Raw genomic sequence first — 56,149 nt, 5'->3', positions numbered from 1 at the left:
CATGGAGCAGTGTGTAAGCATGTAGACAGAGGTGGATGGGCCGTTTCGAAATTGGAAAAGGAAGCCTGTATTTATGAGGTGGTTTGAGGTGCTGTGTTAAGACAGGCTTAGCCTGCCACTCTCTCTCTGACAGCCCTGTTTCCCCCTGAGCAGGGGCGACCAGAGACGGAGAGAGGTGAAGGAGTGAAGGCAGGAAACCTGTCAAAGCCGGTCCAGACCAGACCTGGACCCATGGTGAACAGACTCAGACAGTTGACGGAGCAAGCCACACTGACGGAAGATGTAAAGCGTAATGTTTACGTGATTCATATTTTCATAACAAGAAAAAAACAGGAAACATCGGAAAAGTGTTTCCTAATGTGAGCCCAGTGCATGCTGGGACAAGCTGAACCTTCCATGACCTTAAACAGGAAAAGCTTTGTAAGAAAAAATATTATTTTAAGAAGCAGACACAAGTTATAGCAAGTTGAAACACTCTCTCTGCCATTTACCAGTTAACTCCAAAAGTCCTGTCTCTTCATTCCTCGTTGATGTCATCGCATGCTGGAGTGCCCCGTTGAGATTTAAAGCGTGAGGTTGGACGTGTGGTCTTCTCCATACCTGCCGCCTTAACAAGCCCTCTGGCTGCACTCCGAGGGGAGGCTCACATCAAATCTGTCTTTCTGTACCTCAGCGAGAGGTAAGATGAGTGATCTCCCAGTGCAGGGATCCCCTCTCCCCCACTCGGCGGCCCTCCTCCCCTCCCGCTCTGCCACAGCGGCCAGCCCATGTGAGTCAAATTATTGTAATTGAGCAAGGATGGAGTCGGGTGTGAGGTGATCTCTCTCTTCATCCCCTCCCTCCCGCTCTCCCTCGCTCCCTCTTTCTCTCTCGGTTATTTCTCCACATGTTGTGAAAATGACCAGCAAGCATCTCTTTTTTTCATCGGTCTAAGACTGCCCGTAACACAGAAATCAATTAACTCCTTTCAAGTCAGATCAAAGGCCCAATACACCGTCCAGGTCCCTCCACAACCTGGGGGACAATTAACTCTCCCTTTGGACAGAGACCAGGCTGGACAGATGAAGGGGCGCTGCTGCCACTGTTCACATACGTGTGAAGCAGTTGTAAACAAATGGGAAGTGATCAGCATCATTTCAACAAGCACACCCCTGATGTACCAGTTAGTTGTGCATCAACACAACAGGGTAATATGTTTTAATTAATGTGCTTTGGACATCGAGCCAAAACGAAAAAGGACTTTGACTTCCGTATTTATTTTAACGGATATAAGAGGACATGTGGCTGGCATGGCCATGGCTGGATTATGAGACAAATGGGCCCCTGGGAACAGACGTGTAAAAGCCCCCCGGCCTGCCTATAGGAGCAAGACTGATGACACAAAACAACTAACAATGCTTTATGCTGTTTGTTCTTTGTATTTCTGTAGTTGTGTTTTGTCTCTTGTGGCCTTTTTTGTCTCTTTGCGGTCATTTTGTGTGTCTTTCATGTAGTTTGGTCTGTGTTTGTGGACATGTTGCATCCCTCTGTGGTCTTTGTATGTCCATTTGTCGTCAGATGGTGTTTCTTTGGTTCTTTAAGGTTGTTTTGCATTACTTTGTGGTCTTATTGTGTCTCTTTGATGTGTGTGTATATATATATATATATATATATATATATATATATATATATATATATATATATATATATATATATATACATCTTTGGTTGTTTGCGCCTCTTGGGAGGCGCTTTGCATTCATTTCGATGTGGTTGTTTTGGCTACAGCCCAGTCGGCCCTTGACCCCTTGGGCCTCTGTACCGTTCTGTTGTGCCTGTTCAGTAAGACCTCTATGGGTATAGTTGTGGCACAACATAGTGTAAAGTTTAACATCAAACCTTTTGGACAAGGGGAGCAAAGGGAGCTTTCGTCCACAGACAGGTGCACTGACCCTGTCCACCCCTGAAGGTGCCACTTGCATTTTATTGGACATTTAGGGCCGGCCAGCATTTTTTTAACAGCCACCTGGATGCAATAAAGGACCAGCTCCTGAGCTCTGGCTGCCCAGAGGATTTCCCAGCAGCTCCCGTGGGACCTCTGGCTAGTTAAGATGTTTATTAAGCTGAAAGTGGTCCAGTGGGAAAACACAGCACTTCTGAGAGATTCGGGCCAGCAGTTTTCTTGTTAGTCGGAGCGCTCCCCGGAGAATTGGCTTTCTTTTTCTTTCAAACCTCAGAGGGAGGACAGGGTCAGTTCACAGGGCACAAGGTTGACCAACTGGTAACTAGGCACATGAACCCAGGAAGGGACTATCTAGAGACCATCAAGGTCAGCTTGGAGAGATTCCCACAGTTCCCAAACTGAGTGCTGTAGCTAAACACATGCTAGGTAGCTATAGAAATATGATTGTCTAAATTTTTATTAATATCTTGTGGAAGCAGGCTATATGGCTATAGCTAATTAGAGAATGTCTCTCAAGGTTTGCATTTATATGTGAGCTTGGTTTTAGTGTATTTTCTCCGAAAACATCTTCTGAACCTATTTTACTTTCTTTAAATGATTGACAGAAGCTATAATCTAAATGGGAGTGGATATCAAAACTTCTTCTATACATCGGTGTTAGTTTTGTTTTAATGCTGAACTGAAGTTCTTTGAAGAAAATGTCCATCCAGGGTGTTGTGGCGTTAGTTCAGCTCGCTGTGTGACAGACGTTGACCTCACTAAGCTCAGCTGGATCGCTAGTTCAAAGCGCTTTAGCCTCGGGCACTCTGCCCTCATAACTTTAGTTAGCCTGTTAGCCTTGTTTTGATTTCTCAAAGTTTACCGGCTCTGCTTAAAGGAGAGGAGTTTAGAGAAAATGTAGAGGGATATTTACAATTGCCTCTCTACTGCTCATGATTATTATGATTATTACATTTTTGGGTGTTTAATTTTGAACTTTCTCGGGGCCAAACTGAAGAGCCGATGGTTAGCACATTGTGAACTGAGCAGCACATGCGGCCAGTGATGGGTTTTTAGTGCTCTCTGCCTAATGTTCAGGACAGATTAAAAAAGGTTTGCCTGTGACAGATGCTGTCTAGATCTTCACTACCAGATCCACCCAGCTGCAAAACATCTGGCTGGATTTCTACCTTTTTCTCTGAAGTGCAGCCCATTAATGACACACCCACAATCATACATGTGTCCATGCACTCGCATTCACGACACAGAAAACACGTCCAGCGTGTTTATTGAGACAAAGACAAAAGAATCACACATATGCAGATGTTTGATTATAAGTTTTCTTTTATTGCTGCGTATTTTAATTTATTTTGTTTTTCTTCTTGCGTATAACTCATAGATTGATCTTGCTTCCAGTTTCATTCTCCACACATTTGTTTGCCGTGAAAACAAAGCAATTCCAGCTCTGTATCACAGCCGGTATATATGTGTAGATGTGTTTAGAATATCTTTCACTACTTCAGCCGCGAAGTCTGCCAGCACATGCAATTTATTCAGCAGACAGAATTTATGCATTCCACATGAGGAGCGGGTAGCGAAGGCCTACGCTTGTTGTTAATGGCACACATCCTAAAATCATGCTCCTGGCCTCCTGCAGCCTCCACTTTTTTTGCGTCAGAGGACATTTTTGCGGAGACAAATCCACTGAATAGCATGCTCATCTGATGAAAGCTGCTGCAAAGCTTGCCTGAGCTGAAGCACTTTTTGCTAATGATGAAAACAGTCATGTGATAACAAATGCCACGTATCCCGCTGTGGCAAGACAATAAAATATCAGTTGCTTATATCAACAAAAGCCAGCGTTTTCCACGTTTTTAAAAGCCTTTTCTCAAAGGGCAAACCATTGTTTTCTTTCCGTGCCGCTTTTCCACTCAGCACCTCTGTGAGGAATATTGAATGGTCCTTGTTAGGGAAAGATTTCAAATTGTTTCGGCTCTCATCTAGAGTTAAAGAAAGTCCCTAAAACATGTGGGTGTGTGACATTTGGAGACCATGGTTTAATTTTGTTTAAAATTCCCATGCAGTAAGTTGTTCCTCATGTGTCTGAACAGCTTAAGCTCACATGCAGATTGTTTGGCCACCGCCTGTCCGTGAAGTGAAACAGAAGGGAACGGGAGATCCCCACATCAGAGAATAAACATATTTTGTTATTGCTAAGTTTCAGAATGTATTATTTGTTACCATCTGTGATCCATCTTTGAGAAACGTTTCGTAAATGTTTTGAAGATAATCCTTTGGAAAAAGAAAATATTCATTTAGTTTTAACCAACCATTCATTTTTTGATTTGTATTATTATTGCATGGCACAATTCACAAAGAATTTACATTTTAGTTCTCATGACTTAACCACACAAAAACTATGGGGGGAGAATAACAACTTAAATCCACTTAATTTACTGTAAATCATTATGGAAGATGTAAAATATGTGATTTTGTATTTTGAGAATGAAAATGTTTTTTTGTTTTTTTTTAAACATGGGCAGCAATACTTTTTAAATTTAATTTGTGGAGTATTTGGCAAATTCATGAAATGAAAAATTCAAAACATATTTTGTTAATTTATGTTTATCCTGTGATAAGCTGTATTTGCATTGAAGTACACGACAAACAATAATCACATAAACAGTATAAAGAAGAGAAAAACTAAACTGACACTACTATGATGAGAACATGCATTTAAAACATTTTAACATGCATATATATATATATATATATATATATATATATATATATATATATATATATATATATATATATATATATATATATATATATGGGGTAAAGTTGTGTTTTCACATTTTAGATTCAGAAAATTGCAATTGATAGGTTTGAAAATAAATATATAGAAATATATGATTAAAGATGAAATGTTGTAAAACAATGTTGTATGACCTTTATCTAAACATTTACAAGTCGGTGTCTACACATGGTGTTTCTATTGTTCTTATCAAAAGCTTTACAGATTAAATAAATAGGGAAATGAAACTATGAAAACACACATGCCCTAAAAGCCTGCCTAAAGTATTTTTTAAATAAGGTTTTACTTTTACTTTACTTAAGTAAAGTAAATTCAATTCCAGCACTTTGTACTTTAATGACATTTTAACAAAGAATGATAGCATGCCCTTTTTGTGACTTGAAAGAATAGAGTAATGTTATTTTCTTTAATTATTTTATTTACATCATGTCGTGCTTCATTCTCTAGTCGTTTCCAATTATTTCATATAAGTATTTCTTCAGTTGTGGTATTTTTAAGTTATAATATAAGTTTTGCTGTGGAGCAGTAGGGTAGGTTGTACTGTCTGATTTTGTCCAGCAGGGGGCGATATTGTAATTTAGATTGCAGGTTTAGGTGTTTCTGGTAATATCGCATGCAACTGAGAAGTAATATGTGTTGGGCTGAGTCAGGGGACCAGATGCATAAATCTGACTGCATCCTGGATCACTGTCATCAGGTGACACACAGTCTGGTCTATAGCTCAGGATGGTGATTTGTAGTGTAGTGATCTTTACCAAAACGGCAAGACATTTAAATACATTGAACAAAAAACGCCTTTCAGTCAGTTGTCTTTTCTCTAGATTTTAATTAAATGGTTATGCGTATTATTCTATTTTCTTTTTTATTGTTTTAAAAGTGCAAAATCCCTTGGGGGCATTTTTGAATGCCCAGAACATTACTCTGAAATATATGTAAATAGATTTAACACAGGGTCTGGACTTCAAACAGTAATATTTACATCTAATACTATGATATTATTTAGGGTATTTCCCTGTATTTAATGGTTCATATGCACTCATAATTCAATTACATCAAGATCGTTAACTCAAAACATTACAACATAATTATTTTAATGATTACCAATACACGTGTATTATCTTTATAAAACTTGCATAGTGATGGAATCATATGCATTACGGGTCTACGCATTTATTGTATGTGCTATATTGTGTGCGCAATATTATGAGATCTTATGTTAATTACATTACAGCTAGTTTTGCTCCGTGCCGGAACAAATGCAGGTAAACAGTTCTCAGTCTCACATTTCAAACTTGTAGGTCAGCTTGCTGTCTCGCAGCTCTGTCAGGCCATCTGTCAAAAACTCAATAAATTTGTCAGTAGGAAGAAAAAAAAAACTGAATCCAATAAATCATAACATAAACAAATATAGCCATTGGTTGACAGTGCTGTATTATACTTTGGCTAAATCCTGGGGGAGTTGGGATTATCCTGCAGTATCTTTCTTTCTTTCTTTTTTTGCCATGTGCTTCAGGAGAATACAATCAGGAATATGTGTCTGATGGGGAAAAGATGGATATGATGGAGAGAAAAAGGCTACACTGTTTTTCTTCTGAATTCAAGCAAACTCAAATGAATAAATAATGCTGATAGGAAATATTAAGACACATCTACAAAATCAGATGGATTCCAGTTGTGACTTGAATTAAAAATCCCAGCCAGTTGTTTCATGCTACTTTAGTATTCAGGGGCCCTGAGGCCCGAGGCCCTGCATCTCATCCCCTATTTGTTATTTCAGCAGTGCGCCGCCGCCTGTTCGCCTCCTGTGTGAAATCACTGTGCAACAACATTCACTTTTTAGGGCCAGGAAGGCCACGAACAAAAAAAAAAAATGCGGAAACCGTTCAAATTTAGCAAGACGAAAAAGAAAGTGATCAAATACCAGTTGAATCTTTGCAAACCTCCAGTGAGCGTTGCTGCTGATCCACGACCGGCTGCGTGGACGCGACGCGCTTCGCCCTCGAAAACCTCTCCACAGCCCATAATGAGTTCACTCAAACGTCCTGATATGCGGGCTAAACGAAAAATGACACACACAACATTTCCTAAAGCGTATTGTGCACGAGCAATACTGCTGCTGCTGCGTTTAAGATGCTCAAGTGTAACACGACAAACAAATTATAAAGAAGCCGGTTTTACTTCGTTTCTTTCATTCTAGCTTAAAAAAAGCAAACAAGCATCATGGAGAGCTTAGAAACACTCATTAAAGGATCAAAGTGAGTTAACTATCAAAGTCTTCTACCCATGCAATTTAGGGAGCCATTATGTCTTTGGTTTGCTGAGTTTCTCCTTTGAGGATTTCAACTGTTCTTCACATTTCCACTCAGGTATTTTATTTTTTAAATGCTTATCTTTGCGAGTTGTTTGGGGCATAATTAATCTGATATCTTTTCATTTTAAGAAAAATCACAATAATGACATAAATGTAACTTTTATTACAGTCCACATATTCATATTTTAGCTTGTCGTTGAGGATTATTGCCTCGCTTGTAGCCTGCGGGCGGGCTGCAGGCCTGACTGAGATATGTGAGTTATTCTCTGGGTTGGAAAATGAATGGATCCTACGTGGCGTATAAACAGCGTGATGTTAATGTAATTAAAGTAGACAATGGTCGATATGTTTATACATATATTTAGATTTGATTGATGCGTTTGTTTGGATTAGATTGAAATGTAACAAAGTCATGAAATAATGTCTTGTGTTTAACGTATTAAGTGTCAGTTTTGTATCATTCTGGTAATTCTTTATCTTTTCAGAACAGGCCTAAATGCATTTATAAAGACACAGTATTGTAAACATTGTTTAGGTTTTGTGAGCGCACTTTTACTCAAACTTTCTGTCTCTTCTATTGTAAGAAATCCGACAATTTTTCGAGGCAAAACTGTTCGTTTTTTTTTTTCGCAATTCTTAATTTTGCTTTCGCTAATCCGTTTAAGTACAATATCATATTTTCCAGAAATAATTTTCTTTTCTACTGCCTTCAAAGCTAATTTCTTTCCATATTCAGAGTCATTACACTCACCGTGAAAACTAATCGAAATCACAGCAGCCTGCAGGAATGTGCGCTGCTCTAATGGCGCATTATAATGGTCTCTTACCTTTCCGATGGATGCAACAGTTCTGGTTACTTAAAAGTAAATTGCTTAACTTAAGGAGGCCATTGCTTTCTGCGCTGCACACCTGCTGCAACGGCTTTTTTTCCTTCTTCTTCTTCCTGCCTTATAGGCAGAAGAGGGAGGGCTGGTCATGAGGCTCATTAAAACACCGCCGGCTAAAAGTTGGCGGATTGATTTATTGAATGAATGTTTGATGTCCTCATACACACAAGTGACCTGGCCGATAGGCTAACTGCTGAATGGACGCAGGGGGAGGGCGAGGAGCGCGGGACACGAGATGTATTAGCCTATATGTTTTTAAAAATGTATTGATTATATTGTATCGCGCTCAGCTCGTAATGCTTCTTAGTGCTACGATAATCCAATATAGTGTGCAGCGCCGGTAATTGACCCCATGCTGACAGAAGGGCTGCAAAGAGAAGAAAACACAAACAGCTAAGCCAGCCAGGGATGGATGACTTCATGACTGGCAGGTACGGACTGATCCTGGTTTTAACACAGTGCGTGTACGAGTGTTCTTTTAATGAAAAATATATAATCCGTATTCATATCATATTTATTTGAGCTTTAAATATTTCTTTGTTAGAATAAAACAACTATTACAAAAGGTGAACGTACTGATTTATTTTCTCTGACTTGTCGGTACCGCAGCTGTTCTCCCGGTGACCAGCAGAGGGCCTCGCCAACAGGCTGCTCTCTGTCTCCAAACTGGGCTACAGGTCAGCGTCACAAAGAGCATCAGAAACATCCGCGAGGCCTTCACGCAGAGAGATGTGCACACACATGTCACGTGGACGTGTGTCCTTATGCTTTTCAATCTAATGCAATTGGAAATATATGACAGATGTATTTTATGACGGTTATAATAATGTGTTATAATAAATAGCATTACCACCGTTGCTGTTGTGTCTGTCATACTCTCATAATTTCTTCATTGTGTACGATTCAGCAGCAGGTCTTTATTTGTTTTATTAAGATTACAATAAAAGCTAGCGTGAGTGTATCTGATCATATGCTCTACAAATACGTGTCCTAAAACGTGTGTCCCATGTGTCCGGTCCTCAGTGCGCCGGTGTCTGCGGCTATATCTTATTTAAAGAGCGTGATAACAATGAGCCTCTCATGCAGCGTGACATAAGGAGCAGCGCGCAATCCCTTTAGCAGCCCTGTAATTTCAGACAGGCCTCAATGCACCATCCTCCAGGACATTCGCAAACGTCTTGATAACACCTTAACTATGTGTGTACTGATCTCTCAATAATAATAAATATTGTATATCATTTTTAAAATAACGCTCATTTCGTTGTTTTGGGGATTTTCAAGAATTCAGATTGGGTTCGCCACGAGGGATCATTCCCATAAGATATAATTATAGCTGCTGCGTTCCTGTAAAATAATTACAGGACATACGCTTATTTTTTATTATTGATAATAATACAGGTTATTATTATTATTATTATTATTATTATTATTATTATTATGAGCAATAATATAGGAAATAATGATAGTATCGGTGCTTCTCCCTGGCCCATGATTGATAGCCATGCTGGACACGCCGCTGTTATCACCCCTGATCGCCAGGTGCATCAGCTGAAAGGGAACAGCAGTTTCAAATGAAACAATAAACAAAGGAGCAAGCAAGGCATGTGATGCTGATCCGTACGTCTCACATCCTGACGAACATAGAAATGTATCAATTCATGACGAATATAGCATGTTTATTCTCTCACGTCAATTTTTTGTTTGTTTGTAAAATCATAGCATCACATTACAGAATGCATTGTTTTCTCAGTAATCCCGTGACATAATACAATTAATGATTCACGTATATTGCATTACAATCTGTTATTATTTGTATTATTAGTAGTAGTAATAGTAGTTGTCTATACTTAGGGTTATGGGTTATTATTACTATTGGTGTAATTATGAGATTGCATTGTTGCTTCCGTGTGAAGCAGGTCTTTGTAAAATGCCAGTTTCCTCTGCTCCTCTTCCATGTGTGTGTTGTTATTGGACTGTGTGCAGCGCACTGGACTCTTCTTCTCCAATCGCATCCCAATGGCAGCGAATGAAGCATGAAAAAAGTGTAGCCATGCATGCAGGAGTGGGAGGATCCACTCGCTTCAATCTCGATCTCAGACTTTTGCAGCGAGAGGGGCACAACCAACCAACCGTCTCTACTACTTCCAAAGAGTTACTGCCGGGACATCTACATACATACACCCTCCTATTTTTGGATTTGTTGTCAAGTTGTGTTGCTTCCTCTTTTCAACCTTTAACAAAACTTCCGTGAAGAGCATTCCCACCTTTCTCCCGTCGGCTCGAGGACGAGAAGATAACGCTTCCTCAGTCCTCTGATCATAACAGGTGACTGTTGAGAGACTTTCCCCGCGTTTGTTGTGTCCTTTCTGTCTCTCCGCGCGCGTCTCCTGGCACGTCGGGGATACGTGTAGCCGGTGCACACTTTGCCTCTACCTTTTTGAACTCTTGCGAGCATCAGAGTCGAGCTGTTTTTGCGGTTGCATTTCACCTCAGCTCATTCTGTTGACTTGTCCTCTTCCGAGCTGCAGGCTGTGCGTCCAGTGGCACTCAAGCAGCTCCAACAGGTTTCCGCCTCGTCGTCCTCGCGCTGCCTCCAGGCGGCTGTGTGCGCCCGGGACTCTCTTGTCAAGTTTCACCGTGTTCGTATGGATATTGCAACAGGTCTGGTGTCGCTGGAGCGCCTCTCCGTGGGACTACAGTCCGAGACGTGCATCATGCTGGACGGCATTAAAATTGAAGACCATCCCCTGCGATCGGGACAAGCCACGCTGGGAGTCATGCTCGGTGAGTCTTCCTCCTCTTTTGCCCCAAACCTCCGCAACGTGAGCACAGGTCACACACACTGGTGTCCCGGTGTGGATGCCATTAGCCTGCTATGCATTGCACACTGCTGTTTTGCTTAGGATCATCACATGTTCATACATGCATAAAAAGGGATAAATAAATTTTTAAAAAAATCACATAATAATGAGAAATGGAGTTTTATTTTCATGTAATTGCGAAGGAAACCAATCACGTGCGATTTGGTCATGTTTAAACTGTGAGAGTGATGTAATCTGCGGGCCTTATTGGAGGGAAAAAAAAATACAATTTCATCTTTTTGAACATGCTTCTTTTTGTGTATTCATTCAAAACAGAACACTTTCACACACGCTAATTGATTGAGTCTGTGTCGCTTTAGAGGTGCAGCTCTTGATTCAGGCCTTCTCTCTTTTCTCACGGGCCCCGACTCCTCTGCCGTTTCTTTTCTTCCAGGGAGCGACTGTCAGCATCCATCCGTGTGTGAAGGATGCCAGCGTCCCATCTCCGACCGCTTCTTGATGAGAGTCAACGACTCCTCGTGGCACGAGGAGTGTTTGCAATGCACCGTGTGTCAACAGCCCCTCACCACCAGCTGCTACTTCAGAGAAAGGAAACTTTACTGCAAACACGACTACCAACAGTAAGCACACTTCTCTGAGAAAAGCTCCGCTCTCCCTGTCTGCCTTTCTTCACGCTGCTTCAGCGGGTTTTTTTTTAAAAGAAGAGAAGATAAATAAAATGGCACCGTAGAAGCTTCGGTTGGCCAAGAGCGGAGGCCTCGTGCGAGGTTTTATTATAATTCTAAAAGAATTAAGAAATATATCCGTCAACATGAATATGTATTCAACTGTTGTCGTTGCTTGCTCTGCCGCAGTTAAAACGACTTGCTTGCGGCCGCATTATAAAATCAAACAAGAACAAGTGGATTTAAATCTGAGCTTTTTTTTTTTTTTTTTTTTTTTTTTTTACCTCGCCCAAACATTTTGACTAATGAGTGAGATATGGAAACGTCTGCAGCAGAGTGCTCACACTGGCTGGTGGACGCTCGGCATTAGCGGTCCTATATCGTTTTTCATATGCTTCTTTGTCATTGTCACACACTGCACGGCATTTCCACATGTGTGTCAGCGAAACGAGCGCGTTTCTAACAAGAAGATGTGATCCCACACAGGCCCGAGAATGTGCAGGCGAGCAAGCAGTCTCGGTTGTTTTTTTTTATTCACTCGGGTATTTCCTGGTTGCATCATCTGGCATTTCCACATCCACATCAGCCGCTTCAGATTCTTTCAAAAATAATTTAAGACATCATTTCTGTCGCGTCGAGTCCACCACGCACTTTACTTTTATTTTCCGATCGGCCCAAATTCCCCTTTCTGTCAGTCTGATGCCTCGATTTGCCTTAAATATAATATTTTCACATTTTGTTTTATATTTTTTAAATGTTACGAATCTTTTTTTTTTTAAATGTAATTGTTTATTTGAATTTTATATCAGGCCATTTAATGTGTATTGAATAGGACGTGTTTTTGCATGTGGCAAATATTTAACGGTGTAATAAAAAACAACCTGCGCTTTCTACGTACCTGCACGCTACACGTCCTAATGTGGGTTTCGTACGTAGTAAGTACATAATTAGAAGTTTCACAATTTGCGCACGTGTGACTCGAGTATACACAAACACACGCACACGATTTTTAAAACCATTAATATTTTAGTGTTGAATTGCAAGTTTCACCGTTTGAAAAAAAAAAAAAAATCAAACTTATTTTGGGATTTAAATACCGGAGTTTGATTAAAACAGCAGACTTTATGATTAAATGCATCTTGTTAATTTGATCATTTATTCTGTCAAATTCGCAGCAACACAATAAATAGCAAACATAATTATAAATGTTACATCCACTAAAATAATAATTCCAATAATCATAGATATATTTAAATATATATTTGATTTATTGATTACAATACATTTTTACATTTTATATTGGGCCTTTGACAGGAAGTAGCTTGAGAGTCATTAGCCACCGAGTAGGATAAATTAGTAAATTGAATTAGAAACTGATCACATAAAGTCAGCAGCAATGGCAGATGTAGGGACACAAATATTGGGGCTAAGTAACAGAAGTATACATTGCTGAGGGTGGCTGGTTGGCTTGTGAGGACCCCGGGGTGCCCTGTGTTTCTCATCGCATGAGCGCTTTTCATGCTTGTCACTACATTTTCAGCTTTTTGTGTCCGGCCTTTTTAACAATTCTACTTCGATTACCGGGACATTATGGCTCTCTGCTAGATACCTTGCAAGCAACAAAGAGTTACATCTATTGCCGTGCGTGCCATTCATCCCGCTTTGTGACAGCAGTGTAGTCGCCTGATAACAATGGAAAATTCATAGCAGTAACTATGGGATACCAGAGCCCCGGCGTCACGGCTCAGAGGTGGCTGCAAGCTGAGACTGTCCGGCAGGGAGAAGGATCTCTTTCTCATGCCTGTTATGCGGCGCTCTCCACTTTGTGTTTTGTTTGGTGTGTGTAAAGAGAAGAAGACAGACATAAACAGAGACAGATCTCGTTTGCTTCCAGATAATACTCTTTCCTGACATTTAGTTTGTGCTGGGCCTTTGAAGCACCATACTTGGTGTACAGCTGACCATTTCCCCCTTTTACTCTGAATGCTGTAAGCTTGTGTGGCAAGTCTGCTCAGCCAGCCAAACACAGCAACCTGCTGGGCAACGTCCTGCTTTCACACTGTTATTCATCACATCTTTTAATTCTTTACCCTGCTTCCCCCACTTATTATATATTTTTTATTTGTACCCCTCCCAGGTTAAATGCTGGCTGGAGGGTCTCTCATCATATAGACACAAGTATCCCTTTTTTGTTTATTCTATTTGCATTGATGGGATACTTAAAGATGTAATTGGCACCTTTTTGACTTTTATGACATCCATTTAAGATGCATTTGTCAGCCCACAAACTGCTTTGGGCTTGGTAGAGAGCTCCTTGCCTTACAGAGGTCTTCGTGCCTAATTACATTCCTATAGCAACTGATTCATGCCCCGTAATCAGCTCTCACTAGCTATAATAAATCAAGGAATTGGCAAGCAGTCTTTTTTCGCACCTTTGGAACAGATTTAAGTGCAGACGGGGGAAAACAATTGTGTACTGTGTTATTAAAACTCCCACCAACACAGTTCAACACATCTTACTCCATATAGTGCAATTATATAGTAACAAGATTGGATTATATTGGCCTCTTTTCATGCCAAGCAGCTGCCCTGTATTTATCGTCCCTGTCTTGATCCATAATTTGTGAATAAGGAATATTTTGGGCTTTAAGATTCAGGGTCCAAAACAATCTCACATGTACAGATTGTCGGGCATATTTTCCAGAGGGTAAAATATAATTCAATATATTATCATAGGAGGAGAAATACAGCAATATAGCGCTGCCTTTTGCAAGAATTATTTATAAGAAGTTTGTTAGAACTGAGGGAAAATAGGGAGAGCTGTCAGTTGGACGGGAGCCATAGCCGCAGAGGAGGAACAAGCTTGAACGAGACGGGCGGTATGTAAAAGGTAGAGTGGAATTACACCACCCCGAGAGAGTTTGTTGTGCCCTGGTGTTTGGAGGTCAATTATACATCATTAGGAAGAGGGAGATCTTTTCCCCAGGGAGACCTTTTCTTTTAACCAAGCAGATGCTTTGAAAGGAGCCATGTAATAAGGCCTATCACTTGACCAAAGTGTTGGACAACACCCTTGTAATGGACTGCCTTGTTAGAAACGGCCATGGGCTGCATCTACAAAACACAGCATTAACTAAATTCTATTTTACACCATGCTGTCGACTTTTCAGTCCTGCTGATGCTTAAACTTTCACCGTGGATTTTTTATTTCCTTCTCCTTGCTCCATAAAAAAACTTTCTTTGCAAAATTTTAGAGCCGGCAGATTTTTCCAAATTTTCAAATTCACGTGCTGTAAGCAGAATTGAATTCAGGTCACGGTAGTATGAGTAGTAGAAAAACACAGCGGTGGTGAAGCCATAAAAGCAGAGCTCCCCGAACCTGTCTCACTTCCCATGTATGCTGGACGATCCCCCGGTGTGCTGAGAGGTGCTTTTTAGAAATGTTTGGAGTGCCCTCCTGTGAAATTGTTGTTTTTTAATTAGCTGTGCTTGGGACTCTGCAGCAGTGTGTGCCGGATAGATGCTGACGGCCGGGTTTCTGTGTTAGCTCACCGAGTGTGTGTTTTACTCACTCTAGGGCACTCCCGCGTGGCCTGGCACTTTGTGAACGCTCATACGCACACCACAAAAAAAAATAAAAAAATAAACTAGGATGTACTTTGTGTTGTCAACCCAGCTGGGTAGTTTTGCAGTTAATTAAAGACTATCCTCACTTCTTCTACAGTATTTCAGAAGCAGCGCTGATCTGTGGGTGTACATTTCTTTGTGCAAAACATTCTAACTTTCAGCTATACATTCTTGTAGTATTTTATTCTCCCTAAAAACAAAATAAAAGTGTCTTTAGCCACTGCTCTTGGGTAAATAAAAGAAGGACCTCTACAGAGAGACAAATCTAATGTTAGAAACACTAAGCCAGATAATATTGCTTCAGCTTGCTGGGTTTTTAGGACTGGGCGAGGAGCTAGCTGATGCTGGCCCCGTTCCTCTGTAAGGAAGTATTGGGTTTTATGTCAACATGGCTCGGCCTGTCCCAGCAGCATACTAGGATGCATCATCTGTCATCTCATGGTTTGCTAACTGTCCCCCCTCCTCAGCATATTCAGACCCATTAAAGGACCTGTTGGAGTGGTATTTATTTGCATCACAAGCTGCAACTTGGATTCTCTGTTTTTTATCCTTTCCGGTTCCCACAAATAGCTCTTTGGTGATAAATATTTGAGTTAAGCGTATCGTTTTACATGAACACTTGTATATATGGATAATACTGTTATACATTCACACGAGTTACATAAATTAAAGCTTCAATAGCCTTTTTGTTTATATTTACTAGGTGTTTTCTGTGAGGCTGTCAGTAAATCTGAAGTACAAGTCTTATGTTATGAAATTAGATGATTTCATGAAGGTTTATATTATAAAAGCATTTCTGTGTTTTAATCCAAATGAGTGGGAGCAGTATGAGCATGTGTGTGTGTGTGTGTGTGTTGGGGAGTATTAAGTACACTAGTGTGTATGACTGTGTATGTAGCAGCAGCTGGAACACAAAGCACTTTGCAGGATGCTCTGGGAAGCCACAGAGGCTCAGCCACGGTAATGCCCATCACCACTTTAGAGGCCAGACTGGTGGCGAGGGATGTGGAAAGAGGTCTCTGTGGCTTTGTGTGGGGGAGTTGTAGTGCAGGGGAGGAGAAGGATCTGCAGAGGGATCTGCCTGGTGTGCTCACATTACACTGGATGATAGCAGAGGGGTGCAGAGGAACTCAAGCATGCAATTTGTTGGTAGCCACAATTTAACCTCATCTCCTAAAGCCGGCTGTTAGGCAGCCAGTGGGACATGTCAGTCAATCGGGAATGCTAATCAGTGACGGTGGAGAGAAAGCCCTCGGCTGGGCAATGCAGTGATTTTCATTACTGGCTCCAAGTCCACGGGCCTTCAGGTTTATTTTCACAGCATGACAACTCTTCATAACAAAAAGGAAAGCAACCACAAACCATTAAATGCAATTTACAAATTAGATTTTGGCTTAAATCTGTGAAATACTGTAATAGCCTTCTTAAAGTAGCCAGCAGAGAAATACACACACTCAGCAAATGTGTTCAATTTCAATTTGCCAGATTACATGTTTAAATCACAAGAATGAGCTTTTTTTTTTACTGACTGGATTTTTGCAGCGCTGAAATTATTCATTTCAAATATAATTTACGGTGTGTGAAAGTTTGCATTTGCAGAATTATTCCCGCTCATTTCTTGTATTTTGAATGACATTTCATATTGGTTTCTTTCATTCTGCTTCTATAGTTCGGAAATAGCCCACAGGTTTTTCTTCCAGGCAGCTCGGTCGAACGTGTATGAGAAATTGAGACATGGCCTCTGCTGCTGGCTCGCAGTATCGCTGCTGGCCTCAACTATGTATATGTGATCCCACTCTGGAATGTTTTCCAACACGTAGGCTTTTCACAGATACACTAGAGAGGACTGGCATCATAGTGGCAAGTGCTGCATTCAGACTGTTGTGTGCCCAGGGCTCACTCTCACACTCACATCACACATTCTAGCTCTACATGGGAATGGGCAGAGCAGTGTGTTTGTCTACATACACCCCAGGTTTTTGAGGGTGTGGGCGCGCGCGCGCGTGTGTGTGTCTTTGTGTGTGTGCACACTTGCTTCCTCTCTCTGCTCCTTTCTTTCTTTGTCTCTAATCTAAGCTCTCTCCTCTGCCTCACATTTACTGTCTGTATTTTAAAGATTGAGTTCAGCACCTCATCCTAGTTGCTACATGTAATGTCTACATTTCCGCGCTATAGATTTTTGTACAGATACACATTTCCTTGTCTTTTAAAAAAAAAAATGTTTTACCTCTTTTAATCTTCATCAAATGAGATTAGCTCCCAAATACCGGTATTCCTGCCCAAAGTGACTGACAGAGATTTGCACTTTTATCATTAAGTGTGACACTAAGCTGGTCGGAGCTTTGTCTTGAATGGAGGGTCTGACGGAAACGGGGGCTCCTAATCCTTTTATTTGTGTCAGACCCAGAAATAGGGAAGAATGGGGCCGGGGTAGGATGGGGCTGCAGAATGCCACGGCCCTTCAGACCCGACCTCCACAGCCAAGTGAGCATGAGACTCATCCTATGTGGTCCATGCACTCGAGCGGACGCATACACACTCATGCGCACACAGACACACATTTGTGCATCTACAGTATGTCGACATGTGTGCTCAAGCAAATGCACACAATCATCAATACACCGTCTTGTGTACAAAAACATATGTTCACCCACTTATGCGTCCAATCACAGATGCACACACACATGCACAGTCATTTTGTGAGTGTGTACCTGCTCACGGCAGAGCATGTGGCTCTCTGTGAGCGCATGGATTGCAATAGCAGGAGGTTCAATCTAGGATGAGATTAATAAAGTTTGCCGGTTCCCTGGTCGAGGTCCAACGCCAGGCTTTTGTCTGCGGCTCACATCGGGTTGTGGGGCTTCAGCTTCTTTTGTGTGTGCACTCTTGTGGTAATCCATCTCCAGCGGGAGTCCCCTGGGGCACTTTATTTACTCATTCAACTGTTTGGAAGTCTGTTAGACTGCAGATCAGATGCAGTGAAACCAATGTGATTACTTTAACCAGCACTTGCAGATTCCTGCCCAGCATCTCCTCTCACCCTGAGCCTGTGCCCTGCAGGTGGGAGGGAAGGTCCACACCGGCTCATCCCGCTCTGTCTGTCCTGTTTACCAGCCTGGTTCGAGGGCTTATGAAAATTCTGCATTAGTTATTGAACCTCCTGTGCCTACACACTGTAGAGCTGACTTGAGTCCTTTATTATCCTTGTGTATTTGAGTTTATTATTTTTCTGCCTTGCATCTGAAAAAATGTAAGCTCCAAAACTGTTGGCTGACTAAAATTTGTCTCTTTTGCAGCAGATCATAATTCAGCACCATAGCAAGTGTGGTGTCACAGTGTAAAAACTAACATCTATGTTTTATTACAAACAATGAGATGGATTTGGTTATCCATCCATCAACATAAATCCAGAGCTATGTATTTGGGACTAACCCCCGTGTTAAACCATTGCAGGCTGTCAGGCTTTCTGAATTTACTCTCCGCCTCTTCCCCCTGGCGTGGCTGGGGAATATGGTTGAAATCAGCTGCCAGGACCGGCATCTACAGTGAGAGCTCCCTAAACTCGCTGTTTAGAACCAACCGCTGATTGGTAATGGCTGTCTTGGCAAGAAAAATAACCCCGTATGAAAACAGTGCAGATTGGGTTTCTATGCATCTGACTCACTCTCCTCCTCTCTGACCGCCTCCCCACGGCAAACCAGCGTGATTTGTGCACGAGGTCGCTTGACCCATGGAAGCTTCAAAAAGCAGCGAGAGGAAATATTTGGATGATCCTGATGGGGGAGTTGAGACGCGGGAGGGAGGCAGTGATGATGGGGGCTTGGTAAGAGCAGGGCGAAGCGCTGTAAGGCAAGGCAGATGTGGAGTCTCTGCAGTGCAGCCGTGATGACAGCGAAGTGTGTGCGCAGAGAAGATGACTGTCCATCTTGAACTCTGTTCCAGACACCCAGCACTAGTGTCCCTACGGACAGCTGTAACACAGACGCCATGTTCTGCATAAAACGGTGGCTTTAAGGAAACTGTGCACAAGAGAGTTGGAAGGAGTTGCAATTGAAGATGTTAGATAGATGTTATCATCCATGTACCATGCCCTGATACTGATCGTCTGCACCTCACCCCCTTGCTGCACCCCCCGATCCCTTCTCTTCTCTCTTTACCTTTCCTCTGCCGGTTGGATATTAATGTTTCCCAGAAAGCTGCTATAATATGTCTTCTCTGGAAATTCCACGAATCATGAACGCTGCGAAATGATCTGGTGTCTATGAAAAGGATGGATATGAGGATAAAACATAACGATTTTTCAAAATGTTTTTTGTGCATATGTGATTCCGTAGTGCTCTCAAGATGGAAATTTCTATTCGGTTGCCTTGATAAGAAAAATGTGTTGCTGCATTTGAAGGCTGAGTTGTTAGCTCCATTCATCTAAATGTTCTCCTTTAGCTGATAGTTGTGTTTGATTCAACCTCACGGCCTCATAGCACATTTTTTATCCACAGATTCTGCCTCTGGGGCCAGTTCACTGGAAACCCCATTCAACAGAAATAGTTGGAGAAAACTGAGGCTCAAACACAGACTCAGCAGTTAAAAAAAAGCAAAGCTTTGGACTGAGGCAGCTCCAATCAGTCTTTGGCCTCTATGCTTGTCGCTGCCTCCTCCTGAGAGTGGGTGGGTTGACTGACCCCTAGGGTGTCTGTCTGCCTTAATGTTGGCCCTGCAGGCTCAGTCTCACAGGGGAGCGCCAGCCCCAGGCCGGAGTTGTGCTCTGAAACCAGAGCTCCAACGTTGTGTTGTGATCCCAGCTGGAGAGACAGCGCTGGCTCTGAACAGAGCCCTCTCGCAGCGTGCTGCCGGGGTCACCAGTGGCCTCTCAACCTTCATCACTCCACTGTGCTTTTGCACAACACCGACTAGGTCTACATTATTTATTGATCCAAAGTCTTTGGTTCTTCTAAGACTCTGTCTAGCAACAAATATCAATCAATTACATCTGTAGAAAGGGAAGTTAAGCTCCACAAACTGTTAGTTCTGCCAATGCAATTTTCAAGATGAATGTTTCACATGGCTTGTACTGTCAGCAATAGCACTCTGTCAGTGAAATGCAATGTCATCTGTTATGTCTATGTTGGATGGTTGTACTTTAAACTGTAATCTGTATAGTAACCATAAAATCTGGTTATGGGAAAAATGGCACTTTTGAGTGTCTGTGGTGTAAATGTGTCTTCAAGTCTGTGTTTTTGCAATTTCTTGGTACAGCATGTTCATCATATGGTCTCCTATAGGTTCCAGCTTCACTTTGCATTCAGTTGTTGTTGTTTTTTGCATTCCTGTGTGAACGTGCTCGCATGTGTGCAGCCAGAAGTGTGTAGCGTGCCCTCTTGTGTGTGTGTGTAGCGGGTCTGTCACTCGTCCAATCATTGGACATGCTGCTGGCAGGCGACACAGTCTGTGGATTCTCCTCTTGGTCGTACTGCTCTGGAGGCAGAAAGCGGTGCGTGCCACCCAAACCACCAGCCCCCCTCCTCCCCTCCCTTCTATCATCAGCAGACCGGCCTTCTCCCTGCTCTCCGTGCTCTCCTTTTCCTGGGCCCCAGAGCCTGGGCTGTGGCCTGTGGATGAGTGCTACATCCTGGCTGTCAGCACAGGGGTTAGCTGGGGATTGGCCTGTGGTGGAAGTGCAGTATCAGGCCCTGTCTGTCAGCTCCTCGTCTCGCTTCCTCCCGCCCCTCAGCGCAGGCTGCAGTCAGTGGCACAAACATACGCCGAGCTGTGACTGACTCAGATCTTTGGCTTGAAAATGAAAGGATCTCCCTCAGAATAGGCATATTCATAACCATGCCAATGAAAAGTGGCTGTTCAAAACCCTTAAGTGCTCGGGTGTTGTGTTTTTAAACAGACCGCGAAAGCTTTGACATATGGTTTACAATTTCACCCAGTATTTCATTTCAGGTACTTTTAACAGTCGCTGTCTGACTTCCGTGGAAGGACCACTCACCCATGTGTGTGTTTGCATACAGTTACAGCTACCTGGCAACCACTTTTTACTGAAAAGACCAATTCCCATTGATTCGATTGATGAATGTTTAAAAATTGTTACTTAAGATATTTTATAAACCTTGTGGGTAATATATTGTCTTCAAAGATTCATATTTTGTGTGTATAAATGGAGCCTTGCCTCTACTCTGTGTACGTATCCCATTATGTTATACACACGTACATACATGCTTACACACACATGGACATACATCTGTACTGCACATGGTTGCAGACAGGCCTACACATGTCGGAGGATTTGTGACTATAATCAGATTAATTGGTCCATCTCTCCTTGGAAACATCACACATACACGGCCGCTGGTAGCTTTCAGCTGGATGCTGCTTACACTAACCAGAGGCCCGGCAGCAGGCGCAAGGTCGGCAGGGTCGCAGCACGCTCTCTGGCATCAGCATCTCTTTATGGCTTATACGTTGGAAAAATTATTACAGCACTTACAACCTCGTTCTGTCTGGCGGAGAAGGAATGTATATCTGTTCCTCTTGAGGGTTCCGGCTTATTTAAGATGAACTTTCTTTTAGCTAAATTTGACACAGAGATTTTTTTTTCCCCCACAACATAAACATGAAAGCTGGTGTTGCTTGGCAGAAGCCTCAGCGTCTTCAAAGACAGTTGCAAGACCCACTTGGCCTTTGCGATGAATATTATAAGTACATTAACCATAATCCTTATTAACATTCTCCAAGCTGCATGCAGGTTCAGCGCCTCAGTACGCTGTGTATGTTTTTCTTATTGCCCACAAGTATGTCTATGTTAGGGACTATCTACACACATGCTGCCATTCATGATTTTATTATAGGTTTTAGTCTCACCACAACTCATACATAGGAAAGACTATTGCTTTATGTCTCCTTTTCAAATTGTGTAATCTCATGTTATCCATACTTTTATTTGTTTGTATTTTAGTAAAAATGTGTGTGTTAAGGGCAACTAAAGCGTCACCATTACTGTCAGTAAACCGCATTAATGGTCGGTGATTCACAACCCAGGGTACTCGTGCCCAAGGGGTACTCCAGCAGTTATAAATACTGCTGAAACTCGCAAACACCACTTTGAGAGTAGGCGCTATAAAAAAAAAAGTAGTAACAGAGTAGGTCAAATTGTAAGCAAAAAAAAAAAGTTAAATTTGTTAGCTGAAATTGATAGACAAACAGTTTACATGTCGACATGTAATAGTGTTTCACTGTTATCGGGTCAAATACTGACTCAAAATGATGGATCCGGTATTGGTGACATTAGGCACAACTTATTGAAGTCAATTATTTGATATACTTACTATTAGATTATATTCTGGAATTTTAATCCCAGATACATTTTGACCACTTTCTTGCTGCATCAAATCAATTCATGATTTAACTCCTGATAATTTTAGAAGTTGCTAATATGCAATTCACTATTTTAATAATAAATAACAATACAGCAAATGTTTGTGTCAACGTGCTCCATTTTGTTTTACAAAGTTGTGAAAGCTAAGGTTTAAATCTCGCCAGCTGTTGCCTGACACATAAAAGAATGACTCCAGCCACTTTCACACAATGAGGCCTATACCTTATAATTAAACACTGGTATTGGATCTGTGCTCGGGACAAAAAGAGGGCGATGAGATGACTGCATCCTTAAAAGGTAAACAGTCGAAAAGTTATAAACTGTTTACACAGTCTGCTGTAACCTTAAAGTAACAGTTGAATAAGTAATGCATACACAGTTACAACAGGAATAAATGGCTGCAATAGCTAAAAGTAGTGAATACATGACAGAAATGTCCGCCCAAATATTGTCACAACCACTACTCGAATAATAACCCTTTCAAAATCAATGTCACTGAAAGGGTACTTGAGTTCATCTGACAGGGCTGTGCTAGCTTGGGATCCACTGATTTTAAGGGTAGAAATATGATATTTATACACAAGCACCAACTTCCTTCCAAGAATAATCGCTCTAGGAATTTAGGTTAAAGTCATTTTATTTTATCCATCTCCAAATAGTAGTGGGATGTGGTTCACCAAATTCAGAACAATTCAGATAGTGTTTAGCTGTCCGTCACAAAAAGACATTTTCTGGCAACTTCCTTGCGATTGTCCAAATGTTCTGTCCGCCTGCTCTGGCTCACGTGGTAAACCCGCCCTGCTGGCACTTAAGACCAGCGAAACAACCCATAAAAACATATTTTGCAAATAGTCTTTTAGTCTGCTCTGTTTTTTTCACACATTCTGGCTCTAATAAGTTGTGACACGCCCTAAACAACCACCCTCTCAAAGAGTACATCTAGTGTGGAGCGGCGGTTTGGTGTCCAGGGGAAGCCTGTGGTTCTGGAGCCAGAGAAGGAGTCGTGCCTTGCCGTCCCACAGAGATGACAGGAAGATAAGAAAGAGAAGTGGCCTCTCTGCACAAAAACATCCCTCCAGGAACTAACCAAACCTGAGGGAGAAATGGAGGGCTTCAGGACTCCTGTCAAAATCTATCTTTACTGGAGGAAAATACACAGGAAAAAAAAACACAGTTTCTTCATCCAAGTGAGGATTCCTTGATCAATGTTGACTAGAAACGTTATTCATTTAGTAGCCATCATAATCCACTGTAAGATGTTCTTGAGGTATCCCAAGTATCCATATTAAGTTCATACTACAACTTTGGCTTTGTGACATGGCTTCTCCTAACCAAGAGCCACAGAAATAAAGAAGAGGGGGGAGCGTGGGGGGGGGAGGCACAGTATAAACTACAGACTCTTGGCAGACATAGCCCCTGCAGTTATAACTTAGAATACCGCTTATACTTTGCAATATTTGAGAAGGCGAAGTGAAAAGGTAGCCATTTCTCCTAGATGATGCGTAATGAGGGACCCGTAGGGGAGGAGAAACAGCGAGTGGTTTCTGGAAGCGGCACTAACACAGGGATCAGCAGCATTAAAAGAGATTTACACCCCCAGCTCTTAAACAGTTTTCTTTTGCTCAATGGTTCCTCTTTTACAGATATTTCAAGGAAGTAATAAACTGCACTGACAAGCGTTCGAGTGGCTTTGAAACATCCCTCATGGGCAACAGAGGTCCATCACTTCTATCAGTGTCTCGGCTCTGCATTGTAATTTCTGTGGAAGTCAGTCTGGTTTCTCTCTCTTAACAGCATTTGGCCTCAACTGGATATTATGATCAGCTTGTTGTTGTTTATATTGAAAAAATGTTGTGTAACTAACTAACTAACTAACTAACTATACTACTTCAGGTCTTACAAGTCAGTTCAACATGTATCTCGTGGTAATTTTGTCATATAGTTACGGCCTACAGACTGTTTCCCCTGACGGTAAAGTTCTTTTGAAGCTGTCTGCATGATCTAGCATGAGGCCCTGCACAGTGTAAGATGTCATACTCCCACTGTGCTGACCAACATGTTCTGTGGGCCTTGATGTGCCCATAACGTTTAATGGTACTCTGGCAAAGGCTAATGGAAACTCTTACTTTGCCTAGCAATCACATTGTGTTCCCTTCTCTGTGCTTTTTAAAATCTATTTACCATCATTATTTGTTTGTGCCTTTGATGTACTAAAGAATGGCTGAGAGCAAAGGGTGGAAAGAATATACATTATCTGCTAATTATTAAGATTGAGGGCGGGATAAATAAACCAGAACGAAAGGGAACATTTGTCTTGAGTAAGGCATGGTTCTCTGCGTTCTGCTTCCCACAGCATGAATCTTTGTAGTCTCGCTGCAAAAGCAGAACATCACAGAGCGTCCCTCTGGATGTGGAGCCGGGACCAGGGTTGGCGAAGTACTCTAAGTAGAATGAGGAGCAGGAGGAGGAGGAGAAGGGTAGGTCATGCCATGGCACGTACGTCTCAGTGTGGGACGAGGAAACATCTCAACCTCGCACAGGTTCAAGAAAAAACAGCCTGCTTCTGATTAGTCACTCTGATTCCCAGTGATAAACAATTCCTGTGGTCTCCTCCTCAAAGAAACATCACTGGCAACTGTTGACTGTTCACGGGTGGTTTGTGCGTTTGTATGTATGCTTAGACATGCAGGGTTTCAGTGTGTGCTTTGGTGTGTTTAAATCATTCTAAACATTAGATCAAATATAATCACTACCGTATCAAAATATAAGGAATTTTGAATTATCTGGTTGGATTTGGTCATCGGTTACATTTGTACATGCTTGAAATGAACTAATGTGATGTTACTTTGCTCGACATGACATCAGTTGTCCAGCATTCCAAAACATGAGGGTGTGTGGTGATTTTATTAAGTGGGGTCAGATAGTCACACGTTTCAATTGCAGAATAGATAAAAGATGTGCATGATGCCAAATCTGCAGTCCACAACCACCCCAAACCATAACAAGTATGATGGAGGAGTTTTAAAACATTTCACTCAGAGAGTCTGTTGTCTTCTTTCTGCTTGCGAGCAACCAGTTTTATCTGTTACTGAACTTCCACGCAGATGCCTGGCATCGGGCCTCGAGATGATAAAAATGTCAGCAGAAGGTAAGTGTTTATGGTGAAGATCCATAAGGTTAGCAGGATCAAAGCTCTGTTGAAAGGACATTAAGCAACGAAACAGGAATAATAAACAAAACAGCCAGTTAGTCATACAATCAGATGTATGACATCTCCAAACCATGTCAGGGAGAGGCAGGTTTCTGTCGGGCTGTTCTTTATTGCTTTGCAGTCCAAAAAACGAGCCAGTTATGTAAAAAAAAAACAATAGAAGCGAGGAAGGTTGGGAAGCGTTTAAGATTTCACACCATAAATATATTTTTGTGTGCACTTTATACTGCCTTTCTGTTATTTTCTCACTGATTGGATGAAATCGTCTGACTTTTTTTATGCTCAATTAATTTCTGGGGTCTGTTTTACGAGAGAAAGTAGTTTAGCGTCAGACAAGAGCCTTGTGTACGGCCCAGGTCGGCTTCTCGTCGACCGGGAACGGCTGATTGAGTTGACTGTTTTAGCCGAGTACGTTCACGAATGCCCCCTGAATCACCCAACCCACCGTTCATGCAAGATTACACAAAGGAGTTAAAGAATCAATTTCCTTTTTTAGACCTGAGGGAAGGTAAAAACCATCTGTGCTTTTTTTGTTTTGTTTTCTTATGTGTCCACGTTCAAGTCAGGCTTTAGTAGTTTGGCTGCTTTATGAGCACTTGCCAAAGTGGTAAGGCATTTTTTGTGTGTGTGTGTGTGTGTGTGTGTGTGTGTGTGTGTGCGTGTGTGTGTGTGTAGCCTGTAGAAGACCTGCAGGAGTGGGAGTGGTGTACCACCCGGGCCCGTCCTGTCCAGTCATTTGCTTGAGGCTTCAGCTTTAAGTGGGAATTATTGCTTTGGAGATAAGTATGGAGATAAGGTGGTCCTGGCCTGCAGAGATGTATGAGGTGTCTGGGTACAGCGAGAGGTGCACCTGACCTGGAAACGAATGGTGTGAAGGTCCAAGTGCAGCACATAAACCTCCTTAATCATCCAAACCCCTGTCTTGTAAGCGCAATGACCCAGATCTTGACAGATATGAAGTTGTATTTTTGTGGGATTATAATATTTTATCTGGTGTTTTGGTTAAAATATCACTTCAGCTGTAAGGACTATGTGCTCTTTAAATATCCAAAGTAAGTTTTATTTGGACCCTTGACTTGTAATGGCAACAATATCTCAAAATATATGTTCATAAAAAGTAAGAAGTGAATATTAATCTCAGGTCAATAAAAAATATAGTCTCCCAAATAATTTAAGAAAAAATGCATAAACCTCCTGCGTCATATCGTTTGTACAGTCCCTAAAAGCCATATTAATTTACTTTACACAAATAAAATCTAAACATGCATATGTTCAGATACACAGAATGAAAATGGAATTCAGCACTCATGTCTAAACGCTTTATTGTCTTCACCATAATTATGAACATAAACACAATTAAGGAACAGGAGATTTTCTTTCTGTGTTTGCAGGAGAGAAAAGTGATTAGCTTGCTGCTTCACTGAGGTGTGAGGGAGAAGCATTCTTTTTGCTTGGTATGTTAATTCACACCTCCGGGGCCTGTGTCAGCCGTCGTTCTTTGAAGTGTCTCTTCTCCCATCAGGTGAACTCAAGGCCTCGTAGCATGTTTATATATTAGCCAATCCCTCACATGTGTAAGATGATGGATGATAGAGTCGACATGTTACAGGCTGTCAAAGTTGAGGGGCGTGCCAAAACCCCAACAAATTTAAGCTTTGCATATAATGACACTTACATGCCAGAGGAGTTAACTCATTTGACGGCTGCCAAAAACTAAGAAGAAGCCAGACCAGATCATTATGATCTTACAGACAGTGACAGTGAAGCAAAGTACTTACAGGATCAGTTAGTATTTACCTATCTATCACTTTTTTGACTTACAAATCCCTTCGATCCATTTGATTCATTTTACAAACGTGTTGTGTGTCAGTGTTTGTGTTGCACATTCTGGCTGGTTAGCTAACTGGAACATTTCTTCTTATCTGCCAATATTGCTTCTTTTTTTTCCATCAAAACTTTACTAAGAATCATTGTCAAGCAGCCAATTAATGTCCAAAAAGGTCACCCGCTGTTATGATTGAAGCGAGCACTGGTGGTTTGACCCACCGCACGAAGAGTTATAGGTGGCCGGTCAGCTTGTCAGTCAGGTTGGGTGGTTTTTTAATCATTTCATCTTTGCTGGGGGGCTCTCCTGAGACCCCTGCAACGTTTAGCAGTCTGCAGCTCAGGACCCCGGGGCTCGTCTAAGCCCTGCCTGTATCCGTGCTGCCATTATTAGCTCTGCTCTCCAGAGCACGCCGCTCATCTCTCCCCTGAGAGGGCGGCTGAGAAATGAAGCGAGCTGGCTGGGCGCGGCAGTGGAGGGCCAATAGCCCGACATGGAACAGTAATTACTCCATTGATATTCCTCACACAATAACACTGTCATCTCTCATTTGCATAACCTCGGCTGTGCTCGCCGCAGCAGATGAATGCATATGATCTTGTCAGGAGGCTGCAGGAGTTTAGCTGGCGTGTGAGTGGAGGGTTTTTTCCCCTCCTTCTAGGTGCCAATTTTGTTTCAAACATGCAGGATAAACTGTTTAATTGTGATTAAGTTGGCAGGATGAAAGATGAGTCCAGTGTTTCTACTGTTCTGGAGAGCTCTCTGGCTCAGCTGTGTTTGTGGTATTAGAACATGAACAACAAAATGGAGAGAAGAGGCTGTGGTGGATCGGATTTGTAACATTGTATGTGCATGCGTGAGTCTGCCTGAGAAAATGAGAGTGTGTTGAAGGGGTGGGGTGTCAGCGGATGTCATAGGGCCCTGTCTCAGTCCTTGGTTAATGGCCATTGGTCATAGGCTGTCTCCCCTTTATTTCTTTTGCTCTCCTGCTCTATCCTTCCAGGTCTCCCACTGGAGCAGCGCCCTCAGGCACCGCATCATTTATTGCTGTCAGGAGTCACAGGGGAGAGGAGGGGGAAGAGAAGAGAGGGGGAGAAGGAGGAGGGGAGAAGGGCAGAAGATGTGCTGCAGAGAGAAGCCAATGGAGGCGATGGGGAGAGGCAGGCACGCTAGACTGTCAAATCTCAGCCGTTGAATATTTAATGGAGCCTGGAGTGTTTATTTAGTTAGCCTGTCGATTTTTACTGCTCTGTCAATAGCGGCTCCTGTGTAGCCTGCTGATGATCTTTAGTGTCTCTTCCCCCAGGAGAGGCCAGGCACTAAATGCAATTATGGATTTTCCTGCACCGCAATGTGTTTGATATTTTTACTGATCTAATTTGCAATCTGGTAGTTTATTGTTTGGCATTTTAGTGGCGCTCAAGTGGCGAGGCAAATTTGATTTCCCCTCATAATGCTTTATAACTTCATTAATGCTGTTAGCACATTGGCACAGATCTTAAATAAAGCTAGAGAATCATCGCATGGATGAATGCATTCCTCATTTTATTGTCTCCTTGCCCCATTCTTTTTTTTTTTTTTTACTGATTCTGGTTCTAATTAAAAATCATCCTAGTGGTGTGCTGTCTTTGTGAAATATGAAATCATAATCTGATTTGAATGGCTCCCTTCATAGAGGCATACGCATTCAACCATATGCCCAGATCTGTTGTGGGCAGGATGAAACCAAATAAAAACAACTTTCTTTCAGTGGCATTCAGCATCCTCAGAGACAAATGAGCGTATTAGCAGCAGAGCAACAAAAGTAACAGAGGCAAAATAAAGCGGGCGATTGTCTCAGAGAGAGACATTGTGGCTCCGCGTGTTTCTGGAGAGCCGTAGGATTTCTAGCCCCATGACGGATGTGTTAGTTAGAGGGGCAGCATTAGCCGTAATGCTGTTAGCATGTAGCCGTGTGAGTGATGTGCTAGTTAGATGCCCAGCAGTAGAGCTAATGGTGTTAGCGTGTTGAGCCTTCAGAGGGATGCAATCGGTTAGGCTGTGATGGATGAGTGTCGTGCCGCAGAGGCCTGCAAGCCTCCTCATTCGCCAAGCTGTCAGCTTCTTAAGTGGACGTGCACAATTAGTACTGAAATCAGAGACCGCTTAATCTGATGGTAGGCTTTACATCCAGTAGGAAAAATGGCTCATCAAGCCTGTGGTGAGTGAATGATGGCCGCTAAAGAAAAAAAGTCAAAGCAATGTGAGAGAGAAGGCGCTGATACGCATCTTTCAAATCTACAGTCAGTAGTACATGACGCTGAAACTTGGTCTTGGTTGAGAAAGCATTGATAGTGAAGAGCTTTATTTCAAGAGCTTTATCCCACAACTTCTTCTCCATTTCAGATTAAAATTAAATTATCTTTAAAAGGATCAAGTGATCTGTCGCCACCACAGCTCTCTCCTGCTGAAAGACTGCAAGACAGACGGTTTCTGTTGTGTTTCCGAGAAGGCAGGACTCACCTGCTGGTTCAGGGGTAAAGAACAGGGCACTCAAACACTTGCAAGCAGGGCACATATTCTCGCATCATGGTACTTCCAAAACAAGAAATATGAAAGGCAGAGCTTGTGAAGCTCTGCCACTATGATCCACTTGAGGTTAACGAAACCTGTTCTCATTTGGCACTGTGCTGTGCACATACCTGTCATTACAGGCCTGGTTACTGGCCAGACTTCATCTGCTTTGATTGCATGTTTGTGATATCATTTCATGTGTACCTTTTTGTGTGCCTCTTCTGCCTTGATTACTCTTCAGCTAACTACTGTGACGTTGTTGAAAAGGATGCAGTAATTTATTTAATGAGAAAACAATGATTTGCTGATATTTTAAAGTTGCAGTATGGGTTGAATTTGATAGATAACTTTGATAGAATTAGATAATTTATTTACAGACGGTACTGAAAAGCCATATAAAGATTCACCAGACATAAACTCTTCTATAGGTCTGTCTCTATTAGCAATACATTACAAGCGTCGTAAGAGTATAGTTTGTGATATTTCAATTGGAAAATATCTTTATAAACATCTCTGCAGTGTTAGACAGAAAAACACATTGTTTTCATTTGTAGCAGATGCCTCTGTTAAGGGCCATTCTAATACAAGCTTTTTTTGGAAGAAATTCTCTCGACAGCAAAGATCCCCTCTCTAATTGAGGACTGTCATCAAATCAGCTGCGACTCTCACCCCTTCCTCTCTTGCATCACTTGTGGTTTCAGAAAAACGCAGACCCTCTCGGACAAATCTTAATGATAGGATCCGGGATGAGAGATGTTTGCACTCCAGCCATGCATACATTTCATTTTCCTTATCAGCTGAGATGACAGGGGAGCGAGGCTGAGGAGGATTTCTCTTGGAGCAAGAAATGTCATTTCTCTGTAATAGTTTATGATTCATCCCTCCACCTTTGACTAAATAATGAGGGATGACAATTAGAGCGGGCCATGAGAGTAGGAATCAAAGGGTTGAGATTCCCCTTGGCAGAGTCGGGCCTGTCTGACTGTGCTCCCAGCAAATTGGATCCAGATGTTGAGATTTGTGCTTCCATACGCTGCTGCTGCTGCTGTGGCCACCACAGCCACACAACAGGCTCTTTCTGCCAGCGGCTAGCCAGCCACTCTCTCAACCCTCTGCTTGCAAACATGACATGAGACTGGGAGACAGACAGACATGTGAGAACCTGGGACAGAGGAGCTCCAAATAATATAATTTTAGCTTGCAGCCCTTGCAGAGCCAAAGCAGCAAAAGTATTGTTTCTTTAAATGCTGTGATATATCTAATCCTCAGCCCGTGTCTCTATCCTCTCTTTGTCTTCCCTTGTGTCTTAGTTTGTGTCTCTTACTGCTTACCATGCATGCAACAACAACAACAAAAACGCTTCGGATGTAAATATGATGTTAGTAGGTTTAATATATTTGCAGATTGTCACAAAATTGTTGCAAGAGTTCTAACATGTATTCATTTATTGGCACTTTGATTATCATCTAACTTTTTTCCCTTTGCATAAAAAAGAAAGTACAGCCCATAGGTCGCCTGTGGTTTGATGTGTCTGTTGACGGAGAAGATGAGGGGGTGAAGTCGCGGTGGGGGTCGGGCGTTGTCACTCGGCGCGGCGGCTGAATCAATGGTCCGGTGTGGCAAAGAAAAGGCCAGCAGAGCGCTATTGATATGTTTTACAAATTAGCCTTGATGACGGCAGGTGTGATTGTGAAGCGAGGCTCTGGGGTCAGCTCGTCATATGGTGGCTAACAGACACGATATTGCTGCGTGTCCTGATCTCTCCATTCCCTCACAATGGCATTAGGGGCACCCCAGGGAAATAAAGAGTCCCTCTCCCCTATCCCCAGTGCTCTTCAAATTAACTCCCCAGAAGGTTAAGCTCCCTGATTCATAATTATTCAAGCCCACCACCAACACCACCACCCTCTCCACATCCACTTCCCAAACCTCTCTCTCTCTCTCTCTCTCTCTCTCTCTCTCTCTCTCTCTCTCTCTCTCTCTCTCTCTCTCTCTCTCTCTCTCTTCTCTCTCTGCCACTTCTCCTGAGTGGCACTTGGCTTTTTGTGGGAAAGCCCAGGAATTAGATTATCTAAGCCTGACCTGCGAACGTACAGCCAGATGACGGGAGTGGGATTGGACTTGATCTCTGCCTGTCGAGCTGTCTCTCTATTCAATCTAGCTGTCTGTCTCTCATTTGGTGTGTTATTGCTTGTGAGAGTCCCTATGGATGAGACATTTTCTAGCCACAGCTATTCTGCAATTGCATATATAGCTCTCCAAGGAGCGGCCAGTGTCAAGAGTACATCTCACTTGCATGGACATGATTTGAATGATACGAGGTGCTATTGGCCTTCAGTTCTCCCTTAGAGGGCTTGTGACATTGAATATGTGCCACCATTAAACAAAACATAATGACTGTTAAGCAAAGAAAGAAGCACAGTCTTTTCACAAAATCTAGATGTAATGGCTAAACTGTCGAATACGCTCACATGATTGCAGTTTGAGGTTCTTTCCTCTTAGGGTATTATTTTTTGTTAATATCTATGATCTTTAAAGGAATGTTGGCGGTTGAAAGCAATGCACTCTGCTGCTTTTAAAAGCACTTACATTTGAAATAAAATGCACTAGGATTATCCATGGTTTTCAAGGAATTTGCTTTTTTTTCTGAGCTTACTTAACTCTGGATTTCACTGGAAAACAAAATATCCAAGTCAGGAAGGAGAAACATAATGTTTATAATGAGGAGAAGGTAGGGTACAAGTGTAAATTAAATCCAAAGTATTCCATCAATCTGAATAAGAGTCCAGAGTGTGAAACTGTCTCCCATAACGCCACAAAAAGAGGCTTTTAACCTCAGTGGTTTGATTTTCACCTGCTGGAATTACACTAGAGTAGCACTGCGGAGGCCATGCAAAATCAACCGTTAATAGTTGTCACACTTCTCAATCAGTGTAGGTCTTCCGTGGAGGAGCCGTGTGCCTCCAAAGTCAATTGGGTTCCTCTGGAGGCTGAGGTAATGTAATGAGGGACCACTCCGACTGAGGGCTGGGCTCCTTTCTTCACAATCACATAATTAATCTCCTGATTCCACCACTCACCATGTCATGACAGATACGTTTGTGTTTGGTGCATAATGGTGAAGTGTTCTGTGCTTCCCGCATGCCTTCGTTTTGGAAAACGGTGATAAAGCCCATTCCTTTACAGCCCACTGAGGGTTACATACAAAACAACATTCCCTTTGGGCCCTATTAGGAGACAAAGAGAAACACACACACACACACACACACACACACACACACACTTCTCGAGCAGGTACCTTAATAATATGTTGGCAATTTAGATAATGACTGGGAGTGAGATAAACTGAAGTGTGTATTACAGGTAATTGGATCTGCAGTGTTGTTGGCTACCTAAGCATCTATGGGGTTGCAGCTGGTTCTTTGACTTACAAGGGCCACTAGGAGATGAACTGTCAATGATAAGTATCGTAGGGCTTTCTAGCATAGCCATAATAATGGCCGATTTGAGATATTTTAGAAAGAGATATTATCCTCCCACACCCACTGACATCATCAGAGCCGGAAGCAAATGTGAACTGGCTGTGGATATCTGGCTCTGGACAAGGCAGACGTTTACATCATTTCTCCTCAGATCCCCGGCGCTTGCGAGCACGTCCAGTTAGTCGGAGGATGACAAATACAACACCCGGGGCTGTCAGAATGATCAAGTTGAGAGAGTTTTTTTTTTTTTTTTCTCTAAGGTGAAGCCTAGAAAAGTTGGAGCCATAATGAGAGTTGTCAAGCCTGGGAGGTGAAGCGCAGAGTATAGCAGGCGGTGGGAGCAACTACAGGATGCCTTTGGGGGCCTAGTGGGCTGGATCTTCTTGGCCTTTAAAGAGATTACCTTGGCAGAGTAAGGAGCAGGTCTACCCAGAGGGTTTAAGGGAAGATAGGCCAAGCAGCCCATTACCAATACTGCAGAGGAGCCTCACAAGCTTCATTAATAATCTGATGATGAATCACTACTTTAATTGGACCTTTATAGCTGTTTTCTAATCCCCAGTACCATCTTCTCAACTCTGTTTTTAATTGGCTGGTAGTTTGTTTTTATGTCATGCAATAATCATATTTTTAAATGATTAAGTTTTCGTTACTTATTTCATGAAGGATGGGATAGATAAATAGTCATTGTGACGACTCTTCAACAACGAGTTTCTTTTTTTTCTCTCCAAATGCTGAATTTGCAGTTGATCCGATGTCCTTATGGTTCAATGTAGTGCCAGTTTTAAGACTACACACAGGGTCAGATTTCTCCCACTCTTAATTAGATGAGGGATTGTCTAATTAAATCAAATTCATTATCCACAGCTCTAGAAATCAAGAGGCTCTATTGGAAATAAGGTTAGGCTCCCCCTCATCCATCATGCCTTAACTAACCAATTTACAGGCCAGCCTTTTGCATGAGGCATTATTACCTTGTCATAAACAGTTACCTTTAAAAACCTTGAATCAAGCTGTGATATGCTAAGCTTTTATCACATTAGTTTGTGCTACTGTGTCAGCCTCTTTCTGCCTAAGATAAAGTAGGCTCCGAATAATTATATTAGCCACATAAGGAGGAGACAGTGCAAACGACTGCTATTTAAAGCTGGATGATAATTCTGTATAATTAAGACACAGTACAGGTACACAGCAGAAAAAGAAAGGGCTTTTCTGAAAAACAACAAACAGGCTTTTTTGCTACCGAGAAATGATTCTAATGTCACTCTCTGAATAGTGTTAACTATACACTTGGCCACGATGTCATATTCCTGCAGCTGTGAGTCACAAATCACTCTGCATCTATTGTCTAGCAAACACAAAAAGCTACCATCATAATTATTCTGAGCTCAGCTGATCTATTTAAGCAGACATTCATCATATGGTTTAGGCTTGATATTACTGATGCCGAAAGTAATTACAATTCTGTATTTTAATAAAGCACTGTTTGGATCTTTGCATACTTGTATCTGATTAGCCAGGTTTAGCATGTGAATAGTATGGTAAAGATGTGAGAATGCTGTTGCTCAGAATTTATAACAGTCCACCATAGGGCCACAAGCCCCTTTAAATTCTGCACGGTGGTTGAGCCATATTCTGAAACACACGAGGCCTGTCCTCTGATCTGTGTTGGAAAGTGAATTAGTAAGCTCCCTTCTAAAGCCAGTGATAGCAATGGGCCGAGAGCAGTGATTTGTTGGCAGTGTATATTACAGCCCACGGTCAGGGAGGGAGGGATCAGAGAAGCGTGTGTGTGTGTGAGAGAGAGGCATAGGACAGGGGGCCTTATCACTCAGTGTTTACTCACAGTAAATTGAGTTGAAATAATAGTCTTTCTCTGAGGCTAAACAATGGAGCAGGCTGCAGGCCGAGGGCCCAGGCTGGTGCAGAGCTGGTCTGCGCCACTTCAAAATGAAAGGCTGAGCCCGGGGCCATGGGGAGGAGGAGCAGTGGGAGGGGGGAGCCTTTATGTGGACGGCTACACCAGTCACGGAGCAGACACCCCTCTGACAGGCACCTGGGTAGGACAACGGGGAAAGAGGAGCGTGGAGATGGGAGGGGGGTGGAGTGATGAGGCCTCGGGGCTCTGTCATTAGGTTGGTGGTGGAAAGGAATATGACTGCCCCGAGGACAGAGGAGCGACAGGTCCCGGTGGGACAGCGGCCGCAACCTCTCATTCCCCCGGGTCTGCACTGGGACTGGTGGGACGTGTCAGTCTGTTAGCCCCCCCAGCTTCAACACGCTCACATAACCTCTGGCTATGGTTGAGCTCCGGGAGTCTAACCTGCAGAGAGAGAGAGAAAGAGTGTGTGTGTGTGTGTGTGTGTGTGTGTGTGTGTGTGTGCGTGTGTGTGTGTGTGTGTGTGAGAGTAACAGAGGCAGGCTGAAAGAGAGAGACGTAGAGAGCATATCCATGTAGTGCACAGACCCTCCTATGCCATTGTTTCTGCATGTGTGCGTTTCAGCTGCACCTCAGCTTTGCCTCTTTCCCTTCATTTATCATTCTGCAACATAAAGTGCTGCCACAGCATTATAGAAACAGCTGCTTTTTTCAGACAGCCGCAGAGAATGGGACTGCTCCCCGGCACACAAAGACACTCCTGGACCTAAAGAGAGTGTAAAATTGGTTTGTGAATACAAACCTTTTTCCTTGCTGAGAGGGCTGACCACGGGTGTCACTGCGGCGGGAGACATTGTCATCGCCTCTGAAGACAAATAAGCATCCATATCGGCCCGATCATGTGTACAATGAGTGGCAGAGGCACCGGTGAGTTTGGCCTTGTTCACAGCCAAATATGCATAACTACAGCTGCGGCCGCATCACCCTCTCTTAAGAATTCATATTAGGCTGTTTAACCAGCCTTATGTATGAATCATCCGACTAGAGGCACCTGTATCTCTGTGGGCGTCACTACAATGAAATGTCAATTTATTGAGTCACAAGCTAAATCACAGGGAAAACAAACTCTGTCAGTGCTCAGTTAGGGGTCATAATGCAGTCACTAAAGGGCCACGGCAAGATCACTGAGTTGACGCGAAGTAAGCACCGCAGGGCCATGCAGATGCATTCGGTTCACCGTTACATTTTTTTGCTTTAGAGGCTCTACGTAGACAAAAGGGAATTTCGCCGAACCTGTTCTCTTCCGGTTGGTGAGACAACATTTTGCTCTCGGCCAACCGGATGACAGAGATATGCTCGGTGTGCGCGGGTGTGTGGGAAAGACCGACGAAAGGAGAGAGAAAGGGCATCAGACAACTCCTCTGCCAGACCTCCTGGGGCAGAATGCATGCTTGAAAGCTTTAAGACATGAACAAAATAGTTTCACAGTAACATTAGCTGCTGTGATAAAAAGAGAATTTCCCTTTCAAGATTGAACACACAAACGTGCACGTACACAATGCAGGTTGCAGCAAGTCCAGACAATTCATGTATTGTTCTTTTTGTACATCGTGTGCAATGTACAGCCTAGATAAAAATGATACAATTATCAACAGAAACAATATGTGCTGCAGGTGTTTTTTTTATTTTTAAAGATAACACAAAGACTAAAACATTGCAATCTTCTTCTTTTTAGTTCAGGCGTAACAATGATTTGCCATTAAATCTGCCAGGATGCCGAATCATACAAATGAAAAAACTATATTTTTGCAAGAAATAAATAACAAGTCTCAACAGAAATATACATTTTGACAGCAGATGATTCTGCATCAAATAGGTTCAGCATACTTTTGTTCACACGTCTGTCTTGGCAAGTAAAGTATGAAGTATTTAGTTTCTTTACTTTAATAAAAGTAATGTGCAAAATATTCCATTATGGTAACAAGTCCTGCTTTAAAATGTAAAAAAAAACAAAAACACTTGATTCTAAGTAAAAAAAATAACAAAAAATATTTAAAAAAAATCTTGATTCTAAAATACAACCCAGGTGGGTGTTATACATTATAATATTTTATTATTAATAGAATGTTACTGTTTTTGTTGATGGTGGAGCTAGTAAATAAATAGATCATCATGAATAGATCATCATATGTATTGTTTATAACTTATTAATCTTTCAATAATGCTTGAAAGTACTACAGTTATCCTTGAAGCGCAGGAGTAAATGTATTTAGTTATTTGGCACCAATAGTCATTCATAGCTAACACTAGGTGTAACATGTAACACACTTATATATTATATATTTCAGATTTAACAGTTATGGGTCTTGCATCTGTGTGTATGTGATGAATAGAAATGGAAACCATATGTGTGCAAGAATTGAATCATATAAACTCCAAATAGCAGAAATCAGTGTCTAATTTTAATCAGAAATAAATATGACTGTAATTAAACTCTTCGTAGTTCCCTTAATGTACCCTACATAAAATATAGGTAAATTATGATACGTTTAATTAAACTACTTTTAACAACAGATTGTTTGCACATTCCTTGCTGTATTTTAAAACCTCTCTACTTTAATGTGAATGAATGAAATGAAAAGTACTTTATTAATCTCCAAGGAGAATTTTTTTTTTGTCATCATGTTAGAAGTAACTGAGTGACTCATGGTTGATAAAAAGAGATGCGCCCAATGTGATAGTGGAGCTAATAGAATCACTTAAAATATAGATTTAAAGTAGAGATTTTTTTTTATCATTCGTCTAAGACAAATTCATCACTTCTATGTGTGACACGCTCAGCCGGACGTCCTTCAAAACAACCAATTGAGAAAGAATGTGTTTAAAAAAAAAAAAGATGATTATGATGCAAAATGACCTTTCTTTCCCTGTCGACCCGAAGATCCCCGGAATTTGTTGGTGGTCTCAATAATGTAGCGGATGGTCTTTAGTGAAGCAGCAGGTTTGTGGTGTGCTCGGCGGTGTGTGTGCGCCCCTCGGTCTGTTTGACACATTCCAGCACGGCACCCCTCTCCCAGGCTCCCAACTACCAGGCAGTCGCCATGGTTACAGCCATACATCCATGCCAGCCCCTCGCACTCAAAGACATATTTGTTTGGCTAGTGTAGCTACGTTCCTGACAAAAAAACACAGCTTTTTAGCATAACACCTGCTAATCTTGGGATTTAGCTCTTTGAAGAGGATTGCTGATCAGAAATTCAAATATATTATTTGAATGCTAATCTGAATGTTAATCCCTGGCCCCCGGGTCTTAAAGCATCCTGTCTTTCAATAACAATGTTTATTTTTCATTTGCTTTCCCTTTTTCATTTTCTCTCACCCCTCCCCTTCTTCCCCAACCCTTATTTAGAGCTATTCCCCCAAGGATATCAAGGATGGACTCATCTTTTAAAGTCTGTGGCTATTTAAGAGCATCAATGATTTGAACGCTCCTACAGACGTGGATTATTAGCATTGGTTTGAATGCGAATTTAAGGTTGCCCTGGCTGAAGTTATTGGTATGGATCCCATTTAATTGATGCATCCTACCGTCGTCGGATTTTCAAGATTTAATGTCGACTTTTTCTAATTGTAAAGTTTTGCTTAGTATTTTTATGATAATGTTTTGTTCATCTGTCTCGAAAAAAAAGTATATTTCTATTCTTTTTCCTAATCTTCTCTGTAGTTAGTGTCTATTTTCTATTTTTGCCATTTCCCTCTCTGTTATCTGCACTATGTATGTGTGTGGTTGATTGTTAACAACTAAAGGAGATGAGTGGGTGGCTGATGTGGGTGTTCTATAAATTAAGTTTTAGTGCATATAAATAAATGCCAAGAAAAAAAGGAGAAGATAATGAAAGGCAGACCAGACCAAAACATATACATCCTTAGACAAACTACTACTGCTTATTGACTTATCTGAGTAGTTAACATGGTGTACATTACTCTATAATTGCTCACTGTATATCCTCATCCAGTCGGCAGACTTTACCCGGCCTGGTCTTCTTTCTTTTGTCTTAACACGCAGAGACAGAGAATCAAGGGCAGCAGAATCACAAACGCATGAACAATGTCTAATTCCTAGTTGCCTCACATTCTCTCACCCTCCAAACTAATTTTGGGCTTAGACTGAATCTCTGTTAAATAAACAGATCCCCCTCATCCAACCAGCCTCCATCACAATGATCTCCAGATCATCTCTGCCCATTAAAACCTGGGCAAACACTTTACTTCACACCAATATACTTAAGATTGGAGGAAGAGAAAAAAGGGGAAACAGACAAGGGCTTTTTTTCAGTCTTTCCCAGATTGTCTCTCTTTCTCCTTTGCTACCTATTAATCCAGTATCTTTCAGCTCTGGTAAACTCCTCAAGATGGACATGGCTTGGTTCAGGGTGGAATGGGGTCAAGCTCCAATGGCCTCTGCACAGAGCTGTGGAATTTTTCATTAGTGCACAGCTGGGTCACAAGTGGCTCCAAAGCCGTCTTAATATTGTGTAGGCCCACAGATTAGGAGCGGAGAAAAGAAGCCAAAGCGTGATGCTCTCCACCAGACCCTGTCTTTGCATATTTGCAGACTTGTGCTTTAGAGCACCTCATATTACTGTTTATTTTATTTCTTAGACCCAGAACCTCTGGGTCAATAGTAATTATAAAGCCCTCCAATCCAAATGTTGTTTTTTAACCATTCCAGCCCTGAATCCAGTAAGATGAGTCCATTTATTTTCTAACAACACAGAAAGGAAAGTATGATAGCGGTCCTTTTATTCATCAATTCATCTAATTTTTTGGGAACTTATTTTTATTCGGACATGAGACCATAACTGTTCTCATTTCCCCATAAGGGTTGTGATTTCTAGACTCGTCTCATTAGAAAAATAATACTAATTTTAGATAAACCTTGTGTATCTGGGGGCAGTTACAGTCAGCCCTAGCTCTGTAACATGTGATAACCATTACATTTATTGTAGCCATCACTCTCTCCACTCTCCCAGCTCTTTCAGAAGCAGCAATCCCTCACTGCGGCTCGTTGAGCGGGTCGAAGAGCTTAATGGTGGGCTCTGCTCCACCTCACGCAGATTAGCTCGGAAGGACAGAGACCCAATGATATAAATATATAAAGGAATATATAAAATGGGTGCAGATGATTTTACAGGTGCTTTTAACAGGACAGCAGTTAAGTTCTTGGCGTTTTGCTTTTAGAGGCACCGTGTTGTAAACATGTCACATCTCCAGCGGTGATGACACTTACACACTGCTTCACTTACTGGAGTGACAAAAAGCAGAGTGGAGCACTTTATAACGGCCCCGTAATTTACAGTCTTTTCATTTATTTGTCAAAGAATCAACTCCACTTTGGGAACAAGTATTAAAAAAAAGCAGAGAAACAATCCGCAATACATTTTTTTAAAATACCCCCCCCCCCCACCATGCTGTTGCTCATAGTATTGTTTGTTGTGGGCTTTAAAAACTGAGCCTAAATGCAATGTTTTACTCATTTTACATACTCAGGAACACCAGCTGTCCAAACAGCATCATGTGTGCTTGCCTGCTTACTCTTGTATTTAGATGTGTACTTAGCCTCCTCTGCTGCCCAATACACTGTTCTTTTCACTCTATGAGCTTTGTTCTACCTGTGTGGCTGGGGAGGATTATTTTCGCGCTATTTTCGTAGTGACTCATTAGCAGATACATTGATCGCTTGATGCTGCAAGACAATTCTCAGCATATCACTGTTGCTCTTTGAACCGTATGACTGTATTATCATATACATTTCTCTTATTTTATATAGATCTAATGCAGCATCAGTTACACCCCATCTCATAGTTGCTTGAGTCAAAAATTACAAAAGATATATATGCACAGTATTTGCATGTGCCTTGTCCTCTCCAAACTGTACTACAAGTGTTGCGTAATCTGGGAAACACACGGCCTGTTGGAATGAGATCATTTGAATAATGACTTAAGGGTTAGGATTTCTTTTTGCAGCTGTGCCATATAGCGTTATGTATAGATATGACTGGGACGTCTGTCTGGCCGGGGACTCGTCTGAGGAGCTGCACATTCCAGCACATAGGAGCTCATGCTGCCGTAGAAATAAAGTGGCCGTATTTATTTTCACAATAGTGGACGTGCGGGATACGAACCTGGAAGCACCTCGCACCAGACTAACTGTAACTAGTGTATTTTTACAGATTCACCATAGTTCTGCTCAGCAGCTATTACTAAGTGTGCTCCATCTGAGATGGCGGGCAGGTGCATATGCAACCACGAACACACCGAACACGTCTCCACTATCATCTTTGCTATGCCAAGTGCAATCAGCCCGTCTCATTCCTCCCCTGAGAGCTCGCAGGCAGCCAGTTGCTGTGCTTCAGCGCGGGGAACAAGCAGAACCCTGTGGCCAGAGCTGCGTGATGAAGAAGGCACCTTTGGGCCATTAGTGGTGTACACATCTCCCGTTAATGTGTTTTACTTTTACCTGCTGGGAGTTTAATTAAAAAACAAAGAGCCTCAATTTAAAGGCCATTATTATGCTAATGTAGTAAGCACCGGATGGTGATTAAGCAGCTTTTAGAGCTGACTGGAGCTGGCCCTTGGGAGCAGAAGGATGGCACTTTTTATTTGGCTTCATTACTCTCCATGAATCTATGCTCCAAAGAGAAATGCTGATTCTATGAAACAGGGTCAGCTACTGAGATCATTTATGGAGACAGCATTATCTGCCCCACTTTTTTGTACTGTGCAATTCATGCAGTCCGAAAGTTTGTTTTAACCTCGCAGATAAAGAATGAATCAGGATATGCTTCAGCTGCTTTTATTTACACATGCACATTTTGTGTTAAAGGCAAACTTTTGGAATCTACTTGTATCATCTGTCCCTCTGCAAGCAATCAAACACTTGTATTAGTTAAACTCGGGTTGCTATTTTTAAACCAGCGTCGTCAGCGTCTAGTCTATGCTGCTTCTAGAAGACAGCAAGCCATACATAACAAAGTAATTTTCATGATGTTGAGTCAAAGTTGAAAAGGTTTTCCTTAACATCTGGGCATCAAATGTTTTCCTCTTGAACTGAAGCTTTTGATACTGTTGCTAAGAACCTTTTTTCACATGCTAAGACGTGTCTCGTGAGGAGCTGAGAAGTGGCCGTTTAACAGTTCAAAGACTTCTGCTTCTCTGTGATGTAGATTGTTGTATTTCCAGACAACAAGATTCTACCTGAAAATTTGGACAATAAATGAGCTAATAATTAATTTGGGTTCAAATTACTTTGAGGTACGTGAAAACATGAAGGTAACAGTTTTAGACATTGAGAAGTATGCTTTATTGTTGTGAGTAAGATGAGAAGATCAATACCACTCATATCTTTTTGGGAAATATACATCTATTTTCAGTCTTTATGCTAAGCTAAGTGAATCGACTGTGGTCAGTAGCTATATTTTCAGCTAACAGATATGATATGGTATCACTCTTATCATCTAATTCTTGGCAAAAACATGAAAGAGAGTATTTCCTCAAGCATCTAACTATTCTGTTAACACTCACATCTGCTTTGAAAACAAAGAAACAAGAACATGTCTTGGTCAGCAGCCTGATTCGAGACGAGGCCACTAAATCAGGAAGTACCAAGCATGCACAGTTGACCGATTGCTCCACATGCCCTTCGTCTTGCCCGGAAGCCCTTTTCTGACCTGCCTCCCAGGCCTCATCTCTCACCTCGGCTCTGATTGGCATGGCCACAGGTTTCCTGCTCAAACACAAGAGCCCATCTTCAAAGTAATAGCTTACAGCTGCTGCCTGGATAATCCTCATCCTTTGAAGGGATGCGGTGACATAATAGCCCGGGCTATTCTTCTCTAAATTGTTATGGTGTTTCTCAAAGTGTTGTTCAATTGCAAAAGGGGAGATGAGACTGTTGCACGTGTTGCTAAATGTAGCATGATTATCAAGCGCCATGAGCAGCTTCATACTCCCTCTCCCTCCCCACTTCTTCTCTCTCTTATTCTTCTGGGTTTCTTTTATCCCGCCCAGTCCTCCTGATGCTTATCACTGTGGCAGAAGCATTAAATGTAATGTCTGAAGAAGGGAAATCATTGGCAACATGTGGTGAGAGCTTAAGATGTTGTCACACTTTAAGTTGCCTATAATCTGTTCAAAGGATGAGTGCATAGTTCTGCAAAGTGCCTGGAAAAAGGGGGGAAGAAGAAGAGTAGCATATAGGCCGAAGTCTCTCAGCTACAATTGGCTCTGCTGGAGTGTTTATCAGACAAAACAACTGCAAGTCCCTGATGGCTTCTGTCTTCTTCATAATACTCTTTTTTCGTTCTTGACTGTGTTTTCCCGCATTTGCTAAAAACACACCTGGTGGTGTTACAAGCCTCAACAGTGTGATAATCTGTCATGGAGAGGAATAAAGAACTATAGATGACGTAAGAAAGAACAGACAAGGGATTACAAGTATATGGACACAGGATTAAAAAGAGGGACGTAATGATTCCTCTAGAAGGAAGGTATGTGCTGAGATGGGCTCTTTTTTCTTCTTATATACGAGTCCAGTTCTGGGGAGGCCTTGGGTAAATATTGACACTTCTCTCTGCTTAAGATGCGGCCATTGATCCACACAGGAGGAGTCTCATCACTTGATCTGTGCGCTCAGGTGTGGGAGGAGGAAAAAGCGAGAGCTGGAGACGTGGGTTGTCCTGCTGGTGGTCTTCTTTGTGGTGTCTTTTATACACAGACTAGCTTAAAGGAGTTGAGCAGCCTGCCTCTGCGACACTAGGAGTCATGTTACCAAAGCAGCTGAATGTCCAGAAAGTGGATTTTGGGTGAATACAGGTCTTAGAGTGATAGGTCACTGGGATCAAGTAGAGGCAGAACATGGTAAATGATCACCTAAATCACATTAAGTCTGATTCCACTCACACCTACAGCACTTAGATATCTTCAGTATCCCAGTAGAGTTTAACAGAGAGCTGTGAAGTCTCCCTTTCTGCTACGATTATTGTTTTTGTGTATATATATATATATATATATATATATATATATATATATATATATATATATATATATATATATATATATATATATATATATATGTATGTATGTATGTATGTATGTATGTATGTATGTATGTATATGTATGTATGTATGTATGTATGTATGTATGTATGTATGTATGTATGTATGTATGTATGTATGTATGTATGTATGTATGTATGTATGTATGTATGTATATATATATATATATATATATATATATATATATATATATATATATATATATATATATATATACATGTGTGTGTGTGTGTGTTTGTGTGTGTGTGTGTGTGTGTAAAATCATCATTTACCTCTTGGCCCACTGGCATGGTCCTCAAACCACTAATCAGGTAATGTTGGGCCGGTTGAATGGCGTGCCTCCCCCTGGTCAACCTTCACTGCTCACACAGTGGTGTTGTTTTAAAGAGCATTCTTTAGCAGCTGAACTTGGAAAGGTATTAAAGTGGGATTAGGCTCCTCCACAATCCACTGCTTGTGTCATTCAGGGAGTTTGTGTTCTCCTCTCCCCACTGCCACCTCCCTACTCCTCCTCTGTTTGATTGTGGCTAGCCGCAGGAGTGGGACTGACTGTGCCTTTCAAAGGAGAGGGGTAGGGTTAAATCCCTAGTCCACTGCTCCCTGCTAATTCTCCTTGTTCCTTAGAGAAGGATTTACTTCTGCTGCCAGCTTCTCAAAGGCCTTCTCTGCCCATCCGAAAAGTCGCCGTTGCCTTCCTGTGGAGGTGTGGTTGCCATAGAAGGGGCGTCATGCATGGCTATTCCATCTGAACCCCGCTGATAATGGGGACCGGGGACTGAAAACAGGCAGAAAGTCCGGATTAGACCCGAGGACAAAGCAGGACAGGAAGATTCCAGAAGGGACGAATAGGAATTACAGCAGCAAAAATAATGCAAAGTGACAGAGAGGGGAAATAGAAAAATAATGGCTTACAAGATTAGACGCGGCGAGGAGAAAGAAGAAAGGAAAGAGGGCTGAATGAGAATGTTTTCATCTAGATGAGAAGATTTGAGAGAGCGGTCGTAGGTGAATGCGGAGCCCTGGACGTATCAAACCCGCGTTAACAAGTCATTTCCTCAACTTTTTCCTCTCTTTCTTAGCCCTAAGCCGGCAATCATTAGCTAAACATTAGAGTTAGAGCTGGGAACTTGTCTTGACAGATTCATCACCTCTTTCCAGTGATCCCAGCATGTAACACACTAATCCCTCTAAAAACTAGAAACAAGTCCCTGAATATTCAATTCATCTCTACACGAGTGTGTCCAAGATTTTCCTTTTTTAGTTTTGAGGAGGGGGGTTTCCCCCAAAAATGTATTAGTACTATTGTTCTTTCCTTTAGTTTTATATTGTCCAAACATTGAGGTTTGTTTAGGAGACCGCTTCAGGTTGGCAGGTCACTTAAACTAGAACCCTGCTTGTTTGAAACATGCCAACATTTCTTTTTCAAGGGATTATCTTTAAGCCTTTTTCCATAGTTGAATAATAATCTTCTTAATTTATTGTAATAAATGAAAGATTAAAGGATTTTATGAACCCTGGGAGCGCCAGCTTCTGATATCTCTGTTGTTTTGCTGCTGCATGATGGTTAAAAAAGTTTCTTTTCTGCGCCGTATGCGTGTGGTGATCACAATAGAAGGAACTCGTACAATAATCTATCAACCGATGGGTTGTAATTAAACTCAAATGCTGACCTGATGAGCAGAAGGGAAGCAATTATTTCAGAAAGCTGCATGGACAACAACAAAAACAACACTATCCTGTTTCCAGCGTGCATACAGCTGCTCACACACATGCACACACACGTATGAACCCACACACGATATCAGTACTCAATCAGCACCTATAACAACATTACCATAACAAAACCATCCTTTGGTTTCACTCCGCTCATATTTACACAATATATTCATCCCTATCCTGAACCAGCAGATGATGTCAATTGGTCCTCTTGCTGCCTCCCTGCCTTGCACAATGAAATAGATGTTCACCACAAATAGATAGGCGGTTGCCAGCTGTCTTCCAGACCAGGGCAAACAAAGAGGCCACTAATAAATCCAGCTTTACGGCTGGACAAGATCAACCTCACTCCCTGCCTTCTTGCTTCATTTAATGTGGCTTCTTCTGAACAACAGAGAACAAATTAAATGCCTCTCAGTCACCAATAAAACAATGCAAACATCTTCCTGGAAGGATATAAAAGAAGATGGAGGTGTTGTCGAAGGAAATGGTGCTAGAGGCAGTGTCGCACCATAGAGGCTTGGGATTAGACAGTAAGATGAAATATGAATAGACTAGAGGGCAGCCCAGTAGTCAGCAATGAATCATGGTCTCTGATATGGTATCTGATGCATATAGAATGTCATGGATATGAGAGAAACGTGTAGATTGTCAGCAAAGGCTTGATTGGGATTATCAGGTTTCGGGAGTCACTGCGCTAGAACATGATCCAGCTTCTCTTTTAGATTTGTGAGCAGGTTTGGGTGCCCATGACTGAGCTTGTTTGGAATTACGCAGAGCCGAGCCCCCACCCAAGACATTTTAACAGATGAGTTGCTGCCAAAAGGAGTCACCTCCTTGACTGCCCACAGGATCAGCAAGCCAACTTGACTCTTTTTGCCCACCTCAAAAAGATGCTACAGGACCAAATCAATTCATAGGAATGATGCGTTATTGGGATTTTAATTTCCGCTTTGCATTTCAGAGAGAACAAGTGTGTTGTTTCTTTTCTTAAGAGACATTTAAAAGCAATCTTTTTGTTACTTTTGGTGAACAGCAACCATTGTGGTGATACATAGCAATTGTAGAGCAGTTGCTAAAATATAGTGTAATACTACAAAGATAAGAGTCTTGATGTTATATCTATAAAGTTTTCTAACATGAGCAACTATACACTACTTGTCATACCATAGCGAGGAAGGATGTAGCAACTAAACCACAGAATGTCCTGATGTGAGCATGAATTAAAATCTTCATATACAACATAGTTCATGCTCTATTTCTTCTTTCAGGAAAAGCTTTTCTTTAAACAACACAATGTGTTGTGTCCTCATCACACATTTAATCAATCTTTCTCTCTTGTTTTATAGATTGTTTGCTACCAAGTGCAGCGGCTGCTTGGAAAAAATCGCCCCCACAGAGTTTGTGATGCGCGCCCTGGAGTGCGTCTACCACCTGAACTGCTTCTGCTGCTGCGTGTGCGATCGGCAGCTGAGGAAGGGCGACGAGTTTGTCCTAAAGGAGGGTCAGCTGCTGTGCAAGATCGACTATGAGAGGGAGAAGGACTTACTCAGCTCGGTTAGCCCGGATGACTCAGACTCAGGTGAGCCCTCTGCACCCTCTCACACGAGAGTGAGAACGACACGGTGGTGTGATCAGCATATGGCACCAGGGTGCTGTATTCTGTATGCTATGTTCCATCACAGTGGTCGCCAACATAGACATCCACCGGAGTGGATCTAAACTGAATCTAACTGGTTTTAGGTAATAATATTTAAAGAAATATATTAAGCTGTCCTCAAAGTAGTTTGCCAAATCATTTGCTGAACATCTGAGGTCGTTCACAGATCTTGCATGTGCAGCCCAGATAGTGAAAACTTCTAAAACATGGCTCCATCTTCTGCTTTTCAATGGCAGATTTTTCAGCATTCTAATTCAAGCGCGGAGCGTAGTTTTATGATACAGTAGGAAGTGGAAACAGGATGAAGCCAAGCCACCCTGTATTAATGGCTCTCCATGCGTGGGCAGGATCTGGTGCTGGAAAGAATTAAATCACTGTATCATGGTGAGTGACAGAGGGATTTGGGGCCTTTCTGCAGAAAGCCTGCGCCTCCGCTCTTATCAGCTCTAGTGTTCCTCGCCTATAGCCTCCACACACAATGAGGCATCTCGCCAAGCCTCACTGTTCACGACCATCTGGCTCACATTTAAACATGCACAAAAGCGGGGAATTTGTCAAATACATCTGTGCCTATGTCAACTTTTGTCAACTTGTGGGAATATTTGCTCTGCGTCTCTCTCGTTCGGTTGTGTCCCAGTGCATCACACAGGCATGTCCTTTGTGCACGTCTCCGGATTTCAAGATGGAGAAAATGTTGACATGATCAGAGGTTAACCTCGGTTTGTGACAGACAAAATGTAGTTTTTCAGTGAAGAAATGTAGAAACTCATTGTGACTAGACAACAGAAGACACTGAGCCTTCATGTGCTCTCCTCCTTACAGCCTCAAGACCCCAAAATCATTAGGATTTATGAACAACGCTGCTGGCTTGGATCAGGAAACACTTATTTTCAGCCCTACATAGATTGATTGATTGATATTTTTATTTTAATTCATACATTTGTATTTGTTGTAGGTAAAACTAAGATGCCGAATATTCTAATGATAATGGTTGATTAAGTAACACATTTTAAATTTTATGTCATGCTACAAATAGTTTCTTCAGAAGCAAACACATTATAATGAAATCTGCCTTTAATAGAGGATACACTTTGATAATACAGAGTGTTTCACAAGTCTTAAAGTTTCACATTGTTTTCGTGCACTTTTCAGTGCATAGGTGCTCATAATCATTGCGTACATTTTCGGAATTACTCCAAAAGTAATTAATTATTCTGGGAGAATACTTAATTTATAATTATTATATATGACAGCTGCAAACAGCAAGAAGACTAGTTTTTAAAATATTTTACCTAACAGGCATTGTCTTAATATGAGAAATTTAATAACACAGAGTTATTACATTTTAAGGGTACGTTGTAGGATAGAAGCATAAAAATGACACAGATTTTACAACCCAAAACTGTAATATCCTGCTGCTGACAGTAAAAATCTAGCAATGCAATCATTATTTTAGGTCTGAAATACAGCAAAGAAATGGATTTTCTTGCTGTGTTGTGGGAGATGCATTTCTCACATGTACTCGTGTTGGGTTTTTAATGTTGCATTTGATGTAGTATTCTTATCAGAGATTGATTTGGTGTAAATCAGACAAAGCTGAGCGCAATACATTACATGTGACACAGTGTCCAGTTCAATGACAAATGTGCGTATATAACTGCGTTCTCCAAGAGCAAGAGCTGCAGACTTTTGTAAGTCCAATCGTACATGTGGCCTTCTCCTTTTGTAATAAATTGATAACAAAGTATCAAAAACACATGTCTCCTTTGATTATGCACTTGTGGTGTGTGAATCTCCTGGAACAGGGAAGAACAAAATATATTTATCAGCAGACTGTCACTGACTAAAGGGTGTAGTTAGTTCAAGCTTGTGATGACACAGAAAAATGTCTCCCTCTGCAGAGAAAAGCGACGATGAGGAGTTGGATATCAAGCCGGAGAAAGGCATAGGAAGCCAGGGGAAGGGGGATGATGGGAAGGATCCCAGGAGGCCCAAAAGACCACGCACCATCCTGACCACTCAACAGAGACGGGCCTTTAAGGCCTCCTTTGAGGTGTCTTCAAAACCCTGCAGAAAGGTAAGACAAAACTTAAATAATCTGTGTGGAATAAAAAAGATTAATATTCCCCGGACTGCGTTCAGGGTATTGTAGGTTAAAATACCGACCACAAGCCCGACAGTAGTTTCACAAATAAAATTCTCAAATTAAAAAGGCTCCCCCACCTCAGAGCTCTGCTTTGAAGTGGCAAGCAGCTTTCTGTTCTGTGTTAACTGAGGCAGGCTGGTGTAACGCAGACGGCCTGCACCAAATGTCATACTGAGATAGGGGAACTGCTTCTATAGGCCGGTCTCTAAAACAAGCACTGCACCCAGTCGCAGGCTTTGAAGAGGCAATAACTAAGAGGTCCAAAAAGACCACTTTATTCTTTCAACATTTCAATGAAATCAAAAGAAGGGATGTGCCTATCAGGAAATATGGAAGATATGTTAAGTAAGCAAAGTAGTTCAGTGTCCTGTAAAGTGTTTTTTCTCGTGGGATGCCGGAAATCTTTTTTGTTGATGCTTTCAGGTGAGGGAGACGCTGGCTGCCGAGACGGGACTCAGTGTTCGGGTGGTGCAGGTGTGGTTTCAGAACCAGAGAGCTAAGGTGAGAGCAGCGCATGCAGGATAAATTAGATTGTGTGTCCGCACACAACAGCCTTGTTTCATCTAAGAGTTCAGCTAGTAAATCACCACAACTATGTGCGTTAAACTTATCACTGCATTCCTTTCTGAAATGTAAAAAAAACTCCACCAGAAGTTGCAAATCTTGCTCACTCTTGCATTAAATGTCTACACCCTCCTCTTTTCTGATTATTATCTTGTGAAAACCTTTGATACTTGACAATGAAGTGCACAGATACAGATTCTGTGCAGTTCATTTGAGGGTGAACAGCGAGGAGCATCCTTTTTAAATTAAGGAGCACATGTTAGTTTTGGGGGTTCCTCACAACTCTGACTCCTCCGTTTCAGATGAAGAAGTTGGCAAGAAGACAGCAGCAACAACAAGAACAACAGAATTCTCAGAGACTTGGCCAAGGTACGAGACTGTACTTATCCTGCACACACAGTGGAAGATCATTGTCTCAAGGCTATTTCTCAGGGAAACTATTTAGTCGCTGTATATTCTCATTTTTCTCTTACATTTTCTCATTGAAAGGCCCATTTAAAGGCCCAAATAATGGTGCAGCATGCAACTTTCACAATGCAGAAGAATGGGTAGATGTTATTTGAATATAATTTACCCATGTGCTTGAACTTTTTTTAGACAGACATTATTATTTAAAGTAAATATGTTTTGTGTGTGTCATAAAACATGTCAGAGCGGACTCCTTAAGTTTGTTGTATCACAGCAATACATTGTTTTAAATGTTGACATCAATCGAGTGAGGAGCTGAACACAAGTGCTTCTTTTGTTATCTGCTAAACTGCAATATCATGAAAACACAGAATCCTGAGCTACATTCTGTTCCTATGAAGACAAATGTGTAGTGAGAAAATAGTTCCAACAGATTACAAATATTTCAATATATAAATTAAAACACAAACCATCAAACACATTAGAAAGTCTTTCTGAAAGCCAAACGAAATTAATGGCAGACGTCATTCTGCAAAGCCACTGCAAAGGAAAGTGATGCGGGGATGAAGCCACAAGTTAGCCAAGAGCAGTGTGTGTGTGCGTATGTGTGTGTGTGTGTGTGTGTGTGTGTGTGTGTGTGTGTGTGTGTGAAGGCAATTGTGGGAGAAGCCACAGGAAAGACTACTGTTTGTTTCCATGGAAATACTAACAGAGGCAGCCAAGCAATCCAGGTATTTGGAGGGTATTGTGTCGATCTTACAAGAACCAGAACTTTAATCTTCCTAAGTTCTCACTCTGACAGGAGTACAGCGCAGACATTTAGATTTAGGTGAGTTTGAAGATCTAAAATTTAAAGGGGACTCCCAAGAAAACCAAGAAACATGTTCTTACTGCAAACGCTCTCCTCAGCATGTTTCTCCCCGTCCGCCTGCATTTACATTTAGCTAAATCCTCCCAAATTTATTTTATTTCATTTTTTACATGTTTTACATTTTCTGTAATGTTTTTCCCCATTTGCTCTCTTCGACTTGCAGAGGTGATGTCCAATCGGATGGAGGGGATGATGAACTCCTTCACACCGCTGGCTCCGCCGCAGCAGCAGCTGGTCGCCATGGATCAGAACGGTTACAGTACAGACCCGTTCCAACAGGGACTCACCCCCCCACAGATGCCCGGAGACCACATGAACCCATATGGTGAGCATTCACCAACTCCCACCCTCCCTCACCCTTTACCAAAAGAAAAAAAAAGCACCCACCCACTCCTGCTCTAAAAATCCACACATGCCTGTCCCTTGATCAACCTCATAGCTCCATAGTGCAGGACATGTGTTCAGGCCACAGCTCCCCTGATTCAAGCCGCTCACAGAGACGTACGAGCGGCTTCTCCTCCCACATGACATAACACACGCACGCTCAAAAGCTATTGGGTTTTGAAGTATTTTCAAGTCTGCTTAATATAGTTTTAACTCTCCGCCTCCACCTCTGAGACATGTCCTGTTACTGATGATGTTTTCCACTAGTGGTAAAAACATGTGGTTAGTGTGGACAGCTTAAGATAAAGTGTAATCCTGACAATGATTGAGGGTTGTGTGAGCTAATGAATCGATATGGGAAAACAACAAGTCCCTAATTTCTTTGTGATGTAGGAAATAATTAAAATGCAAATAAGGAGGGGGAATGAGTCAATCAAGTGTTAGTCCACAGGATGTAACTGGAATAACACATTTCTGAATGATGTCCTCAACAAGCCCCAGAGGGACCATTTCCTGAAGTTCATAACTTCCTTATAATTTGCCTCCATTTAGTTCATCTCGGTAGTAAGAATCCAAATCCCTAGTCTCATCACTCCTTTGGTTTGGGGAAAAGAACAATATTGGCAAGGCATTAAAAGATATGTCTCAAAACACTGTCCCCATTTTGTGCAGCACTATCATTAAGATCCAGAGTGTAATAAAGTTAACTATTCCCTCCAGAGAAATAACATGTTGAGGTTTTATGAAAGGCGGAAGCCGTTGCTATTAACCAGATCTTTTAGGAGGATGCCCCTTGTTTACATGCTCCCTCATAGACCGCAATTGTCCCAGCGAGGGCAGCAAAAAGTGAGCTTTGATATCGAGCAAAATAGCTCTCCCAATTGTGATGACACACAACAGCCATTTCTCAAAGTGACTATTAGTAGTTATAATTTCCCAACGCTGCTATAAATCTCAAATACAAGATTGCAATGATTTTACAGTCAGAATGGTGTGTTGTTGTATGTGTTGAATGACGCATATGCTACCGAATCCTGACGGCTATCTCCGTATCGTTCACAGGTAATGATTCTGCATTCCATGACATAGACAGCGACACGTCTTTAACCAGCCTCAGCGACTGCTTCATGGCATCGTCGGATGTCAACTCCATGCAGGCCCGTGTGGGGAACCCTATCGACCGCCTCTACTCCATGCAGAACTCTTACTTTGCATCATGAAAGAGGGGAGTGAAACAAATCAGCAAAGAATAAACTGCCCACCTCAACCTAAAGCGCAATGGCCAGGAGTTTCCACACCAACACGGACACCACAGAAGAAACCTTGCAGTAGCTCCTGGTTATGTGCTGAAGCTTACAAAGATAGTAAAACCACTTGATGTAGGACAGTGGCAATTCCTGGGGAAAAGACTTAAATATTGTTAGAGATTATTCAGTAGGATTGCTTATCTGTCAGGAGATATTAGTATTTTCTTGGGTCACATAAAGAAAACAAGTACATATTGAAGCCACTGATTACACACTCTCAAACCAAATGACAGTGAATTCATACAGTGCATGATCAATTGTAAACTAAAGCTTTTTGTAAGCCCTCATCCCCTGGTTAAGATGTGGTGTTTGGACTGTTTCTTCTTTACACTACATGGATTTCCATGTTCACCGTTAGCATTTTGATCACTTTCAATAGGTTTAGATATTGTGTTAATAGTAAATAGGTGCAGCATGTCTGCAAGAGTGACTGTACATTTGTGTATGTATGAGAGTTGGAGAGAAAGAATTGTTTAGAGGAGAGAAAAACAGGAGAATGTGTTGGACAAGTAGGATCAGTGAAGTGTAAATACTTTCCCCAGGCAAATTGGATGTGCATGTTACAAAATGGAAAGCATTCTATTTATTTAACTATAACAGGCTCTTGAAGGTGCATATTAAACATGAAAAGCTTTATTTAAAAAAAAGGAGAGCATTTTTTTCGTTGAGCAATTAGTGAGTTCATGAGTATCTCGACTCATCTGTATGCCTTTTTAATATGAAGATTAACCCTTTTGTTTTTTGTTTTCTTCAGCCAAGCTGTAAATGAGCAATGTTGCTATTTATTTCGTACAGACCATAAACCTTTTGTTGTCATTGTCATATGTGCATTCTCAAAATGTTAAAGTTGCTAAATGACCAAAGTTGACTGGTTTGATGAATAAACAATGTCTTTCTCCTGATAACATTAAATAATTGCCATTCAGTGATCATTCCAATGGGAACATTTTAAAGTCCCAAATGTCACCTGTTTATATATATATATCCTCAACTAATTACATCGGGATGTGTTAGCTATGCTAGCAGTGTGACTCCAACAGTATGAACATGTTGGACCGTCTGCTTTAAGCACCAGTGTGTAGGATTAGGTGGCATCAAGCAGTTAAGTTGTTCACTGTATCCAACTGAATAATGTTCTGGGCCACTGCAGAAACTCTGTGCCGAGGTCCCTGTTGGACATAAAGGACAACCATTCTTATTTTGAGATGAGTGTTGACTAATGAAACAATAGTCATACATATAAAATTAAATATATGCTAATGAAGGCCTCTCAAACTTGCACATTATTCCTTCAATTATTGGATGGATTGACACAAAATTAGATACAAACATTCATGGTAACCAGAGGATGAACCCTATGACCCACTGACTTTTCATGATGACAAATATTGTCCATTAGCATGCCGCATATTACGTTGTGTGATTTCAACAGTTGACTTAATTAGAAGCTTGTAACTATGCAAATGGCGTGTATGTAAGAGAAAGTGTATGTTGTCGCATAAACACGTACACGAGGGCGAGGTCGGCATGAAGTTTAGGTGACATACCGTTACAGCGGCACGACTAGAGTGTGAACCCCACCTACAACCTCAGGGCTTGTGTGGCGGCTTCTTGGAAGTGCCATCTGGGTGCTCCTTCATCTCTCTGACAGCTCCTCAATGTGGCCAGGCAAGCTTCCACTCACTGTGTGTATCTGTGGGGTCACATGACCCCACAGATACACAGTGCATTTATGTTTTACTGTTTTACTATGACTCAATATATTCCGAGTGCCATACTCATGACAGGGTTCAATAATCTTGGCTGCTATGCCTGATGCCTGAGCAGAAGGAACCCATGAAATTGGGCAAATTGTGAGCGTTTAGAACATTCCTGTATATATATATATATATATATATATATATATATATATATATATATATATATATATATTATCAAGTATTTAATCTGACAGCCAGGTGTTGGACTTGTTGGCAAGGTTACACTGCCATTTATCTTTGCTTGTCATACATGTAGGTGAGTACAGCCAGAGGCACTACACTGTACACTGTGCTGTGATATAATCTTAGTGTGGAACCTGATTGGATGAGATTTGCTTGTTAACTTTTTTGTTTCTTTTCCTCATTACGTGGATGAAGTTGCTGTGTTAGTGAAGTAAGAAAAGCATGTGGAACATTCTGTCTGTATGTGTGCATATGTGCATGTGTGCATATGTGAGTAACCATAAGCAGGATTTTTGAGAACAATGAGTGGGTTAGCGTTGGGTTTCTAGTATGTGGATTAAAGTGTGAAAGACTGAGTAAACAGATGTGACAAAGGCTTCCACTTACAGTAAACATGGATGAGGCTGCAACGCACACTTTGTGTTTACACAGGATAGACGGTACGATTGTTTGAACATCTCCCTTTTCAGGACAGACCAGGTGAGCTTACAGTGAGGTGTTTAGGGTAGGACTAGGGCAGAAAGCTCTGCTGCTGACATTGTAGTGGAAATGTGAGTAAACCCTCAACAACCATACATTCTCCCACATTATGTTTTTTCTAAAATATTTTGGTTTTTATTTCTGTTTAAACATATTTGGTCATGTAATTGTTGG

General features: G+C 41.7%; 1 protein-coding gene across 1 annotated transcript; it reads left to right on the top strand.

Annotated features, from left to right (window-relative positions):
• Positions 1-10,037: 10,037 nt before the first annotated feature.
• Positions 10,038-53,851, top strand: lmx1bb (LIM homeobox transcription factor 1, beta b). The gene is made up of 8 exons (XM_068605282.1): positions 10,038-10,721; positions 11,193-11,379; positions 47,562-47,794; positions 49,774-49,949; positions 50,442-50,519; positions 50,885-50,951; positions 52,025-52,186; positions 53,308-53,851. The coding sequence occupies exons 1-8, from the start codon at positions 10,583-10,585 to the stop codon at positions 53,463-53,465; spliced, it is 1,200 nt and encodes a 399-aa protein (XP_068461383.1). The 5' UTR covers positions 10,038-10,582; the 3' UTR covers positions 53,466-53,851.
• The last annotated feature ends 2,298 nt before the right edge of the window (positions 53,852-56,149 follow it).

This window comes from Clinocottus analis, unplaced genomic scaffold, assembly GCF_023055335.1.
Source record: "Clinocottus analis isolate CAN_PGR_092001 unplaced genomic scaffold, fCliAna1.0.p SCAF_7, whole genome shotgun sequence".
Lineage (NCBI taxonomy): Eukaryota > Metazoa > Chordata > Actinopteri > Perciformes > Cottidae > Clinocottus > Clinocottus analis.
The sequence above is the reverse complement of the archived record's forward strand: the minus strand, read 5'-3'. Positions and strand labels throughout refer to the sequence as shown.

Bases quoted from the DNA above. Each gene is read 5' to 3' on its own strand.
- lmx1bb (XM_068605282.1), top strand. From the start codon at position 10,583: ATGGATATTGCAACAGGTCTGGTGTCGCTGGAGCGCCTCTCCGTGGGA. The intron at 11,380-47,561 runs GTAAGCACACTT...CTTGTTTTATAG, and splicing joins TGCAAACACGACTACCAACA to ATTGTTTGCTACCAAGTGCA. The intron at 50,520-50,884 runs GTGAGAGCAGCG...CCTCCGTTTCAG, and splicing joins TTCAGAACCAGAGAGCTAAG to ATGAAGAAGTTGGCAAGAAG.